Raw genomic sequence first — 72,089 nt, 5'->3', positions numbered from 1 at the left:
AAAAATGCATTCGTATGGCCAATTGATGAAATAGGTGCTTCTCCGCCGCGGCATTACCTCTGCAGCAAGTCGGCATCGTTTTTTCTGTGCAGCCCTGGCCGTACAGCCATATGCCAGATGTAGGCCACCATTTGGCATAAGGCTTGAGGGGCTTTGGTAGCCCACTCAATGAGGAGTCTACAGCTCAAGTTTGAGCTTCAACAACGCACTGACGCGCCGGTTGGTTGCAGACAAAAAACCAGGCGCCTCTTCTCTTTCTCCATGAAGCTTTCCATTAAAGCTTCATAAGTGAGTTTTTCTTGCTCAAATCACTTCCTCCCTTGCTCTAATCATCCAAGTGATGATGTGAAGCTGAGCTTTCTCTTGATTTTGAAGAGTGGCCATCCACATGAGGTATCCATAAACCTCATTCTCATCAAGCTCGTGCATCAACATCAACTTTCAAGCTTTCAAAGCTTTCAAAGTGTGTTGTTAAGCACTAATTATATTGTCTAACACTAATTAGGCTGTTAATCCAGCAAAAAGAAGTTATTATAAAAGTGTTCTTAAACACTAATAGTGTTATTAAACACTAATGGTGAACTAATCATCAAAATAAGTGTCATTTGACACTAAAAATATGCTCTTAAGCACTAATTATATTTTCTACACACTAATGGTGATCTTAATCACCAACCAAAGTGTTCTTTAATACTAATACAGCTAATCCCCATCAAAATTAGTAATTAAACACAAACCCTAAGTGCTCAACCATAAAAATTACTATTTTAATCTCCTATTTATGCATACAACTAGGCCTTGCTCAATACAAAATGCCTCATAGCTCCACCTTTAAATAGGTGAGCTAGTGGACCTTAAGTCCATTCACACTCACACCCTTCTCTTCCCCTTCTACATAACCTTAGACTATATCACATCAAGTGGTCAAAGTAAGATGTGCCCATTGCAAAAAGGTGGGTTACTTGGCAAATAATTGTTGGATCAAATATCCCAACAAAATGAAATGTAATAAGTGTAAACAAACGGGACATATCACTTCTAAATGTCCTAACAAAGAGTCAGAGGCAAACTTTGTATCAGCCTCTACTTCTGCTGAGAAATTGTTTTAATTGTCAATGTAATCACACCTATATTCCAAACTTTGTATCAGCCTCTACTTCTGCTGAGAAATTGTTTTAATTCTCAATGTAATCACACCTATATTCCAAACCTTGTACGCCTAATGTTATAAAGGCATCCTATGTCCAATACCACCTATTCCATCCTTTCATAGCTGGTATTGAGGGGGGGTATTAAGGGACTAAAGTTATGTAGAAGGGGAAGAGAAGGGTGTGAGTTTGAATGGACTTAAGGTCCACTAGCTCACCTATTTTAAGGTGGAGCTATGAGGCATTTTGTATTGAGCAAGGCCTAGTTGTATGCATAAACAACTTAATAAGCAAAATAATGTTCTTGTATTTTGTGAGTTCTTTTCCTCCACACACTTGATCTAGCATGAGCACCATGTTTTCTCAACATCACCCATGGGTTGGAGTGGAGATTAAGGTAGCATACACATAGGTGCAACAAGCAAAGAGAGATAGATAGAAGCACAACACTCAAAGTACATTGATGAGAATGAGCGAAGTACAAGTGAAGTGACATGATAAGGTCACTTCTCCCTTAGCATCGAATAGGCTAAGGGAATGAGTGCCGTATATACTCTCTTGCTAATTCTTACTTCCAAGACTGTGCATAAACCTGCTTAAGTGGGAGACTGTAAGCTCAATAATGTTTGGCCTCATATTACATAGATATATGAGACACCCAACAACCTGTTTGATAAAGTGAAACATCAAATGGTTCAACTGTATCCTGGAGACTAAACCTAGCACCCGTCTCTACTGATGTAGCAGTGGGCTTATAGTCTTCAAGACCAAACTATGTAAGCAACCTTTGTATGTACTTTGACTACAACACCATAATACCACATTGTATAAACTATATGCCCAAATAATATGAGACACCCAATAGCTTTTTGATAAAGTGATGCATCAAACGGTTCACCTATATCTTGAAGACTAAGCCTAGCACCCGTCTCTACTGATTCAGTAGTGGGCTTACAGTCTTTAAGACCAAACTGTGTAATCAGCCTCTGTATGTACTTTGACTACAACACCACAATAATACCATCATCCACTACATAAACTATATTCCCAAATAATAATGCAAAGAGCCCAAATCTTCATGGCATTGTACAAAGGGGCATTGTACAAAGGTAGGAGTGTATTAAAGATGTGTCCTGTGAGAATACATTTTGCTATTTTTGCATAAAATCATGGGTTGAATTAAGTTTTTAACAAAGACAATATCTCTACTCACCAAAATCTACTATGTGGTCAGTTTATATATCTTTTGCTATTTGAGTTATACCCCATAAAAATGCATTTTACTACCTTATTATCCAGCTTATTACCTTGTTGTACTTAGGGAAAAAAGGATAAGAAAGACGACAAAAAATACACAAATGAGCCATAGAGTTGCCCTTATTACTGATCCATCTTTTAGGAATGATGCTTGCCTAAAATACACCCTCACATGCATGTTTAATATGGGCCTCAAGCTTTGGCAAGCCTCACACCATCTCTTGTCTTTTAAGGCATAATAAGTTGCTAAAATTTAATGACCAAAGTGAGCATGCCATAGGTCCACAACCTTCATAGTCAGTGTGAATAAATGAACAAGCATTATATACCAATCACTCATGCATGTCCAACTTGTAAAGCCCATGCCTTAGAGTATCGAGGATACCACTGTGATGTCTCCACATCACTCTAGTCATGTACTGTACAACTATCATCATCAACAAATCTAACTCCTACTCCTATTGTTAGCAAAGGCAGATAATGACAACAAGTCCTTTTTAATGCCTGGCACAATTTGTAGCAGTGAGAACAACCTTATAACTCTTTTCACTAGATATGTGGAGTTTTTTGTACATGTGACTAAACCTCCTTGCAGAGCAGACTCAAGGGAGGAAAATAAATCATGTTGGGAAGTAATGCACTTGTTAGCACCAATATCAAAGTACCAGACTTGCTAACCTATCACTAACATGCATACATAATGGACAAAAGGATCATAACTGCAAGGTATAATGAATGCCCAATCATCATGTGTATAGTTTGTTGAATCCTCCTTTTTAGCACGTGGTGCTAATGCATCAGTCACACAACTGTGCCTAACTCTTTCTTCTTCTCCTTCTCTAGCCTTTTTGCATTCATTGATATGATGGCGTGGATTTCAACACTTGCTTTTCTTCTTCGGCTTATCACTCCCCTTCTCATATCCTTTTTAGAAGACTGTGTCGATTCTACCTTTGGCTTATAACCACCCTATGAAAATGCTTTACCTTTACCTTTCTCGTATCCTTTTTAGAAGACTGTGTCAATTCTATCTTTGACTTATAGACACCCTATGAAAAGGCTTTACCTTTTTGACTAGCAGCGAATGATTGATCTCCTACATGCATTCTAGTTCAGTTTTACACATGCATACTAATTCAGTTTTGCTAAGATTGCTCTTCTTATTGCAAGAGCACTGCAACCAACTTACTAAATGTAAGGTTATTGGGGTTACCCTTCATCATGAGCGCTTCAACTAAGGGAACTTCAAAATCTGGTCAACATTTCACAATATGTTAGCTTACATACTTGTAATAGCTTTATACCTTAATTTACGTTGTTCCATATATTCATGTTTATCTCTTCTTAATGCGAATTTGTGATTATTCTTCAAATTATTTGTCATGAGGATACTTAGATACAACAAATAAAAATCCACAATTTTTATAATCAAAACTTTAGATACAATGAATACAACCTAACTGAGTGCACTAAGCCAAGATATTGAAGAATACCGATTTTCAAAACAAACATTTGGTTCCCATGCTTTTAGTGTGCATTCCAAGTACAAAAAATAAATGATAAAAAATCGATCTTATTTAGTGCTTATAGTAAAGTAATGTTTTTTTCTTTTGTACATGCATTAACATATAGCTTACTTTTTTGCACAAAAATTAAGCATCAATTGCATTAACTTCTTCACATTAAAATTTGAAACCATTAAAAATGTACAAGCATCTCTCTCTCTCTCTCTCTCTCTCTCTCTCTCTCTAAACTTGAGCTCAAGCATTGTAGTAAACACTTGCACAATGGTTGTGCATGTATATGTGTATGTGTGTATGTGTCTCATGCATGTGTGTGTTAGACCATTGTGCAACAAGTGTTTACTACAATGCTTGAGCTTAAGTTTTGAGAGAGAGAGAGAGAGAGAGGAGGAGGAGGAGAATGAGGTCCATTAATGTTCCATTTGTTTTGGAATCAGGTATCTCCACTTAACAAAGGAGCCCCATCGTGAGGTTGAAGATGATGGACTCAAGCCATTTCATTTGTTATCTCATAAGTTCATTTGAGGACAAGGGGGAGTCACATAAGAATTTCTTATATATTCAAGTGTTAAAGAGAACGTTATTTGAGAAAGAGGAACTTTCCCTAGGGGGGACATAAGTTTTTAATAGTAGTTGAAAGACACCATCAATCATATCGTGCCACTTCAAATGTACATTAGGGTAAAGCAAACACATTTGTTGTAAAACGGTGAGCTACTGGATTGGGTTGTTTTAATACTAACACACCACAACACCATAAAATTTTAGTGGCTAGAAAAAGTAACACAACTTAACTCATCTATATGATTTTCTCTAATGGCAACACCATAAAATTTTAGTGGCTAGAAAAAGTAACACAACTTAACTCATCTATATGATTTTCTCTAATGGCAACACGTTATAGCTTTGAAATTATCATTAGCAAATGAAAAAAATTGGAGAGCATTTTTTAATGAGCTTTTTAAAAAATGGAAGCTTTTCTTTCTTAAAAATTGATGCTTTTGCATGAAACTTAAGATGTGGCATTCATGTTTCCAACATGGCATGATGTTTAAAAACACATTTTATTAAAATTCTATTTTTTTAAAATTCCAACATGGAAATTTCATATGAAATTAAATCTCTGACAAAGCATATTGTTTGATAATACATATAATAAGAATCCTATTGTGTCATGTTCCTCTTTATGAATTAAAAATAACTTGAGACTTGCTATCACCCCACTTCTACAACGATGGATTTCTCCCTAGCATAAGCTCCTTCCACGTCAAAATTTAGCTTTTTGGCCTCCCTCATTTTAATTTCATGCAATCATGTGAACCATAAATGAGCCTAAGGGTATAAATATTGACCCAATGATTCAAACACTAAGACCATCATAGAAGAGCATCTTGCATCATAGAGGGAGCCATAATGTATTTATAGCTCAAGAAATAAGGAGGGTCATAGAAGTAGACCTAACTTCTCAAACTTTCCCATCATGAAGGTTGAAGAAGAGTGATCAAGAAAAGTGCCAGCATGTGGAGGAATGGCATGCCAAGGTAGTGGAAATTCCATTATTGTGAGTGGTGGAGGATTCACACTCCAAGCAATGACAAATCCTAAATAAACTCCATTGTTGCGTGCACATTTATAGTCAGCTTATAATTTAGCAAGAACCCTGATCTTGAACCCTATCACCTGAACTGACCTTCTTTGATAACATGCTAACCTAAACTGTGACCCCAGCTGACTCTCAGCTAACCACTACTTGACTGAAATCTAATTCAGCTAATTGCTGACCTCTGTCAGTTTCTTCTCCTCCAGACCCTCAGATTTTCCTCCAGAACCATCAATCTTCAATCCCCAAATCTCTAGTAGCTCTAGAACCCTACTGAATATGTAAGTTGTCCTCTACTGACTTTTATGTGACACAAGTCTGAAGAAACCGATTCACCTGATTTAGATCTCCTCACCTCTATGTCCTTTAACACTCATAGACCTTCAAATACTTTGGATCCTACAAAGATTGAACACTGCAGTCTCTTACCTCACTTTAACTGACTTTCAGCTATCCTCTGAATCTCTGTTGATACATCCCGACACCTTACTCTCATTAAATTGAATCAACTGATCCTCTAAAATGTCTTCCCAGGTTGGATATGACTTTGAACAACTCTGATCTTTAACCCTACATTCTCTGATAACCTGCTTACCTAAACTGACCCCAACGGACTCTCAGCTGACCACTACCTAACTGTAATCCGATTTAGCCAACTACTATTGACCTCTGTCAGATTCTCGTCCTCCAAATCCCCAGATTTTCCTCCATAACTAACAATCTTCAATCCTCAAATCTCTAGCTCTAGGACCTTACTAAATATGTCAGTTGTCCTGACTCTTATTTGACTCTTATTTGACTCTTCTGACTTAGGTCTGACTAAACTAATCCAATTGATTCATATAATATTTTAACAAAACTATAATAGTGTAGTAGATGGGGCTATTGACCTTGGCTTAAAATCTGCTAAAACATGTTAAATAAAATCTCTATGGACTTGTTTTTAGCTCTTTATTGTGTTCTTAAAAAATTATCCTAACCACTGACTGAATGAGTAGAGTTCCCATATAATGGTTGGTCTTAAAAAACTAATGTTGAAAACATTCTGATGCTGCTCTACAACATGAACATAACCTCTGAAGTAATTCCGATTGGGCTGTTTTAACTTCTAATCTCCAGCTGAACATTGAGGAATTAATGTATAAGGCTGCATTGGTGGGTTTTGCCTCTACATACATACCATATGCTATGTGTGCATGGCACTATAATGAGGGATTTTGGCTTGTTAATTGGGTTAGTCCCATTTTTTGTGTTCAATACTATGACTTGTTGTATATTTAGAGCACATACATCTTTCTGAACTCTACAGGGTGTTACTTCTGATAAACAACTCATCAGAAACTCATTGTAGCTGGGATGGCTGGATATCTTGGTCTACTCTGGCTAAGAGGGGCTACTCTCCCCTTGTACTAATGGATATGGATATATTCAGATCCGCCTCATATGATGTCAGCTACTATTAAACATGACGACTCATAAAATATTCATAAAGAGCTTGATAAATGTTTGTTCTTTTGGGTAATTACATGATAAATGTTTGTTCTTTTGGGTAATTACATGATAACTTGATCTACCAGAGGTCATAGTTACCTAGACTTACATGATCATGCTTGGTTAGGTTGTTTGTTTACCTGTAAGGATAGGGTGACATCTATAACATTTGGATAGGTCCATTGACACCCGTAATACACATTTAGGCTAATAAAATGTTTTGTCTGTTTGTATGGATCCAGGTAACATGACATACCTTCTCTTCTCTTGCGATTACTATCAAACAAGCTTCCCTTGCTATTTTAACTTTATTTCCACTAGATGCAGTAACATGACATACCTTCTCTTCTCTTGCGATTACTTTCAAACAAGCTTCCCTTGCTATTTTAACTTTATTTCCACTAGATGCAACTTGTCTCATCATTGACCCTAAAATATACATGACTCATAGTTGAACTTATTTCATGTATAACATTTCTCCAAATCAAGATGGTATGGCTTTATGAATAGTTTTGTCTATTTATCTGTGGATATTGTTTATGTTTTAAAACTAGTAACACACACCTATACATAGGCTTGGTGGCCTTAGGGTGGCCTTAGGGCAAACCTAGCCTACTAGTCTTGATCCCTTTTGTGCCAGTTGATAACTACTCCCTCACTGTCTTTATGCACCTGGTTTTGCTGCCAGGTGGTGATAAGGTTGGGAGTACTACCCTCTAGCTTGGGTTATGACACAGTCCTTATGCATTTAGCTGATTGGTTGAAGAAAGTCATAACTACCTCATTATCTTTCTCATACCCGACTCTTGTCTATGTTAATTACAGATTTTACCCCTATTTCATGGAGCTGAGATCCCAAGTGAACACCTCCCTGCAAGGGCATGTCAATATGTTCTGGCCTATTTTCAAGATGAAGAAACCTGCAGGAAGATTCTCTCCTTGACCAACCCAGAAACCTTCCCATTAGGTTCTCTCCTTCAAATCCTATCATTTAATGAGTGGGTTAAGCTACTGGCTACCATAGACAAAAATAAAGAAGATGGAAATTCTTCCATTTTCGATTTACTTACCCAGATTCTGGTGATTACCAAATCACATCACTCGGATATTACCTCCTTTCCATCAAATGGCGCTGATTATCCAATTTTCTTAAGAAGCTCTGTGGTCTCAACTTGGCATTCATGTCCACTCCCTCTACACTGGTTATCCCCACAACCGGTAGCATTTTCATAGGGATCCAGCTGCCCTAGAAGCTATGTGGTCTCAACTTGGCATTCACGTCCACTCCCTCTACACTGGTTATCCCCACAACCGGTAGCATTTTCATAGGGATCCAGCTGCCCTAGAAGCGGTTTGGGAATTTTAGATGGATATGTGCACCTTAAATGAATCTTGCCTCTTGGAGATGGTCCCTAAAGTTTCCAGGGTTAATCATTTTCTCCCTCTTAGACAGGTAGAGGTCGAGTTTGCAAACAAGCATCAAACCATCGACTATGGACTCTTACAACAAGAGCTTCCTGGCCCCCATACAGGTTGAAACTTGGATTTTTCAGGCTAATCTCCCGGCCTCAAATTTAGAAGAGTGCAGGATGAATGCCTTCAAAGGGGTCTAATATCTAGACAGAGGAGAGCTACTTAAGGCTCCCTTCTCTATGTCTTTTCTTGATCTTGCTAAATATTCATCACCTGTGGGCATCTACAGATGTACAAAATGATCTATGACCTGGACCAAGGCAAAGTGTTGATTACTACTCCGAGAGCATTTGGAACATCTACATACCCTATCTCAAATGTGCCTGCCAATTTTTGGATCCAAAGGCACCTTGCAAATCTAGCATTATCTGGTTTGACCATGCTATTTAGTTTGTCTTTAATCATCTAGAAAGTTTGTTTCCTACAAACCAATTTTTTTTCACTTATCCTTACTATGCTGGCACGCGCGCGCGAAGGGGGGGGGGACAAGCTAGGAACTTACTATTAGTGCAGGTATCCTTTATATATTTTAGGGATATTATGCTAGACATCTTAAAAGAACTAAGGAGTGATGAACCAAGAACTATTCCCACCACTTATGGTAGTTCTAGAGGTGTAAAAATCATCTCTGGCCTCCTTAACCCTTGTATTGAGGATGAGTCATCCCCACCTCCTATGAAAAGGCCCTCTCTACCTCTTGGAACTCCTAACTCTTTTACCTCTTTTCTCACCTCGTCTACCTCCTCTAATAATAGTTACAACAAGGGTCAATTTAAGTCCTTTACTGGTAGAGGGAGAGGTAGAGTATTACCTGTCAAAAACCTTCAATCAAGACTTCTAATCTATAACCATGGTTTTAGGTGATAATTGGATTGATGGCGAAAAGAACCTTGTGTACTACTGATGAACCATCACATGAGTCTTTTGATCATTACCTCTTTATCAATAGACTTTTTGATTTTATTCATACCAAGGATGTGATAATGGCTGCTTTTGATTCAGTTTTACATAGTTGTGATATGATTAAAGATTTAAACTTTGGTTGGAAATATACTCACTCACTCAAGAAATTCCTCAGTAAGAATGATTTCTTACGGGATGTTAAGATGCCACAATGCTTTTGCACAAAATTCACTAAGTTATGTAAGGACTTTGGTGAACTTGGTCTGCATGTATGCATACCTAACCTTGGGATAATCACAAATACCAAAATTAGGAGATTATTGAATAAAGGTTTAAACCATATTCCTCTTGAATGACCTAAACTAGCCCTAGCTAACCATTACTTGACTGAAATCTGATTCAGCTAATTCTCACCTCTGTGTCCTTCGACACTCACACACCTTCAAATATTTCGGATCCTACAAAGATTGAACACTACAATCTATTACCTCACTTTAGCCATAACCAACTATCTTCAATCTTCAAATCTCTAGCTCTAGGACCCTACTAAATATGTTAGTTGTCCCCTACTGACTCTTATTTGACTCAGGTCTGACTAAACTGATCCAGCTGATTTAGGTGGTTCACATCTCCTTACCTCTATGTCCTTTGATACTCACATACCTTTAAACACTTCAGATCCTACACAGATTGAACACTACAGTCTCTTATCTCACTTTAGCCAACCTTCAGCTATGATGACTGCCTAAGTCATCAACACTTCAGATCCTACACAGATTGAACACTACAGTCTCTTATCTCACTTTAGCCAACCTTCAGCTATGATGACTGCCTACAGTCTCTTATCTCACTTTAGCCAACCTTTAGCTATGATGACTGCCTATCTTTTTCAGTTGATTGATTTGAGTCAAATCTTTCCACTTATAATATAAGTTTTGTACACATAGTATTAAACATGGTGACTAGCTATAGGAACTTGGTCTGATGCTACTTGGGCTATTCATTGAAGTATTGGTTATGCTATTGATTACTTGGGCTACTGGGTGAAATACTTGGGCTATTCATTGAAGTATTGGTTATGCTATTGATTACTTGGGCTATTGGGTGAAATACTTGGGGTACTCACTGAAGTATTGGTTATGCTATTGATTACTTGGGCTACTGGGTGAAATACTAAATATGTTGCTAGGTGTTGATTACAGAATATGCTCCTAGGTGAAATACTAAATCTGCTGCTAGGTGTTGATTATAGAATTTTTAAACAAAACTATAATACTATAGCAGATGGGGCTATTGGCCTTGGCTTAAAATATGTTAACAAGTTAAATAAAATCTTTATGGACTTGTTTTCAACTCTATATACTATTCTTAAAACATTATGCTGATTGTTGGACTGAATGACCAGAGTTTCCATATGACTGTTAGTCTTAAAATAACTAATGTTGAAAGCATTCTGATGCTGCTCTCTGCACCATGAACATAACCTCTGAAGTAATTCAGACTAGTTTGTTTTGGCTTCTAATTTGCACCTGAACATTGAGTAATTAATGTATAAGGCTGCATTGGTGGGTTTTGCCTCTACATAAATACCACATGCTATATGTGCATGGCACTATAATGAGGGGTTTTAGCTTACTGATTGGGTTGGTCCCATTTGCTGTGTTTAGTACTATGACTTGTATATTTAGAGCTCATACATCTTTATGAACTCTACAGGGTGTTACTCCTAATAAATATCTCATCAGAAATTGATTGTAGCTCAGATGGCTGAATATCTTGGTCTACTCTGACTGAGAGGGGCTACTCTCCCCTTGTACTAATGGATCTGGAAATATTAAGATCCACCTCATATGATGGTTGGATATCTTGGTCTACTCTGACTGAGAGGGGCAACTCTCCCCTTGTACTAATGGATCTGGAAATATTCAAATCCACCTCATATGATGTCAGCTATTAAACATGATGACTCATAAAAATATTCATAAAGGTCTCTCTCTCTCTCTCTCTCTCTCTCTCTCTCTCTCTCTCTCTCTCTCTCTCTCTCTCTCTCACACACACACACACACACACACACACACACACACACACACACACACTGGGTGCATGGGTAAACAAACAAAAGTGGGCTCTCTTTTACCACCCAAATGTGGCAGAAGTGGTTAGTTCATGGAGTCGATATTTAACAACACATGTGTTCAAATCTCACTTCATGTCGGATAGATCATTTCATGATCTTGGGATTATTTCTATGATGTTAAAAAAGCTTCTCTCATCGAGTGTGTGGGTAAATAAAAAAAAAGGGCTAACCCTTTTGCTGCCCAAATGTGGCATAAGTGGTTAGTTCATGGAGTTGATATTTAACACATCCTGTGTTCAAATCTCACTTCCTGTCGGATAGATCATTTCGGTCCCTTAGGATTGTTCCTATGACGTTAAAAAAGCTTCTCTCTCTCTCTCTCTCTCTCTCTCTCTCTCTCTCTCTCACACACACACACACACACACACACACACACACACACACACGCACACACACACACACGCACATGCCACTTCTGCTAAAACTGAATGAAAACCTCTCTCTCTCTCTCTCTCTCTCTCTCTCTCTCTCTCTCTCTCTCTCACACACACACACACACACACACACACACACACACACACACACACACACACACACACACACACACACACACACACACACACACGCTCATTTTGCTGTGTTAACATAACCGACTCGAGAGTTTTTCTTATATAACCATTATCAAGGGCTTTTAACTTGGCTACAATATCATTGGCTTTATTACCATAATGGGGAATGTGCGCCTCTGGCTATTACATTGGCTACTCTGGCTGCATGCGCATAATCGCTTTGCACATGTCGATTCTTCATAAAAATGCATGGCGGTGGTAGCTGGCATGCTCTGCTCGAAATGGACACCATATGGGGTGAGTTACACAAACTCACTTAGCCTATATTGTGCATTGTTGGTTTTTCTCCGGCCAGGTCCATCGTTCTTGCTTTGGCTTGGAGCTCATCCTCTCAGATACTTACTATTCTGTAAGGGTTTGATGTATTGTCTATGCTACCGATGGTAGTCTTATTGCATGGGATAATGATTACTTGAATCCCTTTTTGCTGATTACAAATGCTGATTACAAAGCACGAAGGCTCTGTGATTTTGGAAATATGTATCTTGCTGCCGCATGACCCATATAGATTTTGGTTATATTCTTATGTCTTTGAATACTTCTACTGTTTGCCCTAGCATACGCATGTCATGCAAAGGATGATTAAAATCAATGATTAACGATACTTGATGATATTTTTAAATTTTTCTCTTTGATGTTAGGGCATACACATCTTGCTCTGTTTCATGCCCCATATAGACTCTGATTTTGGTCGTATTTCTCTGAATACTGCGTCGGTTTGCCCTAGTAATGCATTGACATGTTATGTAAAGGGCTCTTAACACTTGTGATTAATGGAACCCTTCGATTTCTGATACATACGTATTTTGCTCATGAAGGTCAGGTGCTTATGGGAGAATGATATTATGAATCCCATTTAAAAGGTTTTTCTTGGGGTATTAATACTCTGGCATGTGCATCCTGTTGTTTGCATGCCACGCATATATATTGTGGAAAAAGCTTTTAATTTTGCTTCTGTGATTTTTGTGAATGTTAGCCTAATGCATGTTAGGAAATGGCCCTTTAATATCACCTACCTATGCGGACTTGTTGTGTGGTTGTTTCTAAAATTATGTCCCATGCTTTAAACTGTGTATTATGTTTCTTGAATTAATGGGTACAGGTGCTATGTATTCTCTTGAATTAATGATTAAACAATGTATTAACTGTATACATGACAATGAGTAATCTCTTTAAAACAAAATATTTTTTGTTGGCTAGGTTCAGTGCATGCCCTTCGGGTTCTATATATACTATATCTCTAATAATATTTAGCACCCTTGATTAAGTCTGACTTCTCTATGAGGGCATTGCGTCTTCATCTGTGTGATAAATGGTTGACTCTCTCACATAGCTATCTTGATCTTAGACCCAACACCGATATATTTTCTCTGTGGTGATAGATGAACCCACTTGTGATGTGTCTTGTAGAAACTTACACAATTGTTGTTAACCTATGACAGACATTGAGACGTACTATGTTTTACGTCATTAATTTAAATATTCTGAGTCATGGGCTGGGCTTGTCGGCACCATATGTTAAGGATGAAGGGATTGGGTGATCGCCGATGAGAGGCGCACCTTGAATATTAGTAGGATAAGGGTTAGGATCGTCGGCCGGCCATGTATGGGCGCCCAAGTGTGAACGACCGTCACCTATAAGAGTTAAATGTAACCCTAAAATCCTCATTCTCATGTGTTGTGAATACAAGAGTGCTCTTGCCTTATCTCCTTGGTTTTCTTCTCCTGCGTGTGTGTGTGAGAGAGAGAGAGAGTGAGAGAGCGATCGAGCACTGAGTAGCGGCATGACGGCGGAGCGGCGGTAGAGCGACGACGGCGGCTCCTTCTTCACTACGACGCGGGAATCCTTCAAGGCGGCGGTTGAGCGGTGTGACACACCTTCTGCATTCTGTTTGAGCTTGCTTTCCTGGTTGTTTGCAGCCATTCGTGACTCGCATACGGTGTTCGGCAAGTCCCCAGCTACGACCTGTGCGGCAAAAGCGCACATTTTTGGCGCCGCTGCCGGGGAGTTGTCCTGCACCAAGCTCCAGTTTGCAGCTCGGGCTGCTGCGTGAAGTTTAATTTACACTGCAGGAAAGCGACTGTGTTTGTTGTTGAGGTGTTTTCGTGTTTTGCAATCTGTTTCTGCAATTTGTCTTCTGCATTTCTGTTTCTGTTGTTATCTTTTCGCTCCGCGTGTGGGCTTGCGCTCTGTTATCTAGTTTTCTGCATGTGAGGGGGGGATTTCTGAATCCCCAGACTGTGTGCGAACTGCGCCGCGGCCAAGGCTGACCCAAATGTGTGGAGAGGAAAGGAAAAAAAATAAAAATAAAAAAAATTGAAAAAAATTAAATTTTATTTTTAAAGAAAAAACCAAACGTGTGGAGAGGAAAGATTTTTTATTTGGAGAAAAATTTTTTGAAAAGAAAAACCCCCAATTGACCTCGACCCCGGCCTCGGTCTCGGTCTTTTGATATATATATAGGAGAGTGAGCCTCCATAGCTTTCTTTCAAGTGAGAAAAGTGTGCCCTATATGTAGCCCACTCCCCGGGAGTGAAGTGAGCATGTGGGATAAAGCCTTCACCCTTTCCTCCACAAGCAAATAGGCCTTCACCCTTCCCCTATAGGGAAACGGACTGTTTTGAGGACCACGAGAGCTCCGGATAGGCAAACACGGTGCTGTAAAGCACGCTAGGACCCTTTGAACGATACGCTCGTTTCGAGCTATCACACGCCCTAGTCCAAGTTCGACCGTAAGTAAGGGGGTCAAAACCGAGTTAAAAAAGTAAAAACGGGGTGCGAAATACCCAAGAAACCACTTGTGTGGGCTTCAAGGGTAGTTACCAACGCACGTGCTGTAAAGCACGCTAGGACCCTTTGAACGATACGCTCGTTTCGAGCTATCACACGCCCTAGTCCAAGTTCGACCGTAAGTAAGGGGGTCAAAACCGAGTTAAAAACAATCTAAAAACAATCTAAAAACAAGTAAAAACGGGGTGCGAAATACCCAAGAAACCACTTGTGTGGGCTTCAAGGGTAGTTACCAACGCACGTGGGGTAACCACGTCACATGCATCTACGCTCTCTGCTAGAGTCTGAGCCATTAGAAAGCGTTTCAGTCTACGCAGGCTCACACCATCCCTCCACGTTAGCATCTTGGCCTTCGGCTGGAACCCAAGGGAGTGCAACCCAAGATCCACGAATAGTGGATAGTGACTCGTCCTCTGACTCGGAAGCCATGGAAGGGCACCCTACCAAGAACCCTGAGGAGACAAGCCAAAACATGCCAGTTTGGGCCCCACAACCCGGATCTAGCATGTTTAGTCGTCTAATAGAGACCTTTAGTAGAGCTACAAGCTCGGAACATGTGACAAGCGAAGTAAATGAAGAAGGAGGGATAGTGGATTCGCCATTCACATCTCATGTGGACCCTACCCTCCCAAAGAGTGTCCATGTGGATATTCTACCCACTTCGTTTAATTAATGAGGGCCCTACTGAGCTACCACATTTCGATGCTCTTCCTAAAGTAGAGGTCCCTAGAAGCCAATCCATAAGAAGTGACACTGCGTCCACTTCAAGAGAACCGTTTGGCACACCAAGTCTGGATGGGATATTTCTCAATGAAAATTGGGAATATGATCTACACACAGAGACTCTAACTGACCTATACACGGGCTACACATACCATGTAGGTTGGTTAGAAGTCCTACGATCTACATCTAGCGCCACTAATCTAGAGGAGCAACAACAAATAATATGTGAGGTTATTCATAGAATTATCCAAATTGAGAGGCAAAGTAGGGGAGTGAACTTAGGTTCCACTGGCCCTATGAGATTTTTAGATACAGGCAAGGCCAAACAACCAACTCTATCACAATTGGAGACTCCCTCGGTGAGTCCCATAGACCCTTCATATGTTGTTTTGCCTGGAGTCTCAGTGCAGGTTGAGCCCATGAGCAGTAACTTTAGCTTTCCAACCTTGGCTCAACTTTCCATTAAGGAATCCACAATGCCTACCCCAATGATGAGCATAACGGAAAGTGCACCTGTTATCGCTGTAGTTAGTACGACGTCGCTACTTAGTGGAACAGTACCTACAACAGTGCGTACCAGTGCCTATCGACCCTATGTACCTATCGCTACTCATGCCCATGTAGCTCCTACGCCTCTTAGTATGCCAATGGCATATGCTCCACGACCACCTTATCACAACCCTTATCCAAGGGGAGCTAGGCCTAGTCACATATCATATCCTACATCATTTGCCAACATACCCAGACCAATGCCAACTCCTATCAGCCAAGCTATCCCAGAAGTGCCTCCACCAGCTATGCCTGCTCACCTAGGTGATCTCGCAGCGTTTGCTCAGACGATCGGACGATCTGTTGCGGAAAACATGCGGGGTATGCCTGAGAGAGAACCTAGAAGCAAGGCAGTACAAGTGGCTAAGCTCACTCAAAACTTCAGTGGTAATGAGGATGTTAGGAAGCACATTGAAGTCTTTGAACACGTGTGTGATCCCTTGGAAGAGCACAATGAGCTGCATAAGTGTAAAGCCTTAGGCTTAACCTTGAGTGGGAAGGCCGGAGATTAGTATCGAACCTTAAGGGTTGAAGAGCGCACTCACTACCCCACTCTCAAGAGATTGTTCTTGAAAGAATACATACGTGAGGGTGTGCTTTGGGGAGTAGCATCTCAACTCCAAAAAGCTAAACGCGAGGAAGGGAAGTCAGTGAGAGACTTTATAAGTCGATTGAAGCATCTAAATTCTCGCTGCACTCCCGATGAGCGCTTCAATAATAACCAACTGCTTGATAGATTCATCCGAGGATTGCGCCACGAGGACATATACAATGGCCTAGTCATTAGAGGTCTTACAACATGGGAAGCAGTCACTGCCAATGCAATCCAGTTAGAAGACAACTTGATGGTTGCAGGTAAAAAGGTGTCTTCGGAGACAAAATCCGTTAGTTCGCAAGTATGTGGGCATGAGCCAATGACAGTAAAACCTATTGCCAAGGAGCCCAAGATATCCAAAATGTCTGTGATGACCGACCTTACTAAGGCTCTCCAAGAATACTTTAGGGGTAATCGAGCTCCTCAAAATAGCCATATGTACCCAAGAAGAGAGTAACAATGGTGTTCGGTTTGCTTAGGACCACATAGCACGAGTGAATGTCCCACATTCAGAGTCAAATTCAATGGAAATTGCAATGCATGTGGTAAGTATGGCCATCAATCTAAAGATTGCCTAGTACTTAAGCAAATGTTGGCAAATCAGGCACCACTAGCCTGGTCAAACACACCTCAAGTACCCGCGCTAATGCCTGCACAACCTGTTGAGTAACCGTCACAGCACATAGTTCCAAGGAATCCGAATGTAGTCCAGTCTGTGCCGTTACCACCGCTAGTGCTAGGACCACAACCTCCACATCCACCAAGGATTACCCCAATAAACCAGATGGGTTGTGAGTCACATAGTGCGTGTGGGGATTATGAAGAGGAGATAGACCCCACTGCTTCATATGGGATTGATACGTTTGAAATGATTCCCCAGTACTACATGGAGGATCATTTCGGGCAAGTCAAGCCTGTATATCAAGCGGCTGCTCTCGCCACAAGAGGGCAAAACCTTAATACCTTGGCGAGGAGACCACCTCTTCAATGCTACGATTGTGGTGGACCGCATCGTGTAGCGGAGTGCCCTAATAGGCTACAGAAGATCGCAAATGCAACCATATCAAGGGAGCACATTGGGAATGCCGGTACTTACATGTAATCGTTGTGGCATAGATCATTTGATCGCTCAATGTCCACATAATCCTAATGCACCCAAGATTACGCCATTGAATTTGGTTGAGGTCACCAACCAAGCACGAGGAACCACACCCGTTGTACCCGTGAATGTAGTTACACGGTCAATGCTTCAAAATCAAAACTACATTCTCGAAGAGAGGGATACTGCATCAATCGCTCAGGCAAAGAAAAAGAAAACACGATGGAAGAGATCACTTAATGCTACGAGCTCCAAGCCTAGTTCAAAGACTAACATAGGGACAGGAGACGACCCCGTGTATATGAATGATCCTGAAGATGATTCTGATTTAATAGAAACCATGGGGACCAAAGCCACTACCTTAAGGGAGGAACCCACTCGGGAGCTCAATGAAGGAGAATCAAGCAAGTACATAAATAAGGGAAAACAGAAGGAAACTTCCTCAGCCCCACAACCAAGTTAGTTAATGCCCTCTCGACCACCCAAACTGACTGAGACTCCCCAAGACAAGCCACGTGGGCCAAAAACCCTCAAGAAAAAGATTGGAACTTACCCAAACCCAGTTGAGGAGATTGAACAAGTGCAACACTTAAGGGGTTTGGTGGAAGAAACACAAAGAGAACTCGAGCCAAACCCGAGAAAAATCAAAATTCCAGACACAGTGTTTCCTACGCAAGTTCAGCCTCACAGGAACCATAAACCGTTAGCTATACCTAGTATCATTCGGGAAGAAAGTGAGGATAGGACATCAGGAAGTGGGCAAACACCCTTTTTGCTTGAAAGAATGTTTAGTGAGGGAATGCCTGACCCCATCGAAGAGGAAGTGATTCCATCTTCACCAGTCCCTAGTCAAGGGGCGATGTCTCAAAAAGTATCGTTGAATGTGTCCAAGCTAATGGATTTCATGTCCTCTGAAATCAGAACCACGATCATATCCAAATTATACGGAGATCCTGAGCTATTCTTAGCTCTTCGGGCATTTCTTAATGGAGAACTAAAGGCGGGGCTACCACAATTTGCAAATATGGATAGACCCGACACGCTTCAAGATGAAGAGGAACATTGGGATCTACAACCCAACCTAGATGAAGACTCGGTCGTTGAAATACCTGTGAACAAGTTGGGACAGTACTTTGAAGGTGACGAATCTAATGCAACCCTCCCCATTACTACCAAGGGATTAACTCTAAAGGGAATCCTTGATGGTGGTGCTGGCGTGAGCATTGTGACTAAAAACTGTTGGGAATCTATGGGAAGACCTCACCTTGAAGTCACAAACATAGTGGTTAAGATGGCAAACGGAACCATAGCTAAACCTATTGGAATGTTAAGGGACCTTAAGATCAAGGTCCTGGGATACAAGGTAAAACATACGTTCATTGTAATGGATTTCTCCAAGCATCCTATGTCATATCAAATGATCTTAGGACGTCCTTTCATGAGGGAAGCACAAATGGTACATGACTGGTCAAAAAACCATGTCTACCTATAATTCCAGGACTCTGTCATTCGAGTTGATCTTGAGAATGGTCGTGCACATCCTTTAGGAAGCAAGGTTATCATTGATAATCGATCGGATACCACTATTCACTCCGCCCCATTAAGGTATTGCTATACATGCAAAAAAGAGACTGATGATGGGAAAGATTCTCCTTATATGGATGTCCTACCGGGTATGACTGAGTCGGATAACGTGGATTAGGTACACCTAGCGGCAGCCATAGACACATGGGGAAATAGAGGCACAAGTTGGGTAACACGTGAGGGGCAAGATATGCCACCGTTAGTGCCAATAAACATGATAGGTGTTATGCACTTGACTCCTGATGGCGAGAAAGTGGCAAACTCCACTGACACTAAAAATAGCGAAGACTCTAACCAATGCAACTCTGAGTATGAATCTCAAGAAGAAACTAACTCTGAGCCTGATGGGGGGAATGAATCAAATATTCACCCAAATGTGGAAGCAAGGTGCTCAAGGCCTAGGACGGTGACCTCCTGCAGTTCATCCGAAAGTGAAGGGGACACAAGTGAGGATCGACCAAGTGAGTTCGAATCTGACAGAAACAAAAATCAAAAACTTGGTAAGAAGAAAACGAGACATAAGCGACAACGCTATCGAGCCAATGTACGAACTGCAAAAAACAAAGAGAGATCCACTGCGCAGAATGGCTTAGTTATGTAGGAGCTATTGACGCTCATCGGAAGTTAGCGCATAATTGGGGACAATACCTCCAAGGTGTCATGTGGTGTATTCCACAACCTCATGACGTCGCCCAATTAGAAATTGATGAGAAGCCAAAACTAAGTCATACTGCAAGAAGGCGGCAAAAAAACCAAGAGTTGGCTCAGCAACAAAAGGAAGCGGAATTGAAAGAAAAAAGCCTGGCACAACAAGAACCAGTAGACTTACACCCCGCACCCGAGCATTTCAAATCATTTACCACAGGGGAACGTAAAGTGGTCTACACAAAAGCCCAACGAACACCTACCAATGGGAGTAGCGGTGTCTACGATGGCCCGGCGGTAGTTAAGGAGATAGACTTAGCAGATCTGGGTGAGGAGTCTAAACCAGTTTTTATTGCTCAAGACCTCACCAAGCGGAAGAAGCTGCACTTACGAAGCTTCTTAAAGAATTCAAGGACATATTTGCTTGGACATATCATGATATGAAGGGTGTTCCACCCTCGGTGGTGCAACACACGATTCCAATGATTAGCACTGCTAAACCAGTCCAGCAACGTCCCTACCCAATGAATCCTAAGTACGCCAAGATTGAACAAGAGGAAATTGAAAAGCTTGTAAAATGTGGATTCATATACCTTATTGAGCACTCAGAATGGGTTTCTCCGATAGTCATCGTACCAAAGAAGAATGGGAAACTTAGAGTGTGCGTTGATCTCAAAAAGGTTAATGCAGCCACCAGAAGGGATCATTACCCCTTGATTCTGAACATGTGCTTGAAAGAGTGGCAGGCAAGGAGGCATATAGCTTTTTAGATGGGTACTCGGATTACAATCAGATCACAATTGCAGTCGAGGACCAAGCTAAAACAGCATTTATCACGGAGTTTGGAGTGTTTGCCTTCCGCGTCATGGCTTTTGGCTTGACCAATGCACCTGCAACATTTCAACGATTGATAAACACGGCCTTTAAGGAATATCTAAGGGACTTCTGTGAAGCTTTCTTAGATGATCTTTGTGTTCATTCCTCTTGGGATGAGCACTTGATGTGTTTACGAAAAATATTTGAAAGGTGTAGATTATATCGCATCTCCTTGAATACTTTCAAATGCCAATTTTGGGTTAAACACGGAGTTATCTTAGGGCATATAGTGTCCAAAAATGGGATTTCCACGGACGAGAGTAAAATCAAGGTCATTCTGGAACTGCCACCACCCACCAACTATAAGGGAGTCCAACGCTTTATGGGCCACATTGGTTATTATCGAAGGTTTATTCTATTCTTCGCCGAGATAGCTCGACCATTATATAAGCTTCTCATCGAGTTTATTTGGACCGAAGAATGTGACCGTGCCTATGAGCTATTAAAGAAGGCCTTGGCGAGTGCTCCAATCTTGAGAATGCCTAACTGGGATTTACTCTTCCATGTGCATATTGATGCATCAAACTTTGCTATTGGGGGTGTGTGTTAACTCAACCTGGAGAACACAAGATAGACTACCCCATTAGCTTTGCCAGTCGCCAGTTGAACGATGCTGAGATGAACTACACCACTACGGAGCGAGAAGGGTTGGCAATGATATATGCAGTGAGGAAATTTCGTTATTACCTCCTTGCCACCAAGTTTGTTTTCTATGTGGATCATCAAGCATTGTTGTATCTGTGGTAAACAAACCATGCTCCATAGGAAGAATCACACGATGGCTATTGATTCTTCTTGAGTTTGATTTCACTGTTGTTGTGAGACCTGGCAAAAAACATGTCATGACTGATCATTTGTCTCGCATACCTAATGGTGAAGCTCCTATGGGGGTTGATGATGACTTACCTGACACTTCCCTGTTCATGGTGGAGACAATGCTTGAATGGAATGAGAAGATTGTTAACTTTTTGGTTAATAGCTTTCCACCCAAGGAGCTTCGTAAAGATCTAGCTCGAAAGCTGATCAAAGAATGCGAACCCTATGGCCTGATAGTCGGGACTCTTTATAAAAGAGGAAAGGATGACATTCTTAGGCGTTGTGCCCGAGAGGATGAGTATCTATACATTTTGCAAGAGGCACATATGGGCGTAGCCGGTGGTCACTTCTCAGGAGACTTAACTGCGCGAAAGATTTTACAATCAGGGTATTGGTGGCCCATTATGTTCCAATATGCATCACTCTTTGTGAAGGGTTACGATGAATGCCAACGATACAAGAAACCCCAACGGAAAGATCAGATGTCCCTACATCCAATCAAAGTAAACCAACCATTTGAAAAGTGGGGTTTAGACTTTGTAGGTCCAATTAGCCCAGCGGCCCGAAACACACAATCTCGCTATATTATTGTGGCCATTGACTATATGACCAAATGGGCTGAAGCGAACACGTAAGGCAGACGCGAGGACAACAGCCAAGTTCCTCTTTGAAAATATAATCACACGCTTCGGTTGTCCTTTTGAACTTGTGAGCGACAATGGGACGCATTTTATAAATGACGTGATTAAGGAGCTCACAACAAATTTCATGATATCCCATCATAAATCTACTCCTTATTATCCGCAAGCGAATGGCCAAGCTGAGAGTACAAACAAGACATTAATCTCTGTTTTGACAAAGACAGTTGAAGCTCATTGCACGGATTGGGATCTAAAGCTTACGACAGCTTTATGGGCCTATCGTACTGCGTAAAAAGTGGCTATTAATTGCACACCATTCAAAATGGTATATGGCCAAGAAGCGGTCATGCCGTGGGAATTTGTCATTCCTAGTCTTCGTGTTGCTACTCAAGAGGTTTGGGATGGTAATCCCTTAGTAGAGCGTCTATATATCCTTGAGCGGCTAAACGAAGAAAGACAATTGGTTGTATACAATGCCCTTGTGGAGAAGGATAGAAGGAAAAATTGGTTTGATCGCCACCTAAAGGACAAGGACATCAAGGTTGGGGATAAAGTCCTGATGTATGGAGTGCGAAACGAAAAGAAGAAGCTCAAATATGCTGGTAAGGGACCGTATAGAGTATGTGAAATTACCCCGCAAGGTACCATCAGAGTGGAGACTCTCGACGGAGTTGAGACCATTGGATTCCTTAATGGGAGTAAATTCAAAAGATACTATGACCCCCTGAGCCAAGAGGAGTTACATGCAATCCATCAAAAGAAGGCAGCTAAAGAACAAGCTGAGCTTAAAAAGATACAAGCGAGAGTCGAAACCAAAGAACGTCAACAGCGTGCTAGGCGACAACGAGAAGCCAACTTGGGAATTACGCAAGTATTTTTCAAGGAAGCAGAGGAGGATGCACTGGAATCTGACCTGCCTCTAAGATACCCAATTGAGTTACAGAGTCCTTACGGGGAGGTGCTGTATAATGCATTATTGGATACAGGAGCTCAACACAATTTGTTATCATATGGCGTGTGGTGTCAACTTGGAAAACCACCTTTATCCAAGAGTGCTATCCAAGTTTAAGGAATCAATAAGAAGAAAACCCCTGTCTCAGGAATTCTGCACACTCCGGTTGCCTATGACAAGGGGACCGTAATTCAAAGTTTTTTGGTTATGCCTGCGGGTACCATGGAAGGGACTGTAAACTTAGGGCGCAAATGGATGATGGCCACCAAGTGCAATATCGATTGGGCAACTAGACGAGTCACAACGCAAGAACCCACACTAGGTCTGACCGCTCAAAATCCTGCACCTAAGTCATCCACTCAAATGCTAGATAATGAAAAATCACAAAGTCCAGTGGCAAAACCATCTTTGATTGTTTGTCACCCCTCTAACGCTTCAACGCCAAGAGTGGAAACATGCAGGGTGGTCTCTAAAGCTCCGCTTACTATGCCAAAAAACACATACAAATGGGTCCCAAAAGCTTCGTTAATAGCTACTTCCCCTGCTCAATCTCGTTCAGCCACCAAGAAGCCTCGTAAAAGGAAAGCAGCTACCCACCCGAGAAAGGGCAATGTAACATCGCGATGGATCCCTAAAAAATTATGAGTAGCCCAAGGGTACTACGAGGGGAATGACCAGATTTGAGTCCCTAAACATAAGCTGAATCCTTCTACATCACCTGTAAAACCTTGCAAACCAATTGTTGCCACCCCAATGACAATTCAAGACCGTGGTAAGGGAAAGGTAACAGAGTGCTCCGCACCACTTCTTCCAGAGTTAGTTTGGATTTCCAAACGACATCGATCATTACCACCTAGCTCAGGAAGGGGGGAGCCACATGAAGCTTCTAGCTCCTCATGCTAGGCACACACACATATAGAAGTTTCTACATGCTCTACACCTACTCTTGTCAACACCCAACAAAAAACTGATGAGTCTACGTCTCCCCTTGTAATAGTATCGTCTGAAACCATTTCCTCCATTCGTCAATGGGAGCGTACACTACCATCTCTGCAATTGGATGTGGCCACAAGGGTCATAAAAAGCTTTCTGCCCACATCACAACCTATGACCCGCTGGACAAATTGGTTCCAAGAGGCTGCAACATCATTGCAAATAATATGATCTACCCAAGGAAAGGGGGAGCATGTACTCACGCTCGACATTCTAATGCTTCCTCCTTAACCTTCTCCCCTATGTAATTGCCAAATTCAAGGGGATGTATATATATAGCTTCATACATTTTTTTTAAAAAAAATACAAAGAAAAGAAAAACAAAAAATAGTAAAAAGAGCAAGAGCACAAAAAGAAAAGAAATATCCGTATACAATCAAGAACTAGATTGACCTGTCACAAACCTACTGATGCTATATCTGTGTTTGCAGATATGGCAGATGCACGATCATCATACACTTCATCCACTCCCACCTTTGGTGAGAGGTATCATCTGTACCTTTCTCAAATATTTCACATGTGTTATCCTGTAATTGAAACTGAATGGGATCATATAGATGTACTAGCCAGAGAGGAAAATGTTGAGAAATTAGAATGGCTAATTCGCCTATTGACCATGACTGACCCCTACTCCGTAGAGGAAATATCCCCGATAGCCCAATGCTTTCCTTTTCCACAAGATGACTATCCTCGCATGGTTACATTCTTGATGAGTTTATGTGGATGGGAAAATGAAAAGGAAATATCTGACAATGATGAATGGACGGATGAAACTCATGGCACTACTGAGGTTGACTTTATTTATTTGGATGATGCGGATAGAGGCTTAGCCTTAGGGCTAGAGCCAGGACTCTACAACATCCTCTTACCGTATCCTCAGTAGTAGTGTGGTGACTGGTAGGTAGGTTAGTGTTTTCAAGTTTTTTCTAGTTTGGATTCCTTAAACGAGTCTTTAATTTTTCACACTGATGTGCCTCTCGAGGTATAGTGCTTGTTAGTTGATTGTACAGGTTGAAAAGTTTGAGGTGGGTTCGCTTTCAAGTCCTGAGACTGCCGCAACGTTCATCAAAATATATCTACATCAAATTGCAAGCTGTCTCGTCAAATCAAGGAGATCTCCAATTTCAGGTGTAATTCTTCCATGCCCACTCTCTTTAATTTTTTACTGTTCAATTAATTGCATGAACTATAATGCATGACCACATGGAAATTATCAATGTACTACTTAGTTTTTGAAGTTGCCTGACGTGCTAGTGTGAATCATTAATGAGTTTAACCTTATTGGATATATTCTTGAGAATGCATGCAGTCTTTAGTTAACCTTGGAATACGATTGTCTTAGGTCTAGGGTCAAACTATCTTAATGTTTGACACCTGGCCATGTTTGTGTTGACCTCTAGGACATAGCTTTTACCCCTTTGTCGAAAGGATGCAAGACAAATTATAGTTCAGGAGCGAAGATCAAAAGAAATAATTTTTTTTAAAAAAAAGCCTACAATAAATGGCAATACAAGTCTATGATGTGCTTTAATGTTGGCCTATCGCCTTATTGATACTTGGTAGGCGAGGAGTATTCTACGCCAGACCGATGCCTTGGTTGGTAGGGGGTAGCCTTGCCTAAGGTGAACTAATAGATTCTTGGAGAATGCTTTGTGTTAAACATGGTACCAGGATCGATGTTAGTTTTGCCTTAGGAAGGTCGCCATTGTGTATAAAAATTGTCACGTGCATAAAGAAATAAAGGCAAAAGGCTTCTGTAACTCTGATGTTTCTTGTGTCCCTAGGCTCGTGGTATTAACTTGTTCTTAGAGTAGACACAGTGTGGTCATTTGTTTATTTATTAAGCTTGGTTATTTTCCTTGACTTAGACCAGTTATAAACCTTGATTAACCTTTGACACCTTGCTAACTCTTGATTTACTTTCAATAATTTTAAACTCCTGTTAATTTGCTACACTAGCTCATTCATGTGACCCTTAAACTAAGTTCTCATAGCAACATCCATTGTGGTCTAACATGCTTGAATTTATACACTTTATATCTTTTGAATTCCAGTATACTTTCACTCTACTTCCCTATTTTGCAGACGGTCCACCACAACAACCCTATCGAGCTTACCATACCATAGCTTCCGAGGACGGAATCTACATCAGGAAGGGGGGCATGTTAACCTATGACGGACATTGAGACGTACTATGTTTTACGTCATTAATTTAAATATTCTGAGTCATGGGCCGGGCTTGTCGGCACCATATGTTAAGGATGAAGGGATTGGGTGATCGCCGATGAGAGGCGCACCTTGAATATCAGTAGGATAAGGGTTAGGATCGTCGGCCGGCCATGTATGGACGCCCAAGTGTGAACGGCCAAGTCACCTATAAGAGTCAAATGTAACCCTAAAATCCTCATTCTCATGTGTTGTGAATACAAGAGTGCTCTTGCCTTATCTCCTTGGTTTTCTTCTCCTGCGTGTGTGTGTGAGAGAGAGAGAGAGTGAGAGAGCGATCGAGCAGCACTGAGTAGCGGCGGCAGGGCGGCGGAGAGGCGGTAGAGTGGCGACAGCGGCTCCTTCTTCACTACGACACGGGAATCCTTCAAGGCGGCGGTTGAGCGGTGAGTGACACACCTTTTGCATTCTGTTTGAGCTTGCTTTCCTGATTGTATGCTTGCAGCCATTCGTGGCTCGCATACGGTGTTCGGCAAGTCCCCAGCTACGACCTGTGCGGCAAAAGCGCACAATTATTTTCTATGATTTTGAGGGATTGGGCATATTGCAGTTAGCTCTTTGATGAGACAATTATGAGGTACCTTTGAACAAATATGGCTAGGTCCATGGCTAAATACTGAATTATCATCTATCTCTTTTCAGTTACACTTAGCTGATTAAAAGCCACATGATATTCTGAATGCTTGGTTGCATGCTAATCATGTGTTTACTAATAAGGACATCTTATAAAGGGGTTTCTCCTGGTCCCAAGTTTTTGCCTAAATATAAGGTCTTAACTTTATGGCCTAATATATGGATCCACTCCATCTTCCTTTTACTTGACTCGAATATAGCTTAAATATGAGGATATTTGGGTGACATCTATAACATGTGGTAGATCTTAGGACACTTGTAATACACACACAGGCTAACAACTTGTTTGTCTGTTTTGGATGGATGCAAGTAACAGGATCTACCCTCTCAAATGTCTTGAAGTTTAAGCTTTACGACACATGTTGCATTGTTGGAGACACAGTCTCCAACAACTCATAACATGATTATTGTAAACAATATTGTTGTTGTGTAATCATGTTAAAAACACTTCATTCATTAAGACTGTTTGGGTCCTTGAACTTTTTGTTAACTTTTTATTTAGCTGTGGATATGTTATTAAATATAGATAAAACACACACACACACACACGTACACGCACACACAAACACAATGTAGTAATCCCTTTCTCTCTCTCTCTCTCTCTCTCACACACACACACACACACACACACACACACAATGTAGTAATCCCTCTCTCTCCCCCCCCCCCTTTATCTATAAAAGGAGCCCTCCTCTCCCTTTCAAATCCCTCTCTCTCTCCCCCCCCCCCTTTATCTATAAAAGGAGCCCTCCTCTCCCTTTCAAATCAAGGAATGAGCCTCCTCAATTGAGCATTTTGTGTCATTGCCATCTCTCTCTCGCTCTCTCTCTCTCTCTCTCACACACACACACAAATCACACACACACACACACACATAGAGACACGATGTAGTAATGCTCTCTCTCTCTCTCTCTCTCTCTCTCTCTCTCTCCTTTATTGTGCTTGTCTTTCTTGCTCTCCTAGCCATTCGAATTGAAGGGGCTTTACACATATGAGCTAGAAATCTAGAACTTTTCCTAAAATTAAGGGTGGGTGAGGAGATGGATGAGGACATGAAGCTGGGCAGGGGAGATCTCCCTAAATTTTAGGAAAAGTTACACTTTTGCTGGAAAAGAGGGGGATACCCATAATGTGTAAGAGTCTGTGCCCATATAGTCTTCTACAAGGAATCTATAGCCAATGCAGGAGCTCCTACAAGTGTGACGACTCGACCCCAAGGGGACCTTGACGGGGCTCGTTTCACCTTTGCCAATGTGCCAAGCGGTAACACAATAAATGGGACCGCCGACCAATATCCCTGCGGGACTCACGATTGCTTGCCAAGAGAGAGAGAGAGAGAGAGAGAGAGAGAGAGAGAGAGAGAGAGAGGGACGTTTGCTTACCGAGAGAGAGAAAGAGAGAGAGAGAGAGAGAGAGAGAGAGAGAGGGACGTTTGCTTGCGAGAAAGACCCACGTTGGAGTTGAGATTCTATTAACAAGAAAGAGATTACAAGGGAGCGCGTAGCACTTTTGAGAAGGGATACGATCTACGGTCGTCATGGGGGTGGGGGACCAAAGCATTAAACTCTCAAGCAACCAACAACTCTCCTTCAAGCAATCAAGCACTCACCTTTTCCCTCTCCCTCATCTTTATCTACCACCCACGGGGTCCTAGTAGTGGGATCTAGGGTCCCCATTGCGTTGCAAAAATCTACGGCCCAAATTCGCCGGCTCGTGAAGTAATCTTGGGCAACCCGAGACTACCGTGCTTGAGATTACCCCTGGGCCGAGATTACTTTGCAAGTCAGCGCGACGAGAGTTTTGAATTATATTAAATACGTTTTGCTCCCTATTGCATATGGGAGTAATGGTAGAGCATGTGGCTAAGATGCTCGAGGTGCTGGGTTCGAATCCTAATGGGGGGAGGGGGCGACGAGCCGAAATTACTCCGTTTTGCCTGAGATTACTGCCGTCGCCCCCGTAGATTTATGGCGGTGGGGTGAGAGCCATAAATACCACTACTCTCATCTCGCCGTAGTTATAGTTGAGTGCCATAAATACCATTACTCTTTTCTCGCGGTAGTTATTTTATCCATTAATCATTCATCTAGGATAAAGAATGGTTGGATTTACTAAAGAAGAGAGGGGAATACCTTTTTTCAATGAGGCATAACATCAGTTCATTTTAGAGAAGACAAAAATCATAAAAAAAAACCATAAAATGAATAGAAAAGAGAAGAATCTCCAACTTACATGGTGAATTTGAGAACTTTCCTTTGGCTTGATGGTTTGAGGGTTCTACTCTTGTTTGAAACAAGAGTGGCCACCAATCTTTTAGGAGAGGGAAGGTCAAAAACTAATGAATTATGAGAAAATTCACAGTTTTTGGCTCTTGGGAGAAGTAAGGTAACACTGCAAAAACACTATTAAGCTTCAACAAAGGAGCACCTACCCTTGGACCCCTAGTCCCTAAGAATCCCCTAGAACGTCTTCGCGGGTACCTAGTGCTAAACCTTTGTCGTGCTTTTTTTGTTTTTTTTTTCGTCGGCTGCTGTCCAAATCCTTTTCTCTAACGTGCGCAGTTACCAATTTCTGACTTCCATCGGTTTTGTGAAGTGGGTCTTGGACTTTCATCGATTTTGTGAAGTGGGTGGGATGATGAGGAGCAACAATAGGAGGTGGAGGGAAGGCTACTGCAGCGCGTGCCTGCGCTGCATGCTAAAGTTCTTTAATTTTTTGCTCTCTTTTGTAGGGGTGGCTCTGCTGCTCTACTCGCTTTGGGTTCTCCACAAGCTGCCCACATCCTCAAGCTTCCGGATCCTTCCATCCCAGCACGCCCCAGACGCATCGAACCTCAACTTGGGCGCATGGAATTTACCTCCTGTCTGGTTAGTTTTTTCTTTTTTGTTAAACACATTCATACACCCAAAAAACCACTTAATTACGTAAAGAAATCTATGTTTTAGTTTACCGTGATTTCTCTGTCTGCTGTTGCGACAATGTTCTGCAACGCACTTGTGTGAATGGATAAAACAATTTTCTTTTTCATAGGAAAATTGCGGATTTGTTACCCCCATTTTGTGGATATCATGTAGTAAAATAGAGAAATTTAATGTGTTTATTTGAGATTCAATTGTGAATTCAGCATGCATGCCTGCCAAGATGATGGTGGCATGTTTTCAACTATGTGCGAAATGTGCAAAATGTTTTCAGCTCTGCATGCCTGTCGGCTTTGTGCAGTTTTTGGGAGCACGGATTCTCAGAGCACTGAACTATTAATTCATCTAATCACTTAATCAACCACATAGTTTAGCTGCATATAAACAATCACTAGAATGTGCTATGAATGCATTGGGGGTCAAAAATAGACCGACTTCCCTTTTAGATATGTTATCACCAAAAGGAGTATTTGTGCTACAAGCTTGTGGGCGATCCATGTTCACCGAGTTGCTGAATATAATGAAATAAAAATGAATAAAGTTGATAAGAATCTTCGGAATCTTGCATCAAGACTCCCTCCTCTCCTCTATTTAGTGTATCTCCATGCGGGCTGCGTCCTTGTGTGACTCACTATCTGGGGTCTACTCTTGTAGTTTCTAGGGGGAGGTGCAGGCTCCCCTCTTGCTCCTGAAATGCGATGAATCTGTCCTAGGCTTCTCTCTACAATAGTGATCCAACCTCTCTAAGCCCCAAATCTAGGCTGATCCCTTTCTGAAGGTGAAGAGTGCCCCATATCTCCTCAATGTGTGTGCCAATCCAGGTGTCGTGAACCAAACTCTCGGGGATGTGGACACTCTCCGGTTGTTCAGACCGCCAGGGGTCCAGGGCATGGTCAGATAACATTGTGCCTGCAATGATGCCGACCATACCCCCCCTCCTAAATGCCCACTCATCCACACAAAAATCTGTCGATGCAAGAGAAGTTCGGACCGTGATTCCTCGTGTTTGCTTACCTAGAAAACAGAGGGCGTAGGTGCCATTAATCTTGTCCTCTCATGGTGAGGATAAAATCTGCCCAGGCGGAGTACTTAGCCCGGGAAATAGTGTCCAAACCTCCTCCCCGTCTGTCCATAGGGTCCTCTAGCATGTTGAAGTGCCCTCCCATGCACAAACAATGTCCCTGAGGGAGCTCCTGGTGCACCTGTATCTAGAATTCCGTTCGCCTTGACACGGCATAAATATTGAGGAGGCCCACCCAGTCCTCCCCAATCGTGATGATCACCCACCACTGAGCTCTCCCGTGCACCATGGTGCCTAAGTCCAAAAGTGAAGGGAGCAGCAGCTCGCTGACTGAGATGCACACCTCTCTGGTTTCCTTTTGGACCAAAAGCGGGTGGGCTAGAAAGTGTGGCAAACGGCCCAGCAAGATCTTCCTGCATCTTTGGGTACATCTTGCCGATAAATGGTGCTCCTACAGGAGAAAAATATCCAATGAACGATACAGGCTCTCTGAATCTCTTGGAGAAGATTCCCTCTCCTGGTACAGGAGCGGGGCCCGTCCATCCCATGAATAATCCACACATAACTAGGCATGGGAGGAGTGAGACTCGATCGAAGCATCGTCTTCACGGAGGGCTTTGGAGGTCGATTTGGACGGAGAGTAGTTGCAATATGTCCATGGCCGAATGTGCTCCATGAAGGCCCACTCTGCTCTAGCCCTGTTGTGGGCATACTCGGGGCTCCATCCCTCGCAATGAAGATAGGAGTATCCACTCAGTTGGATTTTGATGATCTTAGCTCCCTACTTTTGGAGGAGGAGTCCGTTCTCATCTCACAGGGTAAATTGAAGGTGTCAGTTAACAGTTTTGACCAGGCACTTTCCTCAGTTCAAAAGAAAGGTCGGAGTCGCTGCTTCTCTTGCGGGAAAAGAGGACATTTGTGCAAGGATTGTTTTCCCAAGAGGAAGGACAAGACCAAGGGCAAGGCTTCATCTCAGGGAAAAGGCAAAGACACGACACAGGACAGTGATACAGATTCTAGTTCCACTTCTAGGGCTCCCAAGGCGCTTCCGGCTCAAGAGACCCCAGATGGTGTACTTCTCTAGTACACATGTGGTTTCCCCCATGTGCTTTTAGCCAGAAGACGCGTGTGGGCGAGAGAGGGGGCTTTGATTACAGCTCCACCTACTGGTGCATGGGGACCGTGATTCGGAGTTCCAAGCATTAGACATCCGGCAGGACATGGTTATCTTTGGTATAGTAGAGATTATGAACTGGATCTGTTCCAAGTTCATTGTTCGAGGCTTTTGGGACGTGATGTGTTCCGTCCACTGTTGGGGATCATGGGCGCGGTGTGTCCAGCAGCTCATCATCTATTTTTGGAGTTCACTGCACACTTGTGTAGGAATTCGTGGCCAAGCAAAGTTCCTTGCTGTTCGTGGTGGCATCTTGTTTCAAGGAAACAGGTTGGTGGGTGCTCTCTCTCAAAGAATGGGTACTATGCTGTGATACCCACAACGAAATGCTGCAAGAATTGTACAACACTGTGTATGGACAACAAGCATGAAGGAGAAAAGAAGATCACTGCTGAATATCACCAGAAAAGGTAGTACATCACGTGGAGCAGCATGAGGGAGGTCCCGTAGATGCTGCTTATCACTGCAGAAGCTGAAAAGAGAGATGATCTGAGGGGAAAAGGGAGCCAGCCCTTTCATACTACCTTAGTATGCTAGTCGGCCAGCTGTAGCAGGCCGACAGCGGTTGTAGCAATAAAATGCCTAAAAAATACCAAAAATGGTAGAAAAAATGCTGAATAATCTCTGCTAAGATATGCCAATGCAGGGCTTCATATGGAGCTAGATACAAGCATGAATATGCATGGGAAAGTCCATCTGGGGATGAAATAATTTCCAACACCTCCTCTTCAGTGCCAGATGGGTGGACCCCAACTCCGGCACGCTGCAAAAAATCCTCCAAAGAGGCTGCAGGAACAACCACCTCATAAAAGGCACAAAGCTCGCGAAGATATGGTACATCTGAATACCGAGAAGGTCTTTGGAAGAAGCCACGAGAAGATCGAGAAGATATCGAAGACGAAACACCAGGATCAATCTGGAGAGAGAAGCCCTCAGGAGATGGAACCATAGATGGCTCTGAAAAATGTGGTACCTCCTCTGCATCTGCAACAAGCATCGGGACCGAAGTAGAATCCTCCTTTGAAGAAGAAGAAACTGAAACAACTGATGGAACAAACTGATCATCAATGATAGCTGAATTTGCTAGGTTCGAAGTAGGGACAGGATCCAAGATAGTGGAAGATGCCTCCTGTGAAACACAAGAAGGAGAAGCAACTGCCAGGAGAGAAGCCGCCAAAGTAGGAAGCTCCAGAATATGTGAGGATATCTCAACAAAATCATCCACCTGCTCTGTAGAAGAACCACTATCCTCCTCTGAAAGAGAGGAGAGAAAATCTGCAATAATGGCATCAGCATGGAACAACACAAGAGAAGGAAGATACTCATCCAAAGGGATTAGAGGAACTAATAAGGTCTCTATCAGAAACTCCCGTAAATAATCCTCTGCTGTTGCGGATAGGGCACCGACTTCTGAATCAGAAGTCTCCTGTGTGACCACCAGGATGGACTCATCCTGCTCCTCCTGTGAAGATGAAAGAACAGGGGGATCATAGATAGCAAGAAAAGCCATCTTAGCATGAGACTTCGTACTCTCCTCTGTCGTTGGTGAAGTATCTGAGCCATCTGTCGTGGGTGAAGTGTCTGAGCCATCGGAGGAGGACTCCTGCTTTGCTTTAGCTTTGCGGGAAGTAGCCTATTGGGCAAAATATTTGGCCTCTGAATGACCAAGTCAGTCACAAAACTCACAAGAATCCTTCCTCCTGGAACCCTTGATGCTGTTAGAATTGTCAGAATCGTCGTTGTCAGAAGATGACTTTGTGGTGACTTTTTGCTTGTTGTTGTTGGAGTTCCCTTTGCCGCCTTTGCCTTTGCCCTTGCCCTTGTTAGAGGCAACAAAAGCAGACTCTGACTTGCCTTTTTGGCGAAGCATGCACTTGTCATGGAGATAACTCATGACTTCCTCAAAAGGGGGGAGAGGATCACGGAAATAAATATTATCCTTGAAAGAATCAAAGGAAGCAGGCAACTTACCAAGAAGTTTATGGATGGGATTGTTGATGGTGCTCCTGTACTCCTCAAGTTGCAACTTGATACGGGAGAACTCTCCGATCTTCTCAATCAAGTTATCTGACTCAGTGATGGTAAGCTTCTCAAGATCTAACTCCAATTTGGCAATTTTCATTGTCGAAACTCTCCCATACCTCCTCTGGATCTCTGTCCACATTTGATGAGCATTACTCTGAGAGGAGACACGCTGTGCCTGCTTGTATGGATGGAGTCATGCAATGGATGATGATAAGACGAGCCCGAGCATCCAATATGCTTCGCAAAGCAGGGTCCACCAAGTGAGGTGTGGAGATAGCCATCCACACACCGGCTCCTTCCAGCAACAATTGAGTGTAGAAAGACCAAGTATGATAGTTGGTTGCTGTAAGGTTCATGGAGTCATTGACTTAGGGAGGATTGTAGGATGGTATGTGGGCAGGGGTGGGAGCAAGACGTGGATGAGAGAAACTCAGAGAGGAAAGATTGGGAATAGGATGTCGTGCAAGTTTTGCCATGGACATTCTCTAGAGCTAATCTTGAAGGGGTAGCGAGAAAAAGAGACTAGAACTAGGGATTTGGAGCATGTGCTGCTGTTTTGGCAGGGATTTGACTGATTGGAGGACATGGAGTGCTGTCAGCCAGAATATGCAGGTGTGATATCCAGTCGGCTGCAGCAAGTGAAATATTGATGTCCAGAAAGCTGGCCGACCAGCAGTCGGCCAGATTTGATTGTCATATCCAGCCTATAAATAGGCATAGTTGCTCATTGTGTTTTTCATTCGCTCCCCCTTTGGGTGTGGGTCTAGACTAGGACTAGAATAGGTATTTTACTACCTTTTCAAGGCAGCCCATGGCTGTAAGGATTATGTACCTTTTGTACCCTATGAAATACTGAATTTCCAGCCATCTCTCTCTCTCTACTGTCCCTTTTGTCTGCATTTTTCGCATCAGCATGTTCTAAGTGGTGTTTAGGGCTGAAAGAAGACTCTCAGAGCTTCTACATGTAACATTGGTATCAGAGCAGAGGGGGATGTTATATGCAAGTTTTGCCATGGACATTCTCTGGAGCTAATCCTGAAGGGGCAGCCAGATAAAGAGCTCCAGTCGGCTGCAGCAAGTGAAACATTGATGTCGAGAAAGCTGGCCGACCAGCAGTCGGCCAGATTTGATTGTCATATCCAGCCTATAAATAGGCATAGTTGCTCATTGTGTTTTTCATTCACTCCCCCTTTGGCTGTGGGTCTAGACTAGGACTAGAATAGGTATTTTACTACCTTTTCAAGGCAGCCCATGGCTGTAAGGATTATGTACCTTTTTACCATATGAAATACTGAATTTCCAGCCATCTCTCTCGTGCTTTGCATGTGAGGATTACCGGCCTTAAAGACGGGGATAAAGTTGAAGAGGAGGTGAAAGAGCTTATGGTGTTGATGGGGATTGACAGTCCGACACACGCAAAAGCCTGGAGAGTGGGCAAAAAAAGCGGAGGCAACGGGGAAACATCAAAGGAAAGAGCTCTCATACTTCGCTTCCCTTCTGTTGAGGCGAAGAAGGAGTTCTTAAAAAGACGACCCACTTTAAAGAATACAGGCATTTTTCTTGGTGATGATCTTACTCTTTCACAGCTTGCACATATGAAGGAAGTCATGCCAGAGATTAGAGCAGCAAGAGAAAAGGGTAAGATAGCATTTTATAGAGAAGGGAGGGTGGTCATCGTGGAGCGACGCTCTACATGACGGTGCGAGACCTATGGGACCAAATTAAAGCTGGCAGCCTGGAACTGCAATGGATCCCTCAGACTTGATGTAGGTGCCTTTGAGGACAGCTTTACAGATAGAGATATAGTCTTCTACTCGGAGACTCACCAGGCCCCTGGTCAGATGATGCCACAGGTGACAGGATACAGATGGGAGACAGCTTGCAGAGTAGGGACGAGATCGGTACACAGTAGTAGAGGATCAGGAGGGGTGGCAGTTCTTTTCAGGGAGGAGCTGCAACCGCTTATACACATAGTTCGGAGAGATGATCAGGCCAGATATATGTGGGTGAGACTGAGGGCCGACACAGGCAGATTCCTGTATATTGCCATATGCTATTTTGCTCCTAGTACATCGACATATGCAGCACCTAGAGGGCAGTCTCCTTTCTCTGTGCTAGATGATGACATATGGGAGTTCTCTAGGGATGGAGACATCATTCTGCTAGGGGACTTTAATGCCCGGACGGGCAACCGCCAGACAGCCTTTTATGATACCTCGGAGGAGATGCTGAGAGAGTTGGACACTCTGGATATGGGATTAGACAGAAGCTCACAGGATGTGGAGTGCACAGAGTATGGGAGATATTTGGTAGATATGGGGACTGCGCATGGGTTGGCCATACTTAATGGCTTGCAGAGGTTTCCGTCAGCAGCTGGATTTACTTGCTTTCCACATAGACATGGTGCTAGCACAGTGGATTATGTTATGGCTATGCCCAGCTTTGTTTCATGCATTGAGGACTTCACAGTTGGATCTCGGCCCATTGGGGTAGTAGTGGATCATGCATTGTTGACATTGACTATCTCTTTTCACTTTACCACAGCTCAGAGGACACGAGGGGCAGATCACACTCGATATACTTTTACCTCAGAGACTGATGCTGTCTACACAGATGGGATTTATAGACGTCTGTACACAGAGGAGCCAGGGAGACCTTTGGAGGAGTTGACCCATATACTGACAGAGACTTTACATGATGCAGCGAGAGAGGCATATCCACATACTCAGCCTGGACAGAGACAGCATTCTAGATGTATGCCCCAGAACAGCTGGTATGATGAGGAGTGCAGAGAGACCAGAGCCCGACTGCAGCGGGAGGTTCCTTTGGGAGTCACTACTTACCGACAGTCACGTATTGCCTTCCGACGCCTTGTGCGAAGGAAGAAGCGGGCCTTCCTTGCTCAGCTAGAGCAGGAATTATACCAGCTGTTCTTGAGCCAGGATTCGAGGGAGGCTTGGCGTCTGTTTCATGAGTCCTCCCCTGCTTTGGCCATCACTTCTACAGAGGTCTGGGGTAGTTATGCAGCATCTCTATATACAGTTCCTGGACAGACACCTTTTCCTGACCCGCCAGCACCATGCCCACAGACATGTACTTTCTTTACCGCAGAGATGGTAAGGAAGGCCATTGATAGGATGAAGACTGGGAGAGCATATGATCACGATGGATTGGTTGCTGAGCACTTTATTCATGCGAGAGACATGCTGGCAGAGCTTCTAGCAGTGATGTTCAATCGTGCTATGTGCGAAGGCTTACCCGAGACTTGGAGTAGGTCCACCATCGTGCCTATCTTCAAGTCAGGGGACCCTATGCAGCCAGGGAATTATCGCACTATTATGATTGGTCACACACTAGCACGATTGTATGCATCCATTCTTGAGCAGCAGTTGAGTAGATGGGCAGAGAGAGCTGGCATTCGAGCAGAGGGACAGGCAGGGTTCAGGAGAGGTTTCTCTACTCTTGACCACATCTTGACTCTCCGGGCCATTATTGAGGAGGGCAGGTCGCATGGGCGACGGATTTATTGTAGCTTTGTGGACTTCCGCAAAGCATTTGATACAGTGCCCAGAGCCAGATTGATGAGGCGATTACAGGAGATGGGGGTACCCACAGAGCTCATATGGGGAATTATGGCTTTATACAGATCAGTTGCAGGACAGGTACGCACCCCAGAGGGGGTCTCTACTTTGGTTCACTCCACTATAGGAGTGAAGCAAGGTTGCCCGTTATCTCCTTCACTGTTTGGTATGTATGTGGATGAGGCTTCTGACTACATTGAGAGATTGGGGGACAGAGGAGCCCAGCTAGCAGGTACATGGATCCCACTATTGTTATATGCTGATGATATTGTGTTGATCTCTGACTCTCCTGAGGGTATGCAGCGTCATCTGGATGCTTTACATGAGTTTGCACATGATAGTGGATTGTCTGTCAACCTTGGCAAAACCAAGGTTATGGTGTTTAACACCACGCCACAGTGGGTTAGGCGATCAGCTCCCACATTTACATATGGGCAGGAGATTGTGGAGTATACAGATGCATATACATATCTTGGGGTAGTATTCAGTGGGCCAGTGTTTTCGATGAGGAGAGCAGCAGAGACTAGATTGACTAGAGCACATGCAGCCCTGGGTGGTTTGGAGAGGATGTGTTCGCAGGTTCAGTTTCAGGAACCTCGAACAAAACTCTGGCTTTTTGACACTCTAGTGACATCAGCTATGCTTTATGGAGTGCAGATATGGGGACCTTCAGTGGGCCATCACAGCGCAGGCGGGTGGAGAGGTATGGAGAGGCCTTTGGTATCTATGATTGCTAGGCTTATTAGAGCCAAGGCTGTGGTACCTCATGAGATTATTCGAGCAGAGTTGGCGGCTGCCCCTCTGGTGATTGAGGCTCTTACGAGATCAGTCTCCTACATACATGGCTTGTGGGATCTCCCCCGAGACAGATATGCACGCCTCGCCCTGGAGTCCTCCCGACAGTTAGCTTTACAGGGAGACACGGCTTGTTGGTATGGACAGATGACATCTTGGTTCCAGGCACATGGTTTTAGCATGGACAGATTGCCTCCCTTCCAGTATTCTCTGGAGGCACCCTCTCTCACTCTTACACGGACAGAGATTACCAGACTCATCCGTCAGGATTTAGTTCAGCTGGACATTAGGAGGACATGGATACAGCCGACTGAGGAGCTGGGCACGAAGATGGCTTTCTACAGAGAACATTTTCTTCAGCTCACAGCAGATGGTTTTGTGATCAGACCCAGTTACATGGATGTACACTTGTCTCATGCAGTACGATGTGCTATTGGTCAGATTCGCACATCCTCACACCAGCTTGAGATTGAGATTGGCCGATATAGAGGTATACCAGCTGAGGCCAGGATATGCCGAGTATGCCATGGGGAGCCAGAGACAGAGCTGCATTATATATGCCATTGTACTGCATACTATGAGATACGTGGTCGTTTCCACTGTTTATTCAGAGAGGGTTTTGGACCACTTTCCAGAGTCATGGGGTACCAGGACCAGAGGTGTTTGGGATTGTTCTTGCTTGAGCTGCGGAGACATAGAGATAGCCTGCTTAGGCGCACAGAGAGCCAGACTCAGAGGCACATTACAGACTTCTTTAGTCCGGCCATCACTGCGCCAGATGGACCACAGCAGCAGCAGGACATGGATACCGCCCACACCAGGGGTACACTGATTGATCGTGCGATTGAGCTTGGGTGGTCCAGACGCCCACGACCACGGAGGAGGGCATCCCAGCATAGACGGAGGTTGCAGCGGCAGATTCGGATTATTCTTGCGAGGCATGCGAGACACCCAGTCAGGGTGCTGACCACAGAGGATATTGAGGAGATCCGCCAGTGTCCGATGCGGCACATATTATGAGATGGAGGTACCTCCATAGTGTACCTTCCAGTTCCAGTTTCATTTTCTAGGTGCCAGTAGTATCATCTTTATTTTTCATTTTCTGGGTTTTTTTATCCAGACATTGTATCAGATCCACCATGATGTAACTTTTGGTCTCATAGGTCATTATGGCCTTTTGAAGACGTTAATATAACATTTCATTTCATTTCATTTCTACTCTCCCTTTTGTCTGCGTTTTTTGCATCAGCATGTTGACTGCATGGCTGTAGCAAAAAAATGCCATAAAATGCCTAAAAAATACCAAAAATGGTAGAAAAAATGCTGAATAATCTCTGCTAAGATATGCCAATGCAGGGCTTCATCTGGAGCCAGATACAAGCATGAATATGCATGGGAAAGTCCATTTGGGGATGAAATAATTTCCAACACTCTCTGAGGTGATTCCAGTATTTGCGGTGCTGGAGTGTCCATGGTTGCATCTTCATCCACTTATCTTCTTCCGACTCTTGCACTCTATGAGCTGTAGAGGGGTGTTAGAATTGTGCATCCCAGTGTCCTGGGGCTTTACCATTTATTTGGGTATTTTATTGTATTTCTCCTATTTATTTGTCCTGTGAGCAGTTGGCCAGCCCTAGAGGCAGTCGGCCAGCTCACTCATGCACTATATAAGGAGTTTCCCGTTATTCACTCCTTCATCCAATTCCCTTGCACATAGTTCACATCCAGTTGCTGGCCATTGCCATTGTAAAGCTTTACTGCTGTTATAAAAGGTGATTTTGTCCAACTCTCTCATTCTACTTTGCACTCTCTCATATGTTTCCTGTTTATGCTTCCATCTGTGCTATCTCCTTCAGGGGTTTCATCGAAGCGCACGTCCTGAGATAATACAACTTTCTCTTTGTTGGGATCCCAAAGCCTTTCGGCTTTGGAGTGTTCGCTGTAGCCGATGAAGATCATTTTGGTGAATTTGGGGTCAAACTTCGCTCGATGAGAATCAGGAACATGAACATGAGCATCACATCCAAAGACATGGAATTAGGAACTGATGGCTTTCTCTGAAAATATGCCTCCTCTGGAGTCTTCCCATCGACTGCCTTTGTGGGGGAACGATTGATGATGTACATGGCAGTGTTAACTGCTTCAGCCTTAAACTTTTGAGGAAGCTGAGAATGAGAAAGAAGAGATCGAGTCATCTCAACCATGGTCGTGTTCTTCCGTTGTACTACCCTGTTTTGTTGAGGAGTGTGGGGAGTAGAAAACTGTCTTTGTATGCCGTGGGAAGTACAAAAGTCAGTGAATGCTTGAGAAGTAAACTCACCACCATTGTTGGAGTTTACTTTGATGACTGAGGTTGGTGTTAGTCTCCACCATAGCAACCCATTCTTTGAACTTTTTGAGATTTCTCAGACACGAAAAAGACCCAGACCTTCTTGGAAAAACCATCCACCAATAAGAAAAAATATCAGGCTCCTCCAGGTGTGACCGTAGTCATAGGTCCGCTCAAATCCATATGGACAAGCCGAAGAGTGGTGGAAGCCCTAAAAGAGCCTCTTGTGGAAATGAATCCCGCTGTTGGCTGCCTTGTAGACAAGCTGAGTAGATGCTAGACATTAGAGGTAGTTGAGGCAAGCCTTCCACCATGTGGTGAGAGATAAGAAGCTCTAGTGAAGAGAAGGGAAGATGCCCATAGCGGACATGCCAAAGAGTAGTATCCTCCTATGTAAGAAGAGCCTAATGAGAGGCTAGAAGTTGGAACAGATGAGAGTGATCAAGTTTGGGTTCCTCCTGAAAGTTGACGATCTTGTAGAGACCACCCTCTTGTATCCCCCGAGTAATAATCCTGTGAGAATCTGTGTGAATGACTTGATCATAGCCATAGCCTTTTTGGGCTTTCTTGGAGACAGAAAGTAAGTTTTTGGATAACTCTGGAGCATAAAGAACATTCTCCAGGTAGTGGCGCCTCCCTGAGGGACTCCCTGAGAGGGAGTGACTAGAGGAGTATTACCATAATTGGTGTATCAGCAGGTTGATTGTTCGCAAGTTGGACCTGCATAGAGACAGAGTGAGTGTCCTCCAAGATATCCTTGTTGTGAGTCATGTGAGAAGTAGCCTCGGAATGCACAATCCAATCCTCAAGAGAGGTAGTAGTCCACGCCTCAGTGGATGAGGTGCACACTTCGACTAGAACAAGGGTCACATCTTTGTCTTTGGGTTTGGATTCTTTGTCATCAGAGTCCTTTTGTTTTGACTTTTTATCCTCGTCTCTCTTCTTCTTGAAGCAATCGGGCCGAAGATGACGAGCCTTGCCACAGTAGTGGCATTTCCTCTCCGTAGATTTACCCTTTTCTTTTCCTTTATCTTTATCCTTGGAGCTTGGAGCAGACACCTCCTTGGATTTGCCGCCGTTTTTATTACCTCCTTTGGGTTGCCACTTGGGCTTCCCTTTGGCTGAAAAAGTCCACTCAGTAGGAGGAGAGTCAGAGATCTTCTTGAGATCTAGCCTGTCTTGAAGCATGCCAATCACGGTATCCATTGGGGGACAAACAAGGCGGAAGGCAATGGTATCCTTAAAGGATTGATAAGATGGAGGAAGTTTGCCCAGTAACTCAAGTCATCATCGGAAATTTGGACTCCCAAGATGGCTTGTTGTTGACTCAAGATCTTCTTGAGTTCTTGCACTTTGGCCATGACGTCATCCATCTGGGTAATCTTCAGCTCATTGAGTTAGGCTTTTAAATAGAGCTTGCAGCTGTAAGTGTGCCTCTAAAAACGGTTACATCCCATAATTCCTTAGAGGTTTGGGCAGCTTTATCCATACGGGGAAATTCGGAGAGAGATGGCCGGTTCAAGTTGTAGGAGATGACCGTGCGTGCCCAAAGATCCATGTTGGTCCAGGAATTCACAGTCTGTGGTGAGTTAGTTGCAGGGTCAGGCTTTGGAGTAGAATCATCGACGAACCGCCAAAGATCAAGACCCACCAGTAGGTTAAAGATGGCATCCTTCCATTGGGGATAATTGGAGCCATTAAATTTGGAGTCTTTCTCCAATTGGGAATGGTGAAAGTATTTGGAGCCATCCTCTGCGTGAAAACTCCTCTAAAGTGTAAGAAAAATGCAGCCCGCAGATCTGAGAAGGCAGGAAAGTGTCAAATCCCCATAGGATCTCCTCGTAAACGCTCCTGGTACAAGACTTGAAACCTACAAACAAACGAACAAACGTGAAGGGGGTGCAGGCCTGACTCACCCAACCTTGACAGCTGTGGGCAAGCCCACAAGTCTTGGCTGTCCCCACCGAGCCACGAGTTGAGCTAACTAGATGGACGTACCGACCAATCTCTACCTCGTGACGTCCCATACCGCCACGAAGCTACCCTCGCGGGCCTCGAGACTGCTGCCGGCCTCGGCTGCATAAAGCAGATGCACGCCTGCACTAGATCCAGGCTCCTGACCATAGAGCTCTCACAAAGTCACGTGAGACTCTATATGACTAATGGCTAACCTTGGCCACCGTTTTATAGGCTCTTGGCCGATCATCGGGCGTCCACACTTGGGCGCCCGCCGTTAGTCTATCCCTAACTCAGCTCGCCAATCAGCTTGCCTAGCTCCAAGCTTCCCCAACCTCGAAGCTAGTCTTGTGTGCGTGTAGCACACGGTAGATACACACTGTGCACATGACATACTCTCCTTCCTCTAAGAGCTCACTTTTGAGCTCACTAAAAAGTCAGGGTAATCTCTCTGAAGAGTAGTCAATGTCTCCCATGTAGCGTCCTCCTCAACACGATCCTTCCACTTGATCTTGTATTCCGTACACACTGTGCACATGACATACTCTCCTTCCTCTAAGAGCTCACTTTTGAGCTCACTAAAAAGTCAGGGTAATCTCTCTGAAGAGTAGTCAATGTCTCCCATGTAGCGTCCTCCTCAACACGATCCTTCCACTTGATCTTGTATTCCGTGATAAGCGTATTACGCAATCTTCTTTCACGAAATCCAAGAATCTTTTCAGGTTCGTGTGGAACAAATGTCATGTTCTCGACATCTATGATTTCTTGAGGAGTAACTAACTGGTCTGTTCCACCCAGTACTTCCTTAAGTCTACTGACATGAAATACAGGATGAACTTTCACATGAGAAGGCAAATCCAATTCATATGCAACTGAACCAATTCGTCGTGTAATACGAAATGGTACACAGTATCTAGGGGATAATTTCGGAGATCGACCTGTCCGTAAAGTCTCGGAATCTTTCGGAACTCGCAAATACACCATCGTTCCTTCAGAGAACTCTCTAGGTGAACGATGTCTATTAGAATAAAATCTGTCTCGGTCTTGAGCACTTCTAATAGATTCCTTCGCAACTTGTAACATTTCTTGCATGTCTTGCAAAAAATTACGTGCTGCATCATGCTGAAGTCCTGAGAATCCCATTGTAACAGGTGATCTAGGTTGAAAACCATACATAAGCATGAAAGGACTAAAACCTGTACTCGTATGCTTAGTACTGTTATATGCAAATTCTAACATAGGAAGATAATCCTCCCATGAACTTTGCCTTTTGGATATATATGCTCGAAGCATATCCTCCGAAATTTGATTCACTCTTTCAGTTTGGCATCAGATTGAGGATGATTTGAGGAACTCAAATTCAAAGTTGTTTTCAACTTCTCAAAAACAAGTTTCCAAAAATCACTCGTAAACTTAGAGTCCCTATCACTGACTATGTCCTGTGGTAACCCGTACAGTCTAAACAATTGCTCGATAAACTGCCTTGCTAATTGCGTAGCTGTAATGGTCTTCCGGGTTGGTAAAAATCTAGCCATTTTTGTCAAGCGATCTACCACAACCCAAATAGAATTGTGGCCTTGATGTGTTCTTGGCAATCCGGTAATAAAATCCATGGAAATACTTTCCCATTTATTACTTGGGATTTGCAAAGGATGCAACAACCGAGCCTGTCTAAAGCGTTCAGCTTTATTTGCTTGACAAACTTAACACTTGAGAACATAAGCTTCTACATACCCTTTCATCTTTGGCCAATAAAAAGTGTGTTTTACTAACGATAATGTCATGTGTACCTCAGGGTGTCCAGTAGAAGGGGCGTCGTGACACTCTTTAAGAATCTTGGACCTAATGTCCAGGATCTGTGGTACACAAATTTTGTCATTATGGAATAGTAAACCATTCCGAATCATCCACTGGCCTCCTGCAGCCTGAATGGTAGGCTGCACAGTCATTGAGTCTTGGTCAATCAATGAGCTCCCGTCCTGGATCTTTTGCCAAAATGGACCAAAATAACTATCAGTCCTGCAAAGCCCTCTCAATGACTGAAATAAGTCAGTAGAAATCTTGGTGAACGACAAAGTATTCACCTCTCTAATTCGACTAAGCACATCTGCAACAATCATGGGCCCTTTTCTATAACGAATCTCAAAATCAAAATCTTGCATTAATTTAGCCCATCGAGCTTTCCTTCCTCTCAAATCGTCCGCATCACACACATACTTGATTGACTGATGATCAGTCAATACCACAAACTTGGAGCCATATAAATAATGTCTCCAAATCTTGAGAGCGTGAATCACAGCATAAAGCTCCTTCTCAAGGGTTTGCCAACGAGATTGAGTGTCATCTAGCTTTTTACTTTCAAAAGCAACAGGTCTACCATCTTGAAATAAAGCAGCCCCGATGGCATAGTCACTGGCATCAGTTTCAAGAACATAAGGCCGACTAGGATCGGGTAATGCTAAGATAGGTGCTTCCTTGACTTTATCTTTCAAAAGTCTGAAGACCATATCCAGATCGTTATTTCAAGTGATAGGCTGATTTGACTTACGTCCACCACCTTTCAACAAGTCGGTCATCGGTAGTGTGAGCTGAGAGTACTCCCGCACAGATATCCGAAGAAAAACAACAAAACCGAGAAAAGAACGAAGTTGTTTCACTGTTCGCGGTATAGGCCAGGCCAGAACCTTTTGAACTCGGTCATAGTCAATGCTCAATCCATCTCTAGTGATCTTGTGTCCCAAGTAAATGATGTCTCTCATGAAAAACTCGCATTTACTTAATTTAGCATATAGTCGATTCTGTCTTAAAATAGTTAAGACAATCGTGAGGTGTCTAATGTGACCCTCAAGAGTACGACTATATATCAAAATATCATCCAAGAACACAACCACAAATTTTTCCAAATGTTCACGAAAAAGACCGTTCATTATTTGCTGGAAAGTGGTTGGAGCATTGGTTAACCCAAAAGGTAATACGAGAAACTCGTAATGGCCATACCTAGTCCGAAAGGCGGTTCTTTCGACATGCCTTTCATGAATACGTATCTGGTGATAGCTAGTACGTAAATCTATCTTCGTGAAATATTTCGCTCCTGCTAACCGGTCAATCAGGTCATCTGATCTAGGGAGAGGATAACGGTTCTTAATTGTCAGCTTGTTCAATCTCTTGTAATCTATTTACATTCTCCAGGTGTTGTCCTTCTTTCTCCTAAGCAACACAGATGCACCCCAAGGTGATTTACTTGGACGGATCTGGCCCATCCTCAAATAATCTTCAAGTTGTTTGGCCAACTCATCTTCCTCAGCTTGGCTCATCCTGTAAGGTGGAAGAATACTAACAAGGTGAGCACCAGGAATCAGGTCAATATGATGATCTACTGCCCTTTCAGGTGGTAAGCCCGATGGTAGTTCCTTAGGAAATACATCTTGAAATGAATCAAGTATCTTCTGTAATTCTTTGCTTTCAAATACACTACTGCTTTATCAGTCATGCTAACCTTCACTGTTTTGGAGCCTTTCTTAAGAGCAATTTCATCCTTCTCCCAGTCTTGCTTAAGTTTTGCTGTGCGGAACCAAGGTCTCCCCAATAACATTGGGTAAGCTCCTCCTGTGTCTTCCAATTTTAAGACCACAAAATTTACTTTGAATGACAAACCAGAAATCAGTACCTCTTGATGTCGTAACATCCCGATAGGCTGGACCCTCCTCTGATCCGCCATCCGCACTTGGAAAGGAGCTGGTTGCAACTCCATCTGCTTCAATTTTAGAAACTCCCCTTCAGGTAAGATGTTCACTCCAGAGCCTCCATCTAATAAAACCTTAGTAAAGTCCTTCCCCTGAAACTTAAGATTTATGGTAGGAACTCTACAATCCACATCTCCAGGTGACATGTTGCATACTTCTACCTCTAATGCTTCTGGCCTCTTCCTTGCAGTTATCACTTTGTCTTTAAATATTGGCACTATGTTGAGCAATTGATCCTAAGTGATATTTAAAGGAGTATGCATTAATTCTTCAAAGAGTGAAACTGAACCACCTCATCCTTCTTCTTTTCATCTTCCCAAGCTACTTGTTTCTTCTTCTGCATCTTCTTCAACTGATCCGATGACTGCTCTTGGACATCCTTTTGTTCCTCCCAATCCAATGGAGACTTCAGCTTCTGAGATCTGGTTACTGCCATCACGTCAAACATTATCTTCTTTCTCTGCACAATTGAAACAGTCACATGCCATTTGCATTGCTGACACTGATTTCTCTTGTAAACACTTCCTTCCTTCACTCTCTGGGATATCCGATGGCGGACTCACCACAGGCTGAATTTTTGTTAACACAAGGTTAACTTGTGGAGCAGGATTTTCTTCCTGTCTAGGTTGTTGGTGTGGAGCCTGATTTTGATTATCATACTCATTCCAATTATTCCTTCATTCATTCCGCCAAGGAACTCTTCCTCTTCCTCTATTCGATTGTCTGTTTGGAGGTCTCCATTGATTTCTGTAATCGTGAGTTGGAGGATACCAATTTTGATTTCCTCTCGGTTGGACTTATGGGGCAACTTGCACCACTGCTGCCTGAGTCTCCTGACTTTGCTTATGAATCCGATCTGGAACTGGACCTCTATACTGTGGATTATGCCAACAGTTTGATGTTAGATGACCATCCCTCTCACAAATATGACAGTGAGGTTTATCAGATGATGAAATCCCCATTTCTTTTATCTTTTTGGATACTAACTTATCCAATTCCTGAGTTCCTTTGTCTTGCTTCTTCCTCTTTGTCTTGCTCTTTTTCTCCTCTTTTTTCTTCCTCTTGTCTTTCTTCCTCTTTGTCTTTATATTCTTCTTTTTAGATTTCTTTTTCTTTGATTTGCTCTTTTCATCATCAGAGCTATCTGAATCTGAATCAGAATCAGAATCTTCAGAATCATCCGAATCAGAATCCGACTCGGAATCTGAATCACTGTACGAATCACTGTCGGAGTCATCCTTCAATGTACCATATCTCTTCTCCACTCTAGCAGCTGTTTCAACTAGATCATCCATTCTTGCAGCCACATCCACACTGGCTACTGCAGATCTTATGGTTTTCCTCAAACCCTTCAAAAAGTATCCAGCTAACATTTCTGGGGTTGGTCTTTCTGCCGCCTCCAATCTATTAACTAATTGGGTAAATTTCTGAGCATAATCCTGCACCAACATCTTCTTCTGTTCAATTCTCTTTATCTTGCGCAACACATCATTCGGTGTCTTTTCCTTTCTGAACCCAGCCAAAAATGCTCTCTTCAAATCATTGTATGTTGCAAAGTGATTTGGGGCAAAATGGCTAAACCATTCAATAGCTTTTCCTCCAAAAGTAGCCTCGAACTGATGCATCTTGTCAGCATCACCATATACTCTAGCCAATCCGCTAGCCTGCCAAGCTGCTTCAAATTCAGCAACATGACAATCGGGGTCCTTCTTTTCCGGCCCCTTGAACTTTTCGAACTTGACTTTGAGATCAGTGATTGCCCCTCGATGTGCCATTTCGAGTGCTGTTGGAACTATCTTAGGTTTAGGTTTTCTTTTTACCAGAAGAGGATCAAACTGTAACCGCGTTCTTGAAATCAATGGTCGAACCGCAGCGACACCCACCAATTGAGCAACACCCCTTGCCCAGTCCTCCGGTGTTCTTGCGGACTGTCCTCCTAACTGACTTGAATCATTGTCCTCTGAGTCACTTTCTTGCTGTCCACCTCTGGACCGTGATCTTGTGAAATAAACCCTAGAAGTCCTTCTGCCTTCTTCACTCATGCATTCCGTGCATCACCCCAAGCTTCAAGAATGCCTTGATAAAAACAAATACTCATAATGAGCATTCAGGGCATATTGCAAACCCCTAGATATGATTCTCCTTCTGCCTATCAAATCCCGAAACTGATGAATCCAGACCTTCTTCCTTATGATAGAGATAATATCTCTAGGAAGGTCAGAGAAATTCAGGTTGAAGAATATTTCTGCATAAGCATTTACTTCCTCCTCATCTGTTACCCAGTTTCGAAAATCATACAGCAACCCATCCATATAGAAAAAATCCTCTCATCCCCGAAAAACCCTAGGTTTGTTCCTAATCTACCCTTTTCAAAGTAGAAACCCGTAGGATATACTCCTGACTCAAATCACTAAACCTAATTCGGATACATAGAAGTAAGACTGAAATCAGAATACACATGTAGATGACAAAAATGAGTCCGAATGCCATTATAGAACGCAGACGAAACTCCTTAATTCATCCTCTCAAAAACACAATAGTGCGGCTGATTAAAAGCCCGCATCAGTTACAAGTAGTTATAACCGCATTCCTTCATCGGAATGTCCCCAAGACATAATGAAAGTCCGACTAAGGTATTTTGCAAAAAGACTTACAAAAAGGAATTGCTAAACTTGAAAACTAAAACAAAGTAAAGTAATCTATGGTACTGTAAGTAGAGCCCTAACAGTGGATATGCCATCTTTATATCCTTCATTGGGGTATCATGTGTAGATATCATAAAAAAACTTACACATGTGTGGATAAAGGACTCACATACACATTTTTCATTGTGCTACACATGATATTCTTTTTGCTATGATGATGATGTGCTTGTCTTGTTCATCTGTGATAAGCTGCTGCTGAGATTTTCTGTTTTACATTGCAGGTTTATTTACTTCCTTTTGGGGATGGGAGTCATTATTTGTCTAATTACAGTATTGGGTCATTTTGCCGCCGAGACCGCGAATGGTTGCTGCCTTTCTTTTGTATCCCCACTACATTACCGTTGCATCAATATGGCATTTTCATAATTATATATATGTATATATGCGTGCGTGCGTGCGTGCGTGCGTGTGTGTGTGTGTGTGTGTGTGTATACTCAGTTAAACTTTTCCTTTGAATTTGAATAAAGAAATACCGAAAGGGGCGCCAAGCTTCGGGGCCAACAGGTGTCGTTTTCCTTTTTGTTCTGGAGCATTCTAGCTCCTGTTCATTTGTTATTTGTTTGGACTACAATTGGATAGGTGACTGCTAGTCTACCGCACTTTGGTTTCTACGAGAGGCCGGTTTCAAGGTTCCGTTGCCGTGACCCATCATCATCTTTCTTAAGGGGGTGAGCTCGTGGTTGTCTCGAGGAAAGCCATTGCTGAAAAATTCAGCAACATGTCAGACACAGAAGATGAATATTTTTATGATGAAGAGGAAGAGCAAGAGGCCTCTCTTGAGAGAAATGAATCTAAGGATATTCTTGCAGGTGAGGCTGCAGAAGATGCACAATATGAGGATGTAACACAGCCAGAAGATATGCCTAGTAAAGAGGAAGATGACGCTCAGTTTAAAAATCGTTTGGGAGGGGTAATGGATGTGTTTATGCAGCTCACTCAAAGTGAGAAGTTTGCTGAATTTATGAGATCCCGTTCTGAGCTTGAGAAGAAGAAGAAAGTGCGTTCTAGGAACCCACCTCAGGGCAATAGTGGTGCCTTCCCACAGGATCCTTCTTTTGGACAGTTTCCGAACATGCAAAACACTTTTGGTGCAAACTCACAGAGTTCCTTTTTCGGACAGCCACCTCTTCCACAGCAGTCTATGCATCCAGGCTATTTTGGTGGTGGCTCTGTGTTCCAATCTATGACTGGGGGGTTGTCACGTGCACACCAGTCAGGTGTACAGTGACATGGCTTCATTCTAGCATCATTAGCATCATCAGATTCATCAGGTATTTTTACCAGCATTTATCAGGAATTATTCAGGCATTTTTATGCATGTTTGGGGCAGCCGACTACCATTTATGGTACTTTATTGATATTTTTATGGAGACATGAACTGGCCGACTGCATGAGTGCTGGCCGACCAGCCCTCTCTCACCCATAAATACAGGCGCCTCATCCATTCAGAGGCATCACAGGCTCAGCAGGAAGCGCATCATCATCTTCATGCGTTTTCAGCCTGGCATCATCAGCATACAGCAGCATATTCAGCAAACGCAGCCTCCTCTGGAGCATCATGCGTTTCAGCCATCATCATCAGCAGTAGCATCAGTTAACGCATCTACATCAGCATCTTCATCAGTAACGCATCTACATCAGCATTCGTCCTCAGCAAACGCATCATCATCAGCCCATCAGATCTGCGTTTCATCCTCAGGACAGCATTCAGCATCATAATCAGCAGTTCATCCTACATAGTCAGCATATTCAGCAGCACAGATCCATTGGGATCATCATTGTAACCGCATTCATTCATTTAATATAGCTGCACTGCATTGACACATACTTGTCTATCTGTTTGTCTCTTGAACATCATTAAGTGCAGTTAAGTGTAGACTAAGGTTGTGATTACTACGGTCTCATCCCTCACATGTCACATTGGTATCAGAGCGTTACAGGGTAACCAGCCTTAGAGCATGATTCCATCAGTCATTCAGTCATTCATCAGTTTTATCGCTTCCGCACAGTTAAACCCAGTTCTGAAAATTTTGCAAGCCACCCTTAGGGATTTTCCCTTAGGTCTGCATTAGTAACCCATCCATCTGCATTCTTGCACAGCATATAGGGTTGCACATGGTTTGCATAGCAGTCATCTTAGCAGTCATCTTAGCAGTCAGTCCTGCATACATGTTGCCCATGAACTCTCAGGGAAGAATGACATCCATCATCAAAGGAGCACATAAGTTTTGGCTTCAACTGGCAGCAGGGAGTTTCTCTTCCACAGAAGACGGAAGTTTGCTCCAACATTCGCCTCAGGAGGTTCAGAGCTTCAGGTACGACGGAGATGGTAGATGAAAGGTTTCCAGGAACAGGTCAGGGGTGACTCAGGTAGTTGCCATTCAGTTCCCGCAGTACATAGAGTCTTGGCTCAAGGATTTCACTCCTGCAGACGGCCTCAGTCCCAGCAGAAGACAGAAGGGGGCAGTGGTTCGGAGGAGAAGGATCGCAGACGAGTCGAAGGTTGCCAGGTATCCACCCAGCAACAGTTTAGCAGCGGGGAATGTCACGTGCACACCAGTCAGGTGTACAGTGACATGGCTTCATTCTAGCATCATTAGCATCATCAGATTCATCAGGTATTTTTACCAGCATTTATCAGGAATTATTCAGGCATTTTTATGCATGTTTGGGGCAGCCGACTACCATTTATGGTACTTTATTGATATTTTTATGGAGACATGAACTGGCCGACTGCATGAGTGCTGGCCGACCAGCCCTCTCTCACCCATAAATACAGGCGCCTCATCCATTCAGAGGCATCACAGGCTCAGCAGGAAGCGCATCATCATCTTCATGCCGTTTTCAGCCTGGCATCATCAGCATACAGCAGCATATTCAGCAAACGCAGCCTCCTCTGGAGCATCATGCGTTTCAGCCATCATCATCAGCAGTAGCATCAGTTAACGCATCTACATCAGCATCTTCATCAGTAACGCATCTACATCAGCATTCGTCCTCAGCAAACGCATCATCATCAGCCCATCAGATCTGCGTTTCATCCTCAGGACAGCATTCAGCATCATAATCAGCAGTTCATCCTACATAGTCAGCATATTCAGCAGCACAGATCCATTGGGATCATCATTGTAACCGCATTCATTCATTTAATATAGCTGCACTGCATTGACACATACTTGTCTATCTGTTTGTCTCTTGAACATCATTAAGTGCAGTTAAGTGTAGACTAAGGTTGTGATTACTACGGTCTCATCCCTCACATGTCACAGGGGTATCCTCAGGGAGGCATGGGTATGCTAGGGAATTTTGGAGCTAGTTTTCAGCGTGGTATGCAAGGGAATATGTATGGTGGTATGCAGCCCGGAATGCAAGGAAACATGTATGGGGGCATGCAGCCCGGTATGCATAGTGGTATGTTTGGAAACATGGCCGGAATGTATGGAATGCCATGTGTGGGAACCGGCAATGTTGACCCTATGATGGGCATGAATGCCGGGGGTAACAATCTTGTGAAGCCACTTCCTTACGATAATCTAATGCCTATGGGTAAGGCGAAGGATTATAAGGAAGGGGGAGCTGCAGTGAAATTTGACACGTTCAGTGGGGCCAAAGATAAGCTAAAGGCACTTACCTTTTTACAGCAGTTAGATGCTGCTTTTTCTGGTGATTACTCGGAATCCTCTAAGGTGAGAAAAGCTGCGACTTTTCTCAAGGGCAATGCATTGCAGTGGTGGTCCACTCTTCTTTTACAGGGCATAGCACCATCTACTTGGATACAGTTTAAACAGGTGTTCTCTTCCGTATGGCTCACATCTACTTTTGAGGTGGATGTAATGACAACATGGCACAAGTTGGATGCATCGAAGTGTGAAAATCTTGAGGATTATAATAAGAAGTTTTGGGAAGCTTTACTCCCATTGTGCAGTGCCTTTGTCTGAGCAGGTGGAGAAGTATTGTTGTGGGCTGCCCAAGGAAGTGCGTGACTATTGCATAAAGACTCGAGTAACAAACATGTCACAGATGATAGAGAATGCTCTGACGGCAAATGCGTTACTCACTGGAGTCTCATCTGGATTTAAAGGAAGTAAAAGCTTAAGCAAGAAATCTGAAAAGTCAGGGCATGCTTCGCGTGATGCAAAAGGGTCTACAGAGAAGCGGTATAAGAAGTTACCAATGCCCAAGAGAACTCCTGAGGAGAGATAGGCTTTGATGGATGCTCGAAAGTGCTTTTACTGTACAGAGGAGGGACATATGTCTTTTAACTGTCCCAAGCGTAAGTCCCAAAAGGACTCTGACATTAAAGGGGAGTCTAAGTCTAAGAAACCAAAACCCTCTGCAGGGTTAGTTTCTGATCTTGTTGGGAAACAGCCAGGTGGTGAAGAGACTGAGTTGTGCAGGGCATGGGGCAAAGTGAGAGATCAGCATGCATTGATTTTCTTTGACACAGGTGCTAGAGCCAACTTTATTTCACCGGATTTGGCTGGCTGATTGGGGATCCGCGCAGAGGAGATGGGGCCTTTGTATGAGGCTAATATGGCTTGTCTTGGGTATGCAGAACCCGTTACTCCTATTATTGGGAAGCTCAGGCTTCATGTGCAGGATTATGTGGACAGTGAGGAGTTCTACATCATGCCACTTGATGGATATGATGTTTTGTTGGGTATGCCATGGTGCCATAGAGTACATGCGGTGGTGGATACATACAACCAGAAGATTACTTTGACTCATAGAGGGGAAGAGCATATTTTGGATGTAAAGCTTAAAGGGGAATCTGTTCCTATTGTATCAGCTTCGGCAATTTCATCAGTAATGAAAAAGCATCTTTCCGCGTACTTGATTTTTGTAAAGGATGTAAAAGATGATGAGTCTAAATCTAATTTGTCTATGTTAGATAAAGACAAGACTGATTTCTTACGTGAGTTCCAAGATTGTTTTTCCGAGTCATTGCCAGGAGAACTTCCTTCGGAAAGGCCAGAAGATCATGCTATTGATCTAATTCCGGGGAGTACCCCACCAAATAGACCGCCGTACCACGTTAGTGCAGCCCGACAAGAAGAAATTATGAGTCAGGTACAGGAGTTGTTGAATAAAGGGTTGATCCAGCCTAGCTCATTACCCTTTTGCTCACCTGTACTCTTAGTGCAAAAGAAAGATGGTTCTTGGCGCATGTGTATAGATTACAGGGCGCTAAACAAGAATACCATCAAGAATCGATTCCCTATTCCAAGGATCGATGACATATTGGACTGCTTACAGGGCTCAACAGTCTTTAGTCGGATAGACTTGAAAAGCGGGTATCATCAGATACGTATTAGACCCGAGGATGTGTATAAGACAACATTTAGGACCACATTTGGGCTATATGAGTTCTTAGTTATGCCCTTTGGTTTGACAAATGCTCCTGCCACATTTAACAGGATGATGGACAGGATTTTCCGGTCCCATAGAGCGTTTGTGGGCACATTCTTTGATGATATGATTGTGTATTCACGCACAGAGGAGGAGCATAGGAAGCATTTGGCCATTGTGTTTGAAGAACTCTGGAAGCATAGGCTGGTCATTAATGGCAAGAAGAGTGAGTTCTTCTTGGAAGAGATTCATTTCTTGGGGCATATTGTGTCTAAGCATGGAGTCTGTATGGATCCTTCGAAAGTGGAAGCAATTCTTAATTGGCCAGATTTGAGGACCGTGCATGCATGGTTGCCACGGTACGAAAATACGATACCGTACGATACGATACCGTACGGGAATTTTTGGTACGATATGAAATTTTCGGATACCGTACGATAAAATACGGTTTTTATTTTTTACACTTACAACCTATGGAGCTTCAAGCTTGAATGTGAGGGAAGGTTGGGAGGGGAGGAGTCTACAGTGCTTGAGGAACCAGAACATGGATATGTGTCTCTCTCGGTTGGATCTCCCGATTGTCTCCAAAAAAGAACCTGGATGGGTAATGCAATACCAAAGGTCTCCCAATGTAGCGTTAATGACTAAGGGACCGTCCTTGCACAAATACGAGGAGTGCATCTAGGGTGATAATGTTAGGGACTCCTCTCTGGATCAAAATGGCCATGTCCAAATCTTCTCCCTCGTACATAACTTGAGAATCTAATTGTCTAGCCTACCTATACCAGGGATCCCCAAGTGATGTAGCAAGATTCTCTCATCCTATCAATCAAGTGTACACTACCAGTCTACCTCGCCAGATTTTTTAGGTCTCTCAACAACCCCATATGGAATACTGAGTGGACACAAAAGTTGCGAAGTATTGCGAGCATTTGGGATCTTCGTAAAGCAAGGTTTCTATATTTTTTTTAAGCATTTGGAAAAGAAAATTTCAAGGAAATGGTTTTTTGGGGAAAAAAATAATAATAATAAAAAAATCCCGTACGGTATCGTACCACTCGTACCGTACCGTATGAACCTGTTCGTACACGTACGAGAAACAACCGTGTATGATGTACGCAGCTTTTTGGGATTGTGTTCCTATTATAGGCGGTACATACGGTATTTTGCTGAGATTGTTTCGCCTCTCCATGCCTTAACAAAGAAGGCAACTCCGTTTAGATGGGCTGATCAAGAAATTGCAGCCTTTAAAAAGCTTAAAGAAAAGCTTACTTCAGATCCCGTATTGGTATTACCGGATCTCCGAAAGGCTTTTGTTGTCAAGTGTGATGCATGTGGAAACAGCATTGGGGCAGTTCTCATGCAGGAAGGACATGTGATAGCCTATGAGAGTCGTATATTACAGAATGCCGAGAAGCATTTGCAGGTTTATGAGAAAGAGATGTTGGCTGTAATTCATGCTCTTTCTACGTGGAAACACTGTTTGCTTGGGGTTGATTTCACTGTGCAGACAGATCATCAGACCTTGCGTTATTTCCTCACGCAAACTAAACTTTCTGAGAAGCATATGAGATGGGCCAACTTTTTGTCTATGTTCCACTTTCAGATTGTTCATGTGGAACGCAAAAAGAATGTTGTGGCAGATGCTTTGTCACGCAAACCACAAGTCTCAGCAGCTTCACTTGCTTATCATCATGAGCTTGATGAGATGAAAGAGCAGTATGTCCATGATGAGGATTTTGGAAGGCTCTATGATCAGATGTCTGAGGGTCAGCGGCATGATCATTATACTCTCAGGGATGGTTTTTTGTTGATGCATGGTAGACTGTGTTACCAGGCAATTACGACTCAAGGTTATGATTGAAAGTCATGCTCCACCGTATGCAGGTCATAGAGGTATTGACGCCACGGTAAAAGCAGTTGAGACTTTCTTTTATTGGCCGACCTTGAGAAGAGATGTTGATGCTTTTGTTAGGCAATGCATCGTATGTCAGAAGGTGAAGTTTGACCGTCAAGACACCAGGGTTACTTCAGCCTTTACCTATTCCAGATAGACCATGGGAGAGCATTGCCATGGATTTTATATTTGATCTTCCAAGGACACAAACGGGGAACGATGGCATTTGGACTATCATATGCAGGTTCAGTAAGCAGGCTCATTTCATTCCTGTGCGTAAGACGATCAAAGTTGATCATATGGTGAAGTTGTTCATGGCGAACATCTTTAAGTATCATGGTTTGCCTTCGTCTATCATTAGTGACCGTGATCCACGGATGACGAGTTTATTTTGGAGAGGGTTGTTTGACAACCTGGGTACAACTCTCAAGTTTTCATCTTCGTTTCATCCACAAACAGATGGTCAATCGAAAGAGGCTAATTCTACAGTGTTAGATCTTCTTAAATGTTATGTGTCAGAGCACAAGCAACAATGGGAAAAGTATCTTCCTTTGGTGGAGTTTGCTTATAACAACACTGTCCATACCTTGACGGGTAAGGCGCCTTTTGAGATTGTGGGAGGAGGGAAGAAGGTACCACCTATTTTGCACACAGAGGATAAGATCTTTGAGGCTGACCAGTATGTGGAGAACATGGAAAGCTTATCGGAGAGTTAAGTTGGTACTCTAGAAAACTCAGCACAAGCAAAAGAAAGCAGCAGACCGTCACAGACGTGCATTAGAGTTTGGATTGGGTGATTGGGTTCTTTTGCGATTTGAAAAAGCTAGGCTCAAGGAAATGAAGGGTAAAGAGCGCTTATTCCCTAAGTTGAGCATGCGCTATTATGGACCTTTTCAGGTATTGGAAAAGATTGGTGAGGTGGCCTATCGCTTGAAGCTACCAGATCACTGGAGGATTCACAATGCATTTCATGTGAGTCTACTTAGACCTTTCCATGGGGATGTGCCTAAGGATGTATCAGATGAGGCTCAGCCGGAAGTTGAGGAACTTGATGAGGTTCTTATTCTAGAGCAGATACTGGCACATAAGGAAAGAAAGGTACGAGGTAAAGTTTCCCGTCGCTATCTTGTGAAGTTCAAGAACTATTCACCGATGGATGCAAAGTGGATGGAGGAAGGTGACTTAACAGATTCACCTTAGGTTTTGCAGCTTTATCTCGATGCCTTTGAGTTGGAGCCGACTCTTGTTACGGCTCATTCAGGTTCAGCAGAGCATGAGTTTGGAGCATTGCCGAATGCTCAAGAGGGGGGTAGCACCTCCACTCCCTTGATACAGATAGGCTTAGATGACATCTAGAGGTCGCTTGGTGCAGCTTTTGTCTCACCCGAAGGTACTGATGGTTGACAGTACATTTGTTTATGGGACTTCTATGATATATGTGTACTAGTCACACTGGATGTTGTGGTTGTGTATGGTTCACAGTGGTATACAACTTGGACTACTACTACATCATTGGTTTGCAGTGAATGTTGCTACATATGCATGGCTTAGAGAGATTAGGACGCTGATCTTGCCATATTGTACTTTTCACTTTGGATATTTTGCTGTATCACCAGATTGCAATCGAGGACACTTGCCATTTTTCAAGAGGGGGGTATGTCATGACCCTGTGAAAGTGGAACAGCATAAGTGTGAGCATGGTGGTTGGTGAGCAAGATAAATGCCAGATAATTTTTTTTTTAAAGATGCATACTTGGGTGTCCGGACAAAAGTAATATGTGTGAACAGCCCCAAGTGTGAAAGGGGACCAAGGTATTTAACTTTCTAAGGTTAACAAATCTTGGGTGGCCCTTAGAAAGTTTGATAAACTTTAAAGGGTCACTAGGATATTTATGGAGAGAGGGCTACAACACTTTTGGAGTACACACTTCCCTCTCCATCTCTCTCTCTCTTGCTTTTTGGGAGGAGGAGTTGTCGACTGGCTGCATGGAGAACAGGTGGAACTGGTCGCCTGCAGGAAACCGTACACACGTGTGCTGCAGGTACACACCTGTACGGACAGGTACAAGCGGGTACAGACAGTCCTGTCCAGCAGGTACAGGCGGGTACAGTTCAGTCCTGTCCAGCTGGTACAGGCGGCGCATCACAAGGGCGGCTGCAAGTGCATACGGGTATAGACAGGTTCAGTCAGGCTGCTGCAGACTGGCTGACGTAGGTGGCTGCAGGTACAGTTCTGAGGCGGCTGCAGGTGCAGTTCTGTACGGACAGGTATAGACGGGTACAGTCCAGCCTAGTCTAACAGAACAGAGCAGCGCATCAGTCAGGCGGCTGCAGGGTGAATAGTTTAGACAGGTACACACGTGTGCTGCAAGTACAAATCTGTACGGACAGGTGCAAACGTGTGCTGCAGAGTTGCTGACACAGGCGGCTGCAAGTACAGACTGATACGGTCAATCCATCCGGTGCAGAACGGTGCATAACAGTTGGTAAACTCTGAACATCTCTTTCTATCTTTCTTTCCACTGGCTTATGTCTGCTATACAGAGTTGTTTCTTCTGGCCCTTTGTGAGAGGAGGGGTATGGGGTGGAAACAGAGTTGGACAGTGGATTTGTACTTGGGCTGAGTTTGAAGCCATGAACATGGAATAGCGAGATGCGTGCTCAAGGCTGCCCTGTTGTATTGTCTTGGTTGATTAGAGGAGACCACAGTGTGTTGCTTTTGTAGGACACAGATCAGCAAGTGAATCCTCTATGCTAAGAGGTCTTGAGGGCTGCCAGATTGGACATGTAGGTTTACTTTCCTTGACTGGCTTTGTTGTACTCAGTTAAACTTTTCCTTTGAATTTGAATAAAGAAATACCGAAAGGGGCGCCAAGCTTTGGGGCCAACAAGTGTTGTTTTCCTTTTTGTTCTAGCTCCTGTTCATTTGTTATTTGTCTGGACTACAATTGGATAGGTGACTGCTAGTCTACCGCACTTTGGTTTCTACCAAAGGCCGGTTTCATGATGACTTCGCATGAGGGTGTGGCGCATTGATGTTGCATGATGACTTGGCATATTCATCCACATTTAAGTTCAGAATTCTTGTATTCATACATTTGAATAGGAGCAGTATTGAATACATGTTGCCATGATGCCTCATAGATGTCATTTGGTTAGAACTATTCTTTTGAATCCATGACTTAACTTGTGACAGTACATGTTTTTTCTTGTGCTGCTAATTCTCCTCCAAGGTGCCTTTGTGACAGATGTCTTCCTAAACAAGAACTGGGATGAGGTACAGTCCTGCCATGTGCATTTGGGTTACTGTGCTTTTTAAACACAAAAACGATAGTTAATTAAGCTTCCAATGGGCGAGTTCTTACACATTGTAGTTGATGGCAGGGTATCCCAAATGATCCTACAGGGCTATTTGAGTACATCAAACAGTTTGTTGAGAAGAATTTGGATGTGTGCAAATGGGCAGGGTTGGCCATTGTGGTCACCGAGGTAAGTAGTTGTCATTCAGAACAAGGTGTTTAGGGTTGTTACAAGCATATGTTATCGATGGAAAGTTTTCAAAGATCTTTACCATTGGTGGGTACGACCTCTCCGTAACAGGCTCTTGCTGCATTGCTTGCATTGTGTGTGAAAGCCGTGGCATCTAGCTCCTGTGGGGGATCGTATGACAGTGATGATGAGTATGTAGAGTATGCAGTTCCTAGATCAGCAGTTCGGCAGCCCCTTCTGAGCCAGCGTGGAGTGGATGCCACAATGCTGATCAGGGGCACGGTGGAGGGATTCCCCTATCGAGCTGACTCGTTGAGTACAGTGATGAGAGAGAAGGTTGTTTACGATTTGCATCATTCCCCTCTTAATATTTGTCATTACAGATTATCATTGGGATGTGTGTGCACGTTGCATGCTGGGTGGGTTTTTGGGTGCGTTAGGGGTGGGCTTGTGCACGTGCATGTACGGGTGTGTGCCTGTGCAGATATGCTTGGTTTTACATGCTCGATTACTGAAAAGGGTGCCATCTTGTTTGCAGCAGCAGCGTAGATAGACTGGATGTGGAGAAAGCCTACAAAATTCGTTCGGTCGAAGAGTAGATTAAGTTGCCTTCACAACTTAATTTGTGATGCGATTTCTGTGGACAGGAACACATGATTTTATGAAGGCATGTACAGTTCACTTATACCATGAGACAAATAACAAGGGACTTGATATGTCTCCTTTTCAGCATCAGTGGTAGCAAACTCCCCTACTTGCAAGATGTGCAAGAAAGTAAAAAGCTTGAATTAATGGCAAAGCAATGATTATTAATTTTCAATGGTGCCAGTGTTTTTGGTAGGCTTGATTTTTCCTGTGTAGGAGCCCCAAAAAATCACATGTTAAAATGAGTCATTTATTCACCCCAAACCCACTTTTGAGGAACGATCTCTTCTTCACTCTTGTGAATTAATTAATTTGTGACGGTCTCCTATAGACTACGGTTTTTGGAGATCAACATAGGAAACCTTATATATTATGTACAGATGTTCTTACACCAAGGTCCAAAAAATGAGGTCCGATGTTAGATTACAATACATTCCATAACTTCTCCTTGCCTTTTTGACTAAATAGAAAAGGCACACAATCATGAGACTCGACAATAGGCTTTTCTTCCACATGGAAGAAATTTGTCTGTGTAGTCGAGGTAGGAAGCTTCTTCATCATCACTATCCAAGGATATTGGGTTGCCTTTGCTATTGAGCACATTGTTTTCTTCGTCTCCTCTTTCTTCTTCGAGATGATTAACATAGCGTTTGAGTTCTCCACTATCAAGGCCACAAGCATCCTTGAAGTAATTGAAAGGAACGTTTTCGGAAAAAGATTTCATCATGTATGTAGTGAGTACATGCGGCATTTTCACGACTTTCCAGATTGTTGCAACCCTTATCTTATCCATGCCTTTGGCTAGCTTCAAGACAATCCAATTCATAGTAGGGTAGTACTTCCAAGTACGAGGCATGTGCAACAAGGTTGACTCAAGGGTCGCACCAAGCCTATTTGGTATGTATAATTGTCTGTGTACATGCCCAATCAAACAGGTTGGTGGGTGACGAAGAAACTTTGTTTTCAAATCACCTTCCCCACAAAGTGCATATTGCTAATGTCCCTTTGAGATTTCTTTGAGAATGGCAAAAGAATTTAAAGTGGGGTTTATGAAAATTCTTCATACAATAGCCTAGCATGCCTTTGTAAGTGTGCAAGAGAACTTGCCTAAGACCCTTACGCATGACAAGCCCACCTGTGGTTTGAGTTGGACACATTCCAACTCATGTACTTGAATAACTCAATGTACCACCCTTTTCCAATGCAGAAAGCCCACTAATGCAATCGACATGGATGAATTGCTCCAACAGTTTCCAATAAACAAGATCTATGTCACCTTTGCCCACACCGATAGTAATAGAGACTTCGAGGATTTTTATTTGCGGAGTGTTCTTAACACTTGGGGTGGATGTTGATAACTTGCTGTCCTTGTTCTTCATAGAACGTAGATTACCAAGCTGCTCTCCATAAGGCGGAGTAACAATATGCGAAAAAGCATGCAGCACACCAGTTGGATATGTAGAAGTTACGACATCCTCACGGGTTGCATTATTTGTAATACTAGCTAGAGGATGCCTACCACGTTGAGGAGCAAACATAACAACACACAAATAGATATAGACACAAAGCAACACACATAAAAATGACACCTTACCAACTGATAGAAAGAAAGATGGCACTCGACACCTAGCAAAACAACAAAAAGCAACACGCATGAAAGCAACACGACAAGCAGCACCATAGTCATGGCAGAAAGCAACATGGCACCTGACACCCCAACAATGACAAAAAGGCCATCATAAAGCAAGCAAGCAAGATGACCAACATAGAATCACGTAGAGACGAAGCACAGATAGCGAAATCCAGAGTTACAACGAGCCCATTATTACCCTCATAACTAAAACACAGAGCCAAAGCACATACATGCATACATAATTGCATGTTACCTTCATGCAACCTGACCAAACCATATAGAGGCCTAGCGAGCCCGAGCATGATGTAGGCCAAGCGAACCATAGACGCCCATGGCATACAAGGCGGTGCCTCAAAAAGAGGAGTCCACTCCCCCTCGTTTATAGCGCACTCTCCCCCCATCACTAGCATGCAACCAACTACAACAACATTAGGCCAACCCAGCATGCAATCATCTACAGTAGCACGAGCACATAGGCCAACCCATCATGATCCTACTCCCCTCATAATATAGAAACAACGGAACGATAGTGAAGATAATAATGGGAGAGAAATAAAAAAAACTCCATGTTTCCTTCATGTAACCCGACTGAAGACCATGACCAGCAGACCATACAGAGGCCAAGCAAGTAGGAGGTCGAGTGAACCGATGCCCAGGTGGATCACGACTACAAGGCCCAACGAGCACGAGTACGAGCACAATGCCGAGCGAACCACAGATGCCCACATACAGGAGGGTGGTGCCTCGAAAGAGGCGGCCACTCCTCCACTCCCCCCCTGAGTGAACTACATATGCCCACATGCAAGGCGGTGCTTCGAAAGAGGTCACTCCCCCACTCCCCCCATTATGGCATAGTAGTTATTGCATGGGATACACTCAACGTGGCATTAATTAAATAAGGTATTAGACCCTTTGGTTTCAATAGGGAGGAATCTTCCATGGAAATTAAACAAAAAAAAGATTTTGGTGTCCTATTTATATAAACCCAAATCCACTGTTTCTCTAAAGCACACGAATCTCACCTTGTGTCTAGCCACTTAAATCCTTCTCTTTAGCCCTTTAAATTCTTATTCCCCATAACTACGACGTCAATGCAAATCTTCAACTTGCTAGCACCTAAGCTATTTTTGGGAACTTTCTTCTAAAGGTTACAACCTACCTCTTTGGCTCTTCTTACTATATCTTACAAGGCAAACTACCCTATGCGCCCTCGTTGCCACGTGTCCTCACTTTTAGGCCTTAGGCCATGCACGGGGCCACCTTGCCCTATAGCCGCCGCCCTTGCACGGGGGCCCTCGGCAGCAGCTTCAGTCGATATACCGCCGCCGCCCTTCGTCAGTTGCATGCAGTCGGCCAACTCTGTTAGGTAATCACGGTCCTTCACTCCCTTGCCCTCCGCCTGACTCTCTACTGGCTCACACTCCATGTATTGCCATCGGCTCCATCCAAGGTTTCAAAATTCTCCAAGGTCATCGTGTTGTTTGTTCTCCGCACGTGCTCTACATCAAACAGTGAAGGTTAGCACATGGCTTTGCTGTAGGCTTTGCTCAACGTGGTGTTCTCTCTCTCTCTCTCTCTCTGTGCTAATCATGTTGTGTTCTCTGCTAATACGTATATTGGTTTTACAGGTTTTTTCAAGGCTACCTCCACTCATATGCTCTGCCTTCAAGGAGTCAAGGTTAGCACGTGTCTCTCTCCCTCTCTTAGCCATATATATATTTTTAAATTAGGCTCTGCTCTCTCTCTCTCTCTCTCTCTCTCTCTCTTGCATGCACTAATACGTATTGTTTTTGTTACACATTTTCTTCATCGCTCCCCCGCTCTCCATTCTCGGATTGCCGCCTGCCTCCATAGGTTCTCCTCGCGTGCTTTGATTCAAGGAGTCAAGGTTAGCAATGCTCTCTCTCTCTCTCTCTCTCTCTCTCTCTTTTGCATGCACTAATACGTATTGTTTTTGTTGTAGATTTTCTTCATCGCTCCCCCGCCCTCCATTCTCGAGTGCCGCTGCCTCCATAGGTTCTCCTCACGTGCTTTGATTCAAGGAGTCAAGGTTAGCAATGCTCTCTCTCTCTCTCTCTCTCTCTCTCTCTCTCTCTTTGAGGGTACTGGTTTCGTGTTCTCGGCTAACCTTGGTCTTGAGCCCGTAAGGCTGGCCGTTGCTTAACACTAGGCTCCCCCACCTCCAGTCGGTTGCATGCACGGTGGCTGCATGCACACACATCTGTGGGTCGGTTGCATGCACATAGGGCCGTGCCATTTTTAATGCCAGGCTCCCCCATCGTTTGCACGTACACACAGGGTCTGTTCCTCTTGGGGGCGCCGCTACTGCTGTTGGCCGGACATGGCCATGGGATGGTTGCATGCACGGTGGCTGCGCGCACCCACATTCCATATTCGAGCATGAACCCCTCGGCCAAATAAATATATAAATGTGTTTGTAAACATTGAGCTTTAATGTTGTGAATAATATTTGAATAGATACAGCGTGGTGTGTGTGTGTGTGTGTGTGTGTGAGAGAGAGAGAGAGAGAGAGAGAGAGAGAGAGAGTGCTATTTTGGCATGTTTTTTTTTTCAATAAAAGGCATTTTCATTACTGAAAAAAGACAATACAGGTTACAAGAGTCGGAGATTTAGCTTTGGCCAAGCTCCTGATACATGGAATCATGGGGGAGTTACAATTTACCAAAGTACTGAGTTACATACCGGGATTCATGGGGGATTACTGATTACCAAAGTACTGAGTTACAAGCTGGCTTCTATATCATACCTAAGTTTCCTATAGGTACTGGAGCTTTAGAACATAGGAGAGATCAATCTTGACGAGTTGCTCTCTCTTTTCTTGTAGCTGTAGTAGCTTTATCTTCGCCTGAATGTTCATGGCCGACCTTTCAATCTGGACTTTAGCTCTTGAAATTTTGGTCTCAATGGCCGTGAGCTTCCTCAGGTAGAATCTCTCTCCAGCAGAGGTGAGCTGACTTTTGAGGGTGTTAGTATTCCGAGTACTGCCATTGTATAAGGCCGCTAGTCTTTCAAGCCAAAAGAACCAGAGAATCTCTGTTCTAATTACAGTCCACAGCTCCGTAGAGCATCCTATTGAATCACCAATGAGCAGATGTTTCCATGACAGTGATGTTTGCCCCCAACTAGCCACATATTCATTAAGTTTCTTAACCATTAGCTCTATGGCAGGGCACAAAAGAAATATGTGGACATCATCTTCTTCTTTGTTGCATCTGCTGCAAGTACCATTGCCCTTCCCGATAGCAAGAGCCTTTGTCTGTGTCCAGATGGCTCTGTACATGATAAGCCAAGCTAGGTAGGCTTTCTTAGGTTCCACATGTTTCCCCCATAAGGACTTAAAGAGAAAATACCATTGTCTTCTGTCTTTGAGGATATTCCATCTTTGGTTAAGAAACCGATGGACAGGAGGGGAGGAGACTATGGGAGGGATAGGCCAGATGTACCTTTGGGATTTCCACTGGAAGGCTTTCAACTTGGGGGGGTCCTCTATTGTCATTAGCCACCAGTCTTCCCTCTGCCATAGCATCAGTCTTCTCCCAACAGTGTCCAGCTGTGAGTCTGAGATGTGGTGTTTAGCTATGAGATCCGCTCTTGCTAGCCATGTTTTCTTTTCTCTGTCCCACAGGTCTGCCCATATCTTAATGCCCATGTTGTGCAGCTTCAGAGCCTCTTCCAAATCTTGAGTATCCGTTGGTGGCAGATCAAGGGCAGGCCACCATATGGAGTCGAGAGGATGCAATCCCAGCAAATCTTTGAGGGCCGTGGCTAACTCCAACTGCCCTTTCACCTTCCCCCAGGCCTTCCATATCGAAACCACCAGTTCCGATCCTTTTGGGTTTATCCCGTGTTTGCTTCCAATAATGGTTAGATGGGGGAGGTTTTTCCATCTATGTTGGCCTCTAAGAGCAAACATGTGATTTTTCCTGTTGAGAAGCCACGCCCAACTCTTGTCCTGGTGCATTAATCCTCTCAGAATCCATTTGGCTGCCAGTCTGTCAGCTAATTCTACTATGTCTAGAATTCCCAATCCTCCAAGCTCAGTGGGGAGGCAGCAGATTTCCCATTTCACTTTGGCCACTTTCTTTACCCACGGGTCTCCTCCCCAGAGAAAGTTCCTGCAAAGGGACAAGAACATCTTCACATCTTCTTCAGGAGGTCTCCAACAGCTCAAGAAGTAGATTGCAGTTGGAATGATGCAGTGGTTAAGCACCATTTTCCTGGCTGCCATATTCAGTTGTCTATTTTGCCATTTTTTTAGCTTGACTTCAAGTTTTTGCATGACCCATTGCCATCTTTTCCTTAGTGACACTCTGAATCCCATAGGTATTCCAAGAATCCTAATAATTTCACCATCCTGGATAACCTTGCATCCTTCTTGTAGGAGCCAGTTAGGCGGGGGCTGAATGCTGGTTCTGATCCCTGTTTTGTTGTGGTTGATCACTGAGCCAGAGGCCTTGCAGTAGGTTTGCAAACATTCCCAAAAGGTGTCTATGCTGTTCTCTTCATTTTCCACAAGAGCATTGGAGTCATCTGCGAACATTTCCGTGCACACCTGTACTCCATTACCAAGTAAAATACCTTTCAGATCACCTTTGATTATTCTGTCATGGATAAGCCAATTGAGTCCATCCGCCGCTATTGCATACAGAAGGGGGGCCAGAGGGCAGCCTTGCCTGATGGATCTTGACAATTTGAAGGCTTGTGTCAAATCTCCATTGACACAAACCTGTGCAGAAGCATTGCCCAATAAGGTTTTAACCATGCTACAGAATCTAGGGCCACAACCCATGTGTTTCAGAGCATCCAGCATATAGTCCCATCTAAGTCTATCATAGGCTTTGTCAAAGTCTATTTTAAAGAAAATGTAATCCTGCTCTGATTCTTCTGCATATTCCATAGTTTCCCAAAGCGTGATTATAGTGTCCAGAATGTACCTTCCTTTAATAAATCCCTTCTGTTCCTGTCTTACCCAATCATTCATATGATCTTTCAGCCTTAAAGCAAGAGCTTTGGCAAAGATCTTGTAAGCGCTATTGAGGAGAGTGATCGGTCTCCAGTTGGTTATAATGTCCCTGTCCTCTTTTTTGTGTATAAGTTTAATGATTCCTGCATTGACAGTCTGGGGGAGGGCTTCGAAGAGGAGGGCTTCATTCCAGATTTTGAGAAGGGGCTCTATCAGAAATTCTTTGAAGGTTTGGAAGAATTCCGCTGGGAGGCCATCTTTGCCGGGCGATTTCTTGACCTTGAGCATGTCAATGGCTGTGGCAATTTCCTCTCTTGTGATTGCTTTGTCCAGCCAATGGGCTTGTTGCTCAGGTACAGTTTTGCGTCTGCTCTGTTCAATAACCTTAGTGGCCACCGTTTGTTCCTCATCCGAGGTGGTAGTTTCTGTGAGGAGCGTTTGGAAATGTTGTGCTATCCAGGCTTTATTGTCTTCATCCTTTAGCAATAGATTGCCTGAGCTGTCTTTCATGGGGGGGATTGTGTCCGCTGCATGTTTTACTTTGAGCATTTGGAACATCTCTTTAGATGGTCTATCTGCTTTCCCAGCCCACCATTCCCTGAAGAAGAGGGACCTTTCCTCCAGTTCTTGGTCTTCAAGCTTGTGGAGTTTGGCTCTCGTGTCCTTTAGCTTCCTCTGAGCTGTATCATCTCCATTGTCCACCCTGTCTTCAAGCTCTTTAATCTCTTCTATACAGGCTCTTTTCTTCTCAAACCTTATCTTTTTAACCCCTTTCCTGGTACATATGAGCAGAGATTGCGTAGATTTTACTGCTAGAGTCCAAGCTTTAGCGGGAGACAGGCCTACACTAAATAAATGGTCCCATATCCTTTTAATTTCTTCTTGTATCATGGGGATTTTAAATAGGGCAGGGTCTGTATGAAACCACTTGGAGCCTCTTTTTTTATCTTCTTTATCCAGAGAGGCTCTAATGGGGTAGTGATCTGACAAACAGGTATCAAGTATAGCTTTGCATTCCACATTGACATACATCCTGCTTATTTCCTGGCTGACATAACATCTGTCTATTCTAGCTTTCCTCAGAAGCTCTCCCGTGCCATAATTTTGCCATGTGAATTGGCCAGGGGATCCAATATCTACTAGATTAAAATGTTCTTTGCATTGGTCCCAGGCCAATTTCTCTGCCCCTGAGATAAGTTTACCCAGCTTCTTGTACCTATCTTCCTCCAGTTCAACCATATTCAAATCACCTATTAAAATTATAGGCTCATCATATTCTTGCATGACCGAATGCCAAATTCTTGCCCTCATAGCTTGGGGGCAGTTTGCATACATTCCAATAAGCACAAACTCCTCAACTCCTGTTCTTGTTGACTTCTATGGGAGAGTCCTCCACTTGGCCATGGGCTCTTTTGAGCTCTTTGGAAATGTCCATTTCATTATCTGCCATAGTAGGCTGTCTTTGGTTCTATTCTGACCCCTTCTCTATAGTGGTTTCTTCTACTTCGAGGATATGGGTATCTTCCAGTTGAGCCAGCTCTGACGTCAGACGATTGAGGTCGATTTGTGTACCTGGAACTGTTTCCAGCAAGTCCTCTTCATCGTCTGAGAGTTCAGGTTTATCTAGAAGTGTGTAGAAGTTGGCTTTGGTGTTGGCCAAGTTAAACTTCTTTTGCTTGAAGGTTTTTCTTTTGGGGATCGGCGTAAATCCTTCTCCCCCTCCTTTTCCTATTTGTGAATCTCTTCCTATAGGGTTAGACTGGTTGGATGAGGAGCCAGAGATAATGGGGGGAGAGCTTGCCAGAGGTTCTTTTCGCCCTGATTCAGTAGGAGGATTTCCAGATGGAGGAAGCTTTTCATTCTGTACCAGATCTCTTTGCAGGGGTTTTATCTTGGAGGGGGCTTTAAGTGGGCAATCCTTAATGACATGCCCTTTCATCCCACAATGAAAGCACGCATGCGGGAGGTGTTTATAGAGCACTTTCTGCACAATGCTGTACTCTCCACAGTTAATAGATATTGACTCTTTAAGGGGTTTGTCAAGATCAATCTCCACCAGGACTTGAGGGTGCCAGGAGGGGTTGATGAAGGTTTTCGGTCTATGGCCTAATACTTTTCCTAGAGAGCCTGCAATCTTGTCAGTCCACTGATACATATGATAGGGTAAGTTGGGGAGCTCAATCCATACCGGACATGTAGAGGGTTTGGGGCCACTAGCAGAGAACTCCTTAGTCCACCTGAAGAAACAGAAAGGAGCATTTCTGAACATCCATTGACCTGCCCCCAGAATTTTGATCGCCATAGCGCTATTTTTAAGCAGGAAGAGGTAGTATCCTTTGGGTAGTACTTGGACTGCATCGATTTCTACCCCCAAGGGGCTCCAGGTATCTTCCATCCATTTCCTAAGAAAGTCCACAGGTGGGCGGGGGCCAAAGAGTAAGCCAACAATGCATCTGGCTGAGTAATCTGCTTCCACATCCCACAGAATATCCAAGGGGAGGTTAACCTTAGCAATGGTCGATTCAGCATTGGTTGTGTTGTTGGAGTCATGCTCCATGATGTCATCAGGGAGGAGCTGTGTAAGCCTCTGCTCATTATCTTTTTCAAGAATTGCCCTTATCTCGTTGTCCGCTTCCTCGGCAATCCTTCTCCTCATCTCTATCATCGATTCCTCAGTCCATGGCTCTTTGCCTTTGTAGGAGAGTGGAGGCCATGGAGTTACCGGCTTCCTTGTCTGGTTTCCCGCAGAGATGGCTTGCACCATTCCTGCCACCGTTCCATCCTTGGGGTTGGGTCCACCTTGTCCCCTGAGCAGAGAATGAGTCCCTCTAAGCTCCATAGGGAGGGCTTCTCACCACCCTCGAATTTCACCGCGGGAAGGCCTTCCTAGTGCCACTTAAAGGGTAGGAAGCACAAAGGAAAGGCTCCAAAAAAATCGCCGATTAAAGGCCCTCCTAACAGATTTGTAATCGCCGATTCCTCTTCCTCTGAGGCTCTGCGTTCTGACACTCGAGTCTTGCCACAGCCACTTCCGATGCCCACCAAGTTGTCGGCTCTCTCGCCGATTCCTCTTCCTCTGAGGCTCTGCGTTCTGACACTCGAGTCTTGCCACAGCCACTTCCGATGCCCACCAAGTTGTCGGCTCTCTTCCGGCAGTCAACCCCTTGCCTTCCCCTTGATTACCACCACAATGCAGACCAAGTTGTGGTATTCCCTGACGAGCTAGATTCGTGCGTCAATTTATCTGGGGGAAATTCTCCCGAGCATTCCATTTTGGCATGTTTTAACTTTGTTTGCTGAGAGAGATTTAAAAAAATATTTTAATATTTTAAAAAGCAAGTGTGTGTGTGTTTGTGTGTGTGTGTGTGTGTGTGTGTGAGAGAGTGTGTGAGAGAGAGAGAGAGAGAGAGAGAGAGAGAGAGAGTTATTTTGGCATGTTTTAACTTTGTTCGCTAAAAGAGATTAAAAAAATATTTTAATATTTTAAAAAGCAAGTGTGTGTGTGTGTGTGTGTGTGTGTGTGAGAGAGAGAGAGAGAGAGAGAGAGAGAGAGAGAGCAGGATTTATTAATCTGAATAGCTATCATGTGTGTATTGTTGAAATATACAAGTGAATAGGGTGTGTGCGGAAACAAGCCCTTGGCTAGAGGCTATAAAAGAGAATGTGTAAATGTGAGAGAACCTGTGAAAAGGTGAGAAGAATCTACTCGGAGAGAATAAAGGGTAGCATGAGGAGATTTAGGAGGTGTGGAGATATTCTAGGAGAGGTGGAGAGAATCAAGCAAAAGAGGTGGAGTGAATCAAGGAGAAATTAGTGGGATTAGATGCTTGGATCTAAACCCTATAAATTGAGGCATTGGCCTAATGAGAATTTGCTGGTTTTTGATTATCCATACCTACATTAAGCTATTAGTTAATTTCTCACTAATCACATCTTAATTATCGCGTCTAATCTCTTTGTTAATGATATTGATTCTAGCATTTGATCCACCATAGCTCATCACATTGTTGTAATTTTAACATGAACAGGGGGATTAGATGCTTGGATGTAAACCCTATAAATTGAGGCATTGGCCTAATGAGAATTTGATGGTTTTTGATTATCCATGCCTACATTAAGGTATTAGTTAATTACTCACTACTCATGTCTTAATTATCATCTAATCTCTTTGTTAATGATGTTGATTCTAGCATTTGATCCACCATAGCTCATCACATTGCTGTAATTTTAACATGTATGCGTGTATACGTGCGTGTGTATTTGAGAGAACTTTTTTTATTCAAGGTGAAAGTTTTTAAAATGTTTAGTAATTCGAATAGTAAGCATGTGTGTATGTGTGTGTGTGTGTGTGTGTGTGTGTGTGTGAGAGAGAGAGAGAGAGAGAGAGAGAGAGAGAGAGAGGGGTTTTATTGAAGATGAGTATTTTAAAATGTTTTAGTAATCTGAATAGCAAGCGCACGCGCGCGTGTGTGTGTGTATTTGAGAGAATATTTGAAAGTGAAAGTTTTTTTAAATGTTTGTCATTCGAATGTGTGCGTGTGGGGTGTGTGTGTGTGTGTATGAGAGAGAGAGAGAGAGAGAGAGAGAGAGAGAGAGAGAGAGAGACAAAGATTGGTTTTAC

At 43.4% G+C, this 72,089-nt stretch overlaps 1 protein-coding gene across 2 annotated transcripts; it reads left to right on the top strand.

The window, feature by feature from the left end:
- The first annotated feature begins 29,696 nt into the window (after positions 1-29,696).
- Positions 29,697-61,037, top strand: LOC147635214 (tetraspanin-19-like). 2 transcript variants are annotated; one of them, XM_086802428.1, is made up of 6 exons: positions 29,697-30,091; positions 49,693-49,792; positions 59,914-59,994; positions 60,102-60,206; positions 60,318-60,542; positions 60,748-61,037. In XM_086802428.1, the coding sequence occupies exons 1-6, from the start codon at positions 29,859-29,861 to the stop codon at positions 60,757-60,759; spliced, it is 756 nt and encodes a 251-aa protein (XP_086658554.1). In that variant the 5' UTR covers positions 29,697-29,858; the 3' UTR covers positions 60,760-61,037. The 2 variants fall into 2 exon arrangements, with proteins under 2 accessions (XP_086658554.1, XP_086658553.1); XM_086802427.1 differs by having other exon boundaries at positions 29,698-30,091; positions 60,745-61,037.
- The last annotated feature ends 11,052 nt before the right edge of the window (positions 61,038-72,089 follow it).

The sequence above is a fragment of the Cibotium barometz genome, chromosome 9 (assembly GCF_041138505.1).
Source record: "Cibotium barometz isolate CiBa-2024 chromosome 9, ASM4113850v1, whole genome shotgun sequence".
Taxonomy (NCBI): domain Eukaryota; kingdom Viridiplantae; phylum Streptophyta; class Polypodiopsida; order Cyatheales; family Cibotiaceae; genus Cibotium; species Cibotium barometz.
This window is presented reverse-complemented; position numbering and strand designations above follow the sequence as displayed.

Excerpts from the sequence above, each read along its gene's own strand:
- LOC147635214 (XM_086802427.1), top strand. The coding sequence starts at position 29,859 with ATGATGAGGAGCAACAATAGGAGGTGGAGGGAAGGCTACTGCAGCGCG. Across the intron at positions 30,092-49,692 it reads TGGAATTTACCTCCTGTCTG|GTTTATTTACTTCCTTTTGG; the intron begins GTTAGTTTTTTC and ends TTTACATTGCAG. Across the intron at positions 60,207-60,317 it reads TGGCCATTGTGGTCACCGAG|GCTCTTGCTGCATTGCTTGC; the intron begins GTAAGTAGTTGT and ends TCTCCGTAACAG.